Raw genomic sequence first — 58,767 nt, forward strand, 5'->3', positions numbered from 1 at the left:
CGAACATAGCTGTAGTTAGTTGCCCTAATTGTATAGTGGCGACGGGTTTTGGTTTGTCTAATATATCAAGTAATTTAAGGGGATAGCGTGGGGTTTTAATTTAAGGTTTGTCGATGTAAAAAAAAAAACCGTGTTATGATAATGTTATTGCTCTTGCAGTATAAGACAATGTTTCTCATTTTATGCCTTACTACTCGAATAGGATTTGGGTCGGTTTTGCGTTTGATTCTGTAGCTGATATTGTACTTCCGACTTTATGACCGCTACTGATTAATACTATGAAACCACATACCTTTTGGTGTAAAGGGTGCCACAAGGGCGATTGTGATGCTGACGGGGTTTGAACCTAGGTCATGAGTATTATTACATTTACATGGCTTTGCCAACTAAGCTAGTTGAGATCTGTAAGTTAGTGTTAGATACACCCTTAATTCCATAATAATCATTTAACCTTTTAAAAAATTGTTTTGATGTATATATAATTTGAAAAGTAAGGAAATTATTATGCGATATACCCTTAAACTTGATCGAAGGTCAAGCATTTCCCTTCTTATTTGCACGAGAGTTCGTTTTAATTGTACAAGAATATGGGTAATGCACAAATGAGAAAATATTTTTCATATAATAATACAAGACAAGAATATTAGTGTAAAACCGTCTTATAGGAAATCGCAAGTTTTAAATACAAAGTTATAAGAATACACTCCTATTATGTTACACAGTTATTATAGGGTAAGGCGATCTTAACTATGCGACGTCTTATACTGTTTACAACATTCAAGTAACTAAGAAACAACTACAACTCACAAACTTATTATTACTCCCCACATTTTTAGGTCATCTCTATGTTGGGAGATCCGTTTACACAATATTAGTGTAAAACCGTGTTACTGAAAACCAACTACACAACAATGAGCATCAGTAGTGTTAATAGGTCATCCCTAGGGTAGGGATCCGCTTACACAATACTCCCTCCGTCTCAGTCAATTGTTATCTATTCTCTTTTATACAAAGACCAATGCATGTGAAACAAACTAATAAAATAAAGAAACAATTGCCACCTGCATACACTATCCACTTGTTCAATACTTGCCCAAAATAAAAATAGATAACAAATGAATGGTACATCTCAAAATGAAAATAGATAATAATTCACCGGGACAAAATGAGTATTAGCGTAAAACCGCGTTACTGAGAACCAACTGCACAACAATGAGCATCAATAAAGCCCAAAATCGAGCCCAAACTACCTTGAAGCCCATCAGGCCCAGTAGTATCCACAACCAACTTAGCCACATTACCCACATCATACTCAGTACACCCATCATACCCTTCTAACAACCTCTCCATATCCCGCCACGTCTTCGGCTTATGCCACCCACTCTCCCCACCACCCCTCTCCTCCACGCGCCTCCGCCACGTGTCACAATCCGTCGGCCGACACTCCACGATCACCACCTTATGACCCGTCTCACGCGCCATACTAAGAAGCATGTCAAAGTGTGCGCGACGGGAGAGTGGGGAATCAACAACGATGGAAAGACCGAGTTTTAGCTGCGTGGATGCCACGCGCCATAGCGCATCGTAGGAGAATTGGTTGAGGAGGGTTGACGGTACGGTGGAGGAGAAAGAGAAGGTAGCGTCGCGGATATCGTCTTTGTCTAAGAGAGGGCAGTGTAAGGCTGCGGCTACGGCTTTTGCTAAGGTGGTTTTACCTGTTCCTGGATGTCCCTTCATTGCTATTATTATCTTACGTTGTTTCTCCATTTTTGTGTTTCTCCTTAATTTGTTTTTTTTTTAAAAAAATAAAAAAATGGTGATTAATTGGATGGAAATCACTTAATATAAAAGAACTCACGCAAATGTTGGTGTTGTTTTACGTCACTTTTTTTTTTTTTTTTTTTTTTGAGTTATTGTTTTACGTCACTAGAAAGTACTTGTTTTCATCCTTATCCTTTATTTTTTTGGATATATGTATACAAGTGTACATACACTTCTTTTAGCGATAACTTCCTTATCAGGTCGCTTTATCGAATACAACAGTCTTATTTAAGAATTTATGACCTGATAAGTAGGTTTCCACTTGCGTATATAAGACAAATCTTTTGTTAAACCCTAGGCATCCTTCTTTGTCTCGTCTTCCATATATACTTGGTGTCTATACTAGTATGGATCTCGCGCATGCATGTGCAGTATTTATAGTCCTTCTTTGTACACCTCATTTAGCGATAACTTTCTTATTATCAGGTCATTTTATCTTATACAAGAGTCTTATTTAAGAATTTATGAATCATTGTTTCTTCGTTTTCTGGTTTATACCTTTTGGTGGAACAAGTTTTCCTCTCTGTTTACTTTCATTTACCTTGAACGTAACTTGTTTTGTCGACAACTACCAAAATCACTATTCCGATAAAAGAAAAACAGGATTTCGGCGTTGAATGACTTATTATAAGTCATTACGACATTATTGAGTTTATTATACATCATGTATAGCCATGTCCGACTATCACTACGACATTATTGAGTTTATATTACACACACGTGTGTATACACCAACTACATTCTGGAAGGTAATTGTATTAGTCAAACCGAAACACTTATAACTAGATTCTGGAAGGTAACTGCATTAGTCAAACCGAAACACATATAGAGTATGTGTGTCATATAAAGTATGTGTTTCGGTTTGACTCCCATATACTGTATATGTGTTTCGGTTTGACTAATGCAGTTACCTTCCAGAATATAATTGGTCTCTGTATACACAAGTACATATATATAAGGGGACTACATCTTGGTAGACGGCTGCGTTAGTGAACTGGAACCCAAAACCTCAAACTCGAAAGTGATCGGCCAAAGACATGCTGCCAGGCTTCCTGGCGATAAACTTCTCAATCAATTCCGAAACTTTAAATTGCCTGAATAAGGCTGGATTTTCGGGTGAAGTTAACTCATCAAAAGGTCCACACAAGTTCTCATCGTCAAACCTTGGACTGAAGAAGGTAGCAATTGACACCCGCGGCTTCTCCCAAGGATTAGCATATACACGATGTGCCCCACTCTTGTACTTATCATTCGACAATATCTGGAATAAGTCGCCAATGTTGATAACTAGAGCACCATGAACGGGTTTGAGATCGGTCCATTTACCATCATTCTCGACTTGAAGTCCACCCACCATATTTTGGAGCAATATAGTGAACATGGTATAATCGGTATGAGCACCGGTCCCAATGGTTTTGTTGGGCTCGGGACAACGTGGATAATAGTGTCCCGCCACGGCTCTCCTTTCCAAAAGTGGTGTTCCCTTCAATTTATCGGAATTTAGTCCCAAGCCTTCGGTCAATAGCCCTCCTAGTCGTTCGGCTAATAGTGTCACCTCTTTATCCCACTCTAGCATTTCATTCCTACACAACCATGTATATATTGTTGTTAATCGTAACTTGGGGTCATGAGTAAGTCTTACTTAGGACAAAGTATCTGTTTTATCTGTAAAACGGATCTAAATACTACCACATGGTGCTAATAAGGATAAAACTTTTGGCATTTCCTAGGCAACTTGTCCTGTGATTTGGTATCTGGTTCAATGTATACGACAAACAAGCCCCTTGTGTGTATACTACTTGAATTAGGCCGGACGATCTTCAGCATTTTCCTTTATAATTCCTTTAGAGAGATTTTAACCAAAGGTAACAAATAATTGAGACGGACAAAATATCATAAAAAGTTACCGTGGAATTAGAGTGAACTAGAAGTACCGAGAGTAGTCTAGCTTTTGCGAAGGCTTCCGACTCTTTACGTCGATCATATATGTGTTCTTTTCGTTGTTTATCGTAAACGTTGCTGATGATATCCATTTGTGATTATTGTAGGAAATGTTGGAGGATTTTGGGTCTTGTTTTGTGTATCCATTTTTTAAAATTCAGAAAAGTTTACGGTGAACCGGACCGAAAAAACCGTAATTTCGGTCCACCGTACAAAACGCACCGACCGTGTACGCCCTCCCTACAAGCTAAGTATGGACCGTTTAATTGTGAATGAATGTATATCTTGGATTTCTTGGTATTTGGAGAAGTTTGGAGTGTAGTAGTACACAGATTGTAACTAATCAACAATGGTTTGTTTTATACGGGAGTCGTTTTAATCATTTGGTTACTTTTGGTTAAGGTATCATAAAAAATATAAAAGATAAAGAAATGATTGAGATTTGAGACGGAGGGAGTAATGCAGAGTATGGAGTATGTCAAGGTGAGCAGCGGTCCATACGGAATTTCTTGTTTGTACAATCATCACCCAATGACCTGTCCCACCCGCCATACTGAGAAGTATGTCAAGGTGGGCGCGCCTGGATAGTGAAGAGTCGACAACGATAGAAAGACCGCGTTGGAGGTGCATGGATGCAACAGTCCATACCAAATTCCTTGTTTGTACAATCATCGTATGTTCGTATATGTAAAAATGATGGAAATTATACTACGGTATTAAATTTCCTTACAAAAAGAGCTTTTATATGAATATACACGTTTCATGATATTTCCTGATACGGAGTACATTTCACTAAGAAAAGTGAATTTCTCGAAATGTTAAGAGTGAAATAGTATACCCGGTTGCTTGACTAACTTACTGATATTATTTACCTCAATCACTTTTTACAAACATTTAATTTGCTACTGTTGACATTTGATGTAGCATGTAAAAAAAAAAGACATTTGATGTAGCATGTTCGAGTGTCAAAGTTGAGGCCAACGCGTGCTGACGTGGACCCATTTCGTGTAAATAGTTAAAAATGGGCCATATTTTTGTAAATATTTTGGTTTAGAACGCCATTTAAGAAAAAAATTCTAAACAAAAACAATCTGTTTAAATTACAGTACTATTATACAATAATGCTCGTTATGAAAACATGTACGAAGTACTATATCTATTTTACAGTACCGAGTTTATTTTAGACATGTTCGACGATTACTACTACATTACCGAGTTTATTTTAGACACACTCGTGTATACAAACAAGTTACATTTCGGAAGGTATATAAGTAACCGCGTCTCAGTCACACTCGCACGCATATGTACAAACTGACTACTACTGATCACTCGGAAGGTAGTTGCACTAGTACACCGGCGACCCACAACTTCAGAGTCGAAAGTGATCGACCATAGACATGCTGCTAGCATTCCTAGCCATAAACTTCTCAAGCATATCCGAAAATTTAAGCTGCTTATACAAAGCTGGATTTTCGGGTGAAGTTAACTCTTCAAAAGGTCCATACAAGTTCTCATCTTCAAACGGTGGGCTGAGGAAGGTCGCGATTGACACTCGCGGCTTCTCCCAAGGATTAGCATATACACGATGTGCCCCGCTCTTGTACTTATCATTCGACAATATCTACATCACACATGTAAAGTTTCAGTAAACTCATTGTATTAACACAAATTCTGGTTTCTGAAATTAAGACTTTCCTGAACATTTTCTGATAAAAAGTTACCATCAGTTATAACTTTTTATTATTTAGTATTAACTTTTTTTAAAATTTTCTTGTCTTTATCATTTGACAATATCACACTATGTGCCCTGCTCTTGTTCTTATCATTCGACAATATCTACATCAAACACAAGGTTTTAGAAAACAAAATGCCAATTAATTTTAAGATATAATTAAACATGTAAAATTTCAGTAATTCTGGTTTCAAACGTCTGAATTGGTCTGAAATTAAGACTTTCATGAACATTTCCTGTTAAAAAGTTACCATCAGTTATAACTTTTATTATAGAATGGTAAAAAAATTCTCGTGTTAAGGGAGACTAACTGTTATTATTAATTACCTGAAACAAGTCGCCAATGTTAACCACGAGAGCACCATGAACAGGTTTGAGATCGATCCATTTACCATCATACTCGACCTGAAGTCCCCCAACCATATCTTGGATCAGTATAGTAAACATGCCAAGATCGGTATGAGAAGCGGTCCCAATAGTTTTGTTAGGCTCAGGACATTGTGGATAGTAGTGTCCAACCATGCCTTTTCTTTCCAAAAGTGGTGTTCCCTTCAATTTATCGGAATTTAGTCCTAAGCCTTCGGATAACAGCTCCCCTAGTCGTTCGGCTAAGACCGTCACCTCTTTGTCCCACTCTAACACTTCGTTCCTGCACAATCATGTATTGTTGTTAAGCGTAACTCCGGGTCAAATATACTTGTAGGATTTTTGGGTAATCGGGTCAATTGGGTCTGATTCGAATCATTCAGGTCATACTAATTACTAGTACTATATAAAGATTTGTCTATGCAAGTACAGGTCACATTAATCCGATTCGAACCATTCAAAACAGGTCAATTTTATCAAATATATATTGATTATCGCGATTTTTGTTAATTTTTGAAGCAGAGAATGCTAAGTATCGTTTTTAAGTTAATTACTTTGTACCATTTCATGTCAATTGGGGTTATTTTGAATAACAACTTGTGGCGGTATTCGTCTTGATGAAAAGAGGTTAAAATGTCAAATATACTCCCACTTGCGTAGTTGAGTATATAAGACAAATTTTTTGTTAGTCCTCGGGTATCCTTTTTTGTCTCTGACTGCCATATACTACCCCTCATATCCACTCATTTCTTCCCTCTTTCTGTTTTAATGATAGTCGGATTTTTTTTCCGTCTTTACTTTTTTTAGAAGGTTTTGTGTGGTCCAAATTCAATTGTATGTGGTTAGAGTGTTTTGTGTGGTCCAAAATCATTTTCTTAGTTCTTGTACAAAATAGAAGGGGAAGAAATGAGTAAATAAGAGAGATTATAATTGATTTTTTTAAATTTAAGACAAATATTATCATCTTAAATAAGAACAAAATACTCCGTATGTGTTGGCTCGAGTGAAGTTGAGATTTGGGTTATATTGGGCCTATTCATCACTCATTAGGTCAGACTTTACCGGGACAGGACATGTTATTTCTACTTCACAAATTTAGCCATCCTAAATAATTTTTAACCCTTTTTTTTATTGTGAAGGCTTTTTAATCGAATGTAAATAAATAATTGAGACGTAGAAAATATAGTAAAAATGAATTAGAGTGAAAATTGACAAAAATCCAGAGATCCTTTGTAGTAACTTTGTACGAGGTCTCACCTGAAACCAGGAGGATATTACCTTTTTTTATCTTTTCCTAAAGGTTTTTTAATTGAAAGTAAATAAATAAGTGAGATGTACTAGAAAATATCCTAAAAATGAATTAGAGTGAAAATTGACGAAGTACAGAGATCCTCTGTAATAACTTTGTACGCACTAGGTCTCACCTAAAAACAACATGATATTTACTTTTTTATCTTTTCTTAAAGGTTTTTTAATTGACAGTAAATAAATAAGTGAGACGTAGAAAATATCGTAAAAATGAATTAGAGCGAAAATAGACGAAGTATAGATATCTTCTCTAGTATCTTTATAAGAGGTCTCACCTGCAAACTTCAGGAATATCCATGGGATCAACAGGATTAGGAGACAACCGAACCGAAATAGTATCACACCAACTAGCAGCCATATACTCAAACAAGTCATGATACGACGAAAACCCGAAACCAGGACCACTCGCTAGAATATCTTCTCGATACTGTCTCTTCTTTTCCTCGTCCGGAAGCTCGTGTACTGCTTGTACAACATCGAGCAGTCGGTCGAGGTGAGACACTGGCACAACATGGTTAATCACTTGGAAAAATCCATATTTTGTTGAAGCGTCTCGTAGTTGTTCGACTACCTTAGCATGGTCCATCGACATGTCAATGACTGGTATTTCGAGATTAGGGTCGTTGTTTTCGGTTTTTTCGTAGTAGAATAGAGTTTCGGGTGGGTGGTGAAACATTCGAGGGATTCGAGTTATGCCTGAATCAACTAGACCTTTAACTCCGAGTCTAGTTTTTCCGAACGCTTCCGATTCTTTACGTCGATCATATATCGGTTCTTTTGGTTGTTTATCGTAAACGTTGGTAGTGAGGATTTCCATTTGTGAATTTGAGTTTGAGAGAAGTAGTTAATAATTTTATGAACTTTTGGACTGTTTAATTGTGAATGTATATCTTTGATTTCTTGGTATTTATAGAAGTATGAAGTGTAGTAGTGGCACTAACTAGACTGTTTATATGGATGAGTACTATGGTGTCACTTGTTTCGATTCAGTTAGTCTTCCTTAAGACGGATTAAATAGTACTTTTATCATTTTATCTGACCTGTTTTAAATTTAAGACGAATATACCCGATTTAAATATGAATTTGTGATTTTAATTGTAGTGTAACTGACAATCGTTTAAAGTTTAAAGAAAAAAAAAACAATGGTTTGACTTGTATGGGCCATGGGGTATGATAATGTAGTTTATGTATTCTTGTGTACTTCTTAAACGTAGGTTTGTATAATTAAAAAAGTAAGTCTAATTTGCATAATGACTATTTTCGATTGTCTTAGGTGGTATGAGGATTGAACAAGATTAAATTAGGTTTAAACAAATTGTTGGTTTGGTACAAGGTCTTTATTATACGTTCTAATACTTTATCCGTTTTTGAAATAATTCTCATTTTCACTATCTGATTATTTTTCAAGTGACCTTCTAATATCCCGCTATTTTATCTCATCTATACAATTATTATTATTATTATTATTATTATTATTATTATTATTATCCCCTTTAACCCACTTGCAACATCATAGACGAGTTTTATTGTTGTTTATAGTTATAGTGATACTTTTTGAATCGCACAATTTGCGTTATTTTAGAAGGTATTTGTAATACGAATGAGTATGGAAAATAAGGCGATTAGGTACTAGGGGGAAGATCAAGATACAATTTCTTTAATCACAAGATACAATAAACAAGTATATGCATTATTAAGGAGATTTGTCCATGACGATCAAATTGACGAAATGATGGCGATTTGAATTTAATAGGGAGATACAGTAAAAGGCGGCTGAGCCATATCCAGCCAATTGACCATGGTCCATGTGCTAGCTAAGGATGAAATAATGGAGCGATCAACTTGTAGTTTTGGTCTAACTTGTACTCTACTTCGTATTTGTGTTTTGTCACTTTATTGCTCTTACTCTCTTAGATCGCTTTTAGGGTCGAGGTCAATTGGTGAGGGTAGTGCTGGTAAGTTGAAGTTTATATACTAGTTTTAAACCCGTGCAAATTGCATGGGGTCGTTGTTTAAAATTTTGTTATCATTAAGAACGTAAAAAAATATTCTAAACTCTGTATTCGTTATATGTTTAGGAATTTATAGTCATATTGTTATTTTTTTTTGCAATCAGAGAGTTTGTACATTGTGAACATAACGGTATTTTAAATAATATAACCCGTGTAATTATTTTTATACTTATTATTTCAAATACAGCAATATAAAATATAAAATATTGTGTCAAAAAATATCAAATAATACAAATTTTAGATAAATAGTTTCGCACGTTATGAAATGAAATTTCATTAAGCACGTATACCATCGTGAACGCATAATAAAACCATATCGTAAATATTTACTCATCCCTTTTTTTTCAACTCATAGAGGTATACATTTTGAACTTGTGTACAATAATCCATCGATAAACATTATCACAATAATAATAATAATTTTTATTATTACTTGTAGTTGGGTTTAGCCATGTAGCCGGTGTACACCCGTTAAAATTTGACTTGACCCGTAAACCTGTCCTAATCGGAACACGTTTGTTCAGATCAAAAACTCGTAAAGTTTCGACCCGTGATTTAATTGTTCCCACCCTAAAATGACCCGTTATTTGAAAGTAGAATCCTGAGTCATCTGACATGTCAAACCCTATAAGTATGATGTCTAGTATAACTTTTTTGCATAAATTGACCACATATTTGAACAACTCATCTAAAATGTGACCTAGGAAGATGTAAAATGTTACAAATTCTTTTTTAAGACGATTATATCAATTTTATAATTAAAACTGGTTAAATAATATTATTCATTCGATAGATAAAGACAAAAGAATAATATTTAGGAAATAACAAAACATTATTCAATCTATATCTCAATAATTTAATATTTAATCCGTTTTAATTATAAAACAAATACCGTGATAAGATGAACTTTTTGACATGATTTTGGTCTACCAATTAACCCATTTAAATAACACTATGCATATAAGTGACAATTGGTCTCCCTTGTGACGGGTTACCATTTGTGACGGATATTTTGTGAGATAAAATGGTAACAAAATGGGTTAGTGGAGAAAGGGGACCACATGAATAGTGTTGCAGAGAGAGAAAAAGTGGGTACATTGTGAGGTAAAATGGTATCCGTCTTCAGTTTGTGACGGATATGTCATGTCTTCAATGAGAATTTGTGTATAAGTGAATGACTTATGACTTATATAATGAAACAATACCATATAACACAAATACTACGAAGTACATAGAAGTGAAAACCTACACTCACATAGTCACCGCCTAACCTCATACAGTATTACCCAATTTGTGTGAAATGTGTTCATTCTAAATAAATCGTTTACCCAGTTCATTCATCATTTTTGTTATTGTTTCACTATTACTTGAGTGATATACAACTCAGATTCTTCTCTTTCTTTCTCTTGATCATTTCTCTTCAGCCGCTCGCTCTCACCCACTCAAATTATATGAAATTACTCTCACACAATACCACTTACTATTTGCCTTCATAAATGAAGGTTATATTATAAGGATTGAAAAAAAAAAGGTAACATATGGATATTTTTACAAACGATTTATGGCTTTTGTAGACGATAATCTAACTTTTTATATTAATATGCATATTTTCAATTAACACTTTTTTTCACCATTTTTCTTTTTCTACTGAATTCGTTTTATTTTTTTCCTTTTTCCATGATAATTTCTTTGATTAATTTTTTTGGTATTTTTCATTTCATGCAAATTTAAGATATTTAATTATTTCAATTTTTTCTTTTGAGGTCTCTTTATAACGATATTGAGAGACCGTCTCTCGAAAGTTTTTGTGTTATTAAAAATGCCATCCATGATCTATGAAATTTTTTCAAGTTTTTTTATTTTTATTTTTGTTGTTGCCATTTTTCTCTTGTCTCAGTTTTCTGGGTTTTTTATGACACTAATTTTTCAAGATTTTTGTTTTTATCGATTATGTAATTTAATTAGAAACATTTATGTGATATCATCAATTGTATATCCCGACATTAAATTATGTAATCATTAATTTATACTTTTATTTATTGTTCTATATTGTATTGGCAAAGGTTATTTACTAATCAAAATAATCCTTACGAAATTTTTGTTCGAGTTGAGTTAAGTTTTGGACAGCACAAAATTAAATTTTATTATTTTTGATTTTAATCAATATTTATGGAATCTATATATCACAAAATTGCTTTAAGCAAATCATCATATGCAAGGGAATTAAAATGATGCATAGAAGGTGGGTCACCAGAAAAGTGGAACTTTGAAAATTTGACTTTTAACCACAGAGTGACACGTAGGCTCTGTGGTTGTTCGTTTAATAGATAGGATTTGGTTGTTGTCGAATATTTATTTGGTTTGTTGGATTTGTGCCTTGATTCTGTTAGTCGTCATTCGAACAATTATGCGGGTGTCTCGCTTAACGGTATCCGTATTTATTATTGGGCTAGGTCTATCTTGGGCCTTTACTAGGTCATTCTGTATTAGGTCTTAAAAGTATTATATAAACTCTCTAAGCCCCTACCTAGCAGTCATACCGTCTGAATCTGTAATCTGAAAACTCTTCACATATCAATAAAACTCTCTGCCTTCTGCCCTGTTGACGTAGCTAACACACCGTTAGTGAACCACGTAAATCTGTGCGTTTGTCTCTTTATTGTTCTTTTATTTGTTCTTTCTTGCTTCCGTTATAACATGGTTGCAGGTACATTGGGACGACGTTAGCAGACAAGAAGACTACTAGAAGGATTCTACACTCAAATTTCATCCGTTGCTCCTCAATCGTTTTGAGGCTTCTTTGTTGGACCCGAGAAATCGTCCGTGTTATTTACGGACATTTTTGTTCCGGGACCCTGATGTCTCGAAAACCGTGTTATACACTCTATTTTCAGCCGTTCGGGAGGCCATATCGGGTCGTGCTTCTTTTCCTCCCGGTTTTCTACCACGTTTTCGGGGCCGCTTCAAGAGTTACCTTATTCAATTTCAGCCAAGTATTAAAACAATTTTATCGAGTATCCAATTTTTGCCCGAGATTTGTTTATCGTACACCAACAGCCTTAAATATCATCCATTGCTCCTCAAAATTTTTGAGGTAGCTTTGTCTTACCGGAGAAACCGTCAGTGTCATTTTCAGACATTTTTGTTTCGGGACCCTCATCTCCAGAAACCCTGCATTATATACTTCATTTTGATCCGTTTCTAAGACGAATCCGATCATGTTTATCTTTCTCCCGTTTTTTCAACCAAACGGAGTCTCTTCAAAAGTTACACTATTCATTTTCAGCCACAAATAACAAGTATTAAACAGTTTTTTAACGAATATTCGATTTTCACCCAAGACTGTTTTCTCGTACACCAACAACCTCAAATGTTATCCGTTGCTCCTCAAAATTTTTGAGGCCGCTTTGTCTGACCCGTGAAACCGTCCCTCTGATTTACGAATATTTTTGTTCCTAGACCTTAGTTTCCCGAAAACCGTGTATTATATATACACTTCAAGAGTTTCCTTATTTTTCACCCGATTTTATCACACTTTTCCGGGGTCGTTTTAGGAGTTACCCTATACAATTTCAGCCCCAAATAACAAGTATTTTAAACCATTTTTTAACGAGTATCCAATTTTTAGTAGAGATTGGTTTATCGCACGCCGACAGCCTCAAATGTCATCCATTGCTCCTTAAGAGTTTCGAGGCCGTTATGACAGACATCAGAAATCGTCCGTGTGATCTATGGACATTTTTGTTCCGGGACGCTGATATCCCGAAAATCGTATATTAAACTTCATTTTCAACTGTTCGGGAGGTTGTATCAGATCGTGTTTCTTTTTCTCCCAGCTTTTCTACCACGTTTCCGTGGTCGCTTCAAGAGTTTCCTTATTCGATATAACCCCTAATAACAAGTATTAAAACATTTTTATCGAGTATCCATTTTTTGCTCGAGACTGGTTTATCGCACACCGACAACCTTAAATGTCATCCGTTGCTCCTTAAAAAATTTGAGACCGCTTTGTCTGACTCGAAAACCGTCTATGTGATTTACAAACATTTTGTTCCGGCACCATGGTATCCTGAAAATCGTGTAATATGCACTTCATTTTGAGCCGTTTGAGGGGCCGAATCGGGTCATGTTTATCTTTCTCTCGGTTTTTCTACCACGTTCCCGGGTCACTTCATGAGTTACTTTATTTAATTTCAGCCACAAATAACAAGTATTAAACCATATTTTAACGAGTTACCGATTTTCACCCTAACCTGGTTTATCGCACACCGTGACATCGACCAGCCTCACATGTCATCCGTTGCTCCTCAAAAAATTTGAGGCCGCTTTGTGAGACCGAAAAATCGTTCGTGTGATTTACGGACATTTTTGTTCCGTAACCCTGATATCCCGAAAACCGTGTAGTATACACTTCATTTTCAGCCATTCGGGAGGCCGTATCGAGTCGTGTTTCTTTTTCTCCCGATTTTCTACCACGTTTCCGATCTGGGGTCGCGCCAGGAGTTACCTTATTCAATTTCAGCTCAAATAACAAGTATTAACCCATTTTTTAACGAGTATCCGATTTTCACCTAAGACTGGTTTATCGCACATCGACAGGATAAAAGGTACAAAAGCGTACAATTTTTTCCTATTTTTTTCATCATAATTAAAACATGTGCAAATAATATGAATATGAAATCTATATTATACTAAGATGTACATCATCTTAATATTATTAGAATAATAAAATATTTCAAATGTCATTTTTTAAAATTTTCACATCATCATACACTAATTATAAATATTATCAACAATATAATATTAAATAATAAAAAATTTATACTCAAATGAAAGTATTTTTCGCTACGAAACCAAATATATAAGTTTTGAAATGTTTTGCATTATGTTTTTTTTGTTAGATTGATAATCAAATAATTCTTTTACGTAAAAAATCGTTGTGATATTAAAAATATTACATAGTATATTTGTAAGATTTTATAGTATACTTTCCAAAAATTTAAAAAGATGATGTGGACGCTTTAATATCGCTCGAAAAAGTCTTTTTTATATATACATAATACCTCATCCGTACCAGACCAATGATAACATTTACCTAATACGGTCGTACCACACCAATGGTAACATTCCTAATTTGGCCCACAATATTACCAAATTATCATTATACCCATTTGATATTTATATAAAATGTCACTACATACCCACCTATTTTCTTCCATCTTTACCCCTTCTTTTACCCTCTTTTCTTAAAAACCTCATTTTTTTACCACGTTACCATTTGTATGGTATGAAGGGGGTATATATAGATTTTGAGCTAAATTTTTAAATCTAGACCCAACTCCATGGGATTAGAAATAAATGTTAAAATATCAATAATAATTATAAGGGTTTTTTTTGTCAGAAATTACCTTATATTTAGGGGTATTTGTAAAAATACTACCTTACATTATTTGTTTTGTTTTCGACTACCTTTGGTTTCTTTATTTTTGGTCAATAACTACCTATATTACGAGTCTAAACGGAACTGCTCAGTTTTCTGGCTTTAACCTATCTCGCATGAGTCCTTTATGTTTCAAACTTGCTTAGATCCTATTTTGGGAAGACATGATGTACTTACGCTTAACTTTAAGAGATGATCATAGTTATTATGGAAATGTGAAAAATATAATTATGCTTATTTGAAATTAAATTGTGGTTTGAACGCACTTGATAATTGTTGTTAGGTGTTAAGAGACTAATGTGAGATAGGTTAATGTCGTTAAATCAACCAAATTTTGCCATATTTTCAGCATAGGTAGTTTTTGACCAAAAAAAGAGAAAACAAAGGTAGTCTAAAACAAGAAAAATAATATAAGGTAGTCTTTTTACAAATACCCTTAAATATAAGGTAGTTTTTGACAAAAAAAATCCTAATTATAATGTAAGACGGTCTAACACTCTTACAGCATAAGACGGTACCTTTACGTAGAAAGAAAACTCATTTATTAATAATAATGATTCTTATTTTTATGAAGTTGGACCGTTTCAAGATAATAAAAAATCGTCTTACCCAATCATTTGTGTTAACAATTGGAATGATTAAACGCACACACCCCACACAAGGTCAACACAATCCTCCCACATGCACTTGCATGATTTTTCCCCACACCTCTACAGTCCAGACCCATCTTCATCGTCGCTCTCATCACGTTCATCTACCGTGCTTGTCAATCATATTAGAAATGATTCCTAAACCAATTTGGATTTTCGTATTGCTAGACTTCCTTATGACTTACACTTTCTAATTAGGAAATTATAACTCTTTGTATTTATATAAAAAGACATTTTGTATCTCATTATTATTATTCATATAATTTTTCAATAAAACCTATCTTTCTAATAATCCACAACAAAATATCTGCGCAGAAAAAATTTAGAATATTGTTTGGAGGAGGAATTCAAGAGGTTTAATTATGAACGTTTATATAAAATCATCTTCCATAAAACTAAATGACGAACATGCCCAAATTTATTGATTTGAAATAGATAAGAAGAGGGAGATTGCTATTGTACCCTACAATCCATTATTTCCTTTGATTTTTGGTGGTATTCAAAACAAGTATATAAGAAGGGCTTTTCTAACCTATGCCACTAGGCATAGGATAAGAAATCCAAAAATGAAAGAAATAAATGATATTTTTATGGGAAATTGCAATATTAATTACTTTTACATTTTTTACAAGAAAATACATTTATTTCTTTCCTTTTTGGATTTCTTATCCTATGCCTAGTGGGCATAGGTTAGAAAAACCCAAGTAAGAATAGGAAAAAGTAATATATTTATCTTATATAATATAAAGCTATTATATTTGGTCTGTCTTAATTTTAAGATGGATGACGTCGTCTTAAATAAGAATTTGTGATCTAAAAATTGTACACATGCATAATTTGGAAGAAATAAGCCACTTGTAGTCTAATTTAACTGGTTTAGAAATTGGGAGCAATGAGATTTGAATCTGTGATCTTTTTAAAAGTTTAAACTGATAGTTAAAGTCCAAGATCGATCCATAATTTGAGAACTCCATGGGCAGATATGAGATATGTTCACACGGGAAATTATGAGAGGTAGAAAAAAAAAAGGTTGAGGTTATCGATTTTTGTTATCCCAAAGTTATATTCCCAACTCTACTTAGGGGTGTTAATGAGACGAGACAGCTCGCGAGTTACTCGAGATCGATTCGGTCAAAGCTTGGCTCGTGCGAACTTGGCTCGGGCTCGGCTCGAGAGCTAAACGAGCCAAGCCGAGCAAAGGCTGGCTCGACTCGAAAAGCTTGCGATCGGCTTGAACTTGTGTAATTACATAAGATATTGCTCATATTTTATAAAAATATTTTATCGTGATTATATTTTTGTATCACACATATCAAATGCCTTGTTGATTTGCCAAATACTTTACATATAACTTTCGATCCTTGTTATTGAAAATATCGAAAGAAAAAATTTTAAAAAATAAACAGTTTATATAGGCTCGATTTGGGCTCGAGCTCGAGTTTTTATAACGAGCCCATTTTTTACAAACTCGGGTAATTCGAGATCGAGCTCGAGTTTTGGTTCTTGAACACAAGCCGAGCAAGGCTAAGTTCGAACTTGACTCACCTCGTTAACACCCCTAGCTCCGCCCTTGTTAGCCAACTACGTACTACCCGTCTCTTGATGTTATCTAAACAATGATAATGTCAAAATACATAGGACAACCTTGCGCAAGGTAGGTGCGAAAGATAATACCAAGATCTCAATTAATACAATACATTGTATTAGACAAAAGAAATCCAAACTTTATGTAGTGTTTGACAAAAAATAAACACAAATTCTTGTTTCAGACCGACACTTTTGGTCTTATTTGTCAGACGGATAAAATGTTGCCATTTTTTAAGAAAATGTAACCAATTAATTCACAAAATGTTATGACTAGAGGTGTCATTTTTTACCCTGAAAATGATGTGAACAATAATGGTAACATGTTATCAAAAAATAACAACATTTTATTGTAAAATGATGACATGTTATCCGTCTTATTTCAGACCAAAAAGCAATGGTCTTAAGAAAAACGGACTCAAAAATAAAACTTTAGGTAATTATTCGCAAAGTGATCTAAATTATAAATAGTATTTGACAACAAATTTAATAAAGTACATAGTGTAATATTTCACTATTATACAACAGACTTATTTGAATAGTTAAAATTGGGAAGGTTTATCCTTGCTATTTGCCAAATTGTTCCTCTTACAATTCTACAGTCGGAATTGGGTCGCCATAGACTTGCTATTTGACTCTCTGGTTAAAAATTTCTTAAGTAACTCGGAAAAATTTAATTGCTTGTACAAGATGGGATTTTCCGGCGAAATTAATTCTTCTAATGGCCCAAATAAGTCCTCGTCGGATCCTGGGCTAAAGAATGTACCAATTGCCACCCTAGGTTTCCGCCATGGATTAGCATATACGCGATGTTCTCCGCTCTTATACTTATCGTTAGACAATATCTGAATGAAACAGTAAGCAAGGTTTAACATTAGCGATTATAAACGAGCAATTAACGAATCTAATCACCGGTTATACAAATACAATCGGACATAGCTCCGAATTTTTTGAGCTAGTAGTATTACTTTCTTGACGTAATGGTGATTTTGTTAAGCTAATAGTACTACTCCTCGTGACTATACCGTTAAGCTAGCTGACATCACCAGCTATATAAATACAATCAGACATAGCTCGGGTTTTTCTGAGCTAGTAGTATTATTTTCTTGAGTTAACGGTGTCATTTTGTTAGCTAATAGTTTATCTCGACCTAATAGTCATGAGTAATTGGGTAGCACACCTTATGACTTTACCAGCTAAACTACCTTACATCTGGCGAGCTAAGTAAGTTTCTATGTCTCACGACAAGATTCATTGGCCCGTCATTATGTGACTGAAATAGATAGGCCTATAAATCTTATTGTAAGATAGGCCTATATATACAACTGATGATATAATCCTGTTTCCGGTGACGAGATTCATACAAAAACAAAAGGTTTGAAACATACTTGAAACAGGTCACCAATGTTGACAACAAGAGCACCATCAACAGATTTAAGATTAATCCATTTATTATCATGTTTAACTTGAAGCCCACCAACTTGATCTTGGATCAATATTGTCAACATACCAAGATCAGTATGTGATGAAAGCCCAACTGTTTTATTGGGCTCAGGACAATAGGGATAATATTGTCCAACCATAGCTATCCTTCCCAAATAAGTCATACCCTTCAATCTATTGGTACTTAGGCCTAATCCTTCAGACAATAATCCCACTAGTTGCTCTCCCAATTGCTTCACTTCTTTTTCCCACTCCATTACTTCATTCCTATGTAAAGTAACAAGTGGCGGAGTTAGGTTTTAAACTTAGCGAGACGAAAATTTTCAATATGAGCAAATGAGTAATTGTATAAATAAAATTGGAAAAAAAAAGTCTAGAACACATTATGATTAGCTTTGAAATTTCCATCCTTCAACAGAGGCAGGTTCCCTACTAACCCTCTCCTAGCTCCATCACTTGCTTTAAACAACACTAATGACGATCAAAAGACCATTTGATGTCTACCAAATATAATAGTACGAGATTTTGGGAAGGAGCCTAAAAGTAGTTTTATTTTTAATTGAAAATAAATTTTAATGTTAAATAGAGGTAGCTCGAATGGGGTCGGCACCAATACGTGATATAAATAAAACTGGAAAAAAAGGCCGAAAACGTTAATCAAAACTTTGAATTTTTCACCCTTCAACAGAGGCGGGCTCCCTTGCTAACCCTCTCCTAGCTCCATCACTTTAAACAACACTAATGACGATCAAAAGACCATTTATTGTCTACCAAATATAATAGTACGAGCTTTCCGAAAGGAGCCTAAGAATATTTTCGTGAGGACTTGCTCAAAGCAGACTATATCGCCGTAAACATCCACGTAGCATAAGCCCAATAAGATCATCAAACTATAAAAAAAAAAAAACTATGAAGCAGTTAATCTTGCTTAAGACCGTTTTAACTTAAGATCTCTCACAAGTCACAACCTTCTTTTATTTCTACTACTATGTTAATTGGTTATGAGAGTTGTCTTAAATTAAGACGATCTTAAACAATACTCCATTAATGTGTAAATATGAAGAGGTATGAATACATGGATCTGACCTGCAAACACCAGGGATATCATCGGGATTCACAGGAGTGGGACCCATTCGAACAGAAATACTATCACGCCAGCTGGCAGCTTTTGAGTGGAACAAGTCATGATTAGAATAAAACCCAAACCCAATACCAGTATTAACAATATCCCTACGAAAGTATCCCATCTTCTCCTCCGCCGATACCTCGTGCACCGCTTTAATGGCGGTGATCATACGGCGGAGGAGAGATGGGGCCACCCCGTGGTTAACTACTTGAAAAAACCCGAACTTGGTGGCTGCGTCTCGAATTTGGTCAACTAACTCATTGTGGTTAGTTTGTGACATGTCGATGACGGGTATGAGGTGGGTATGATCATTTTCGACTGCTTGTTGATAGTCGAAGAGTGTTTCGGGTGGATGTTGGAAGATTCGAGGGATTCGAGTTATGCCTGAATCGACTAGGCCTTTTACTCCTAGTTTTGTACGCTCGAATTCTTCGGCTTCCTTACGTCGGTCGTATTCGGGTTCGGTTGGTGTTGGTTGTTGTCCATTGTTGATCATGCTTGTCATTGTTTAGTAGTTTTTCAAAAGAGCTTAGTTTTGTGAGATCAGGAGTGATGCTTTTGTTGTTAGTTGAGTGCACCGACGGTTCTCTTAGAAGTCTTCCTACCATTTCCATCATTTATTTATTTTTTACATTTTTTATTGTCTGTGACAAGTATTTTGACAAAAAAAAAAAGTAGTTTTAATTGACGGAAAATAAATGATATGGGATGATAAATGACAAGTTTGGTTACGCGTTCAAGTAATCACTTAACGTCCAAAACTGAGTTTAATTGACGGAAAATAAAGTTTAGGGGTACACTTAGTGATAATGACAACAATTAGGAGTACCATGTATGTTTTAAAAAGTGTAGGAGTACCATGTAGAGAGTCAAAAAATTGAAGGGTACCATGTAGAATATCCCAACAATAAAAGGTAAATAATGCTCCAGAGAATATTTTTAGATGTATTGGCAGTGTTGATATATTTTTGATGGGGCATATTCTGCACCCGCTGACCAAGTCAACATACTGAGCAAGGTCAAAGATATCCACAAGCAAGTCAACGACTTAGGCAGCCTCACTGACGCAGCCCGTCGGCCTGTCTCTTGTGCCTCGGCTAGGACAACTAGCCAGCCAGGGGCACATATCCGCGAACTCATATCCAAGACCCCTCGGCGGCGAGTCAACAGTGCCCGCCGGCCTGCCATGGGTCCCTCGGCCGAGGGTAGATCAGTCTTTCCACCTGCTAGCCACTTGGCCACTACGTGACAAAAGGTGAAAGTCTATAAATACTCCTCAACTTTCATTGAGGAAAGGATCCACATTTTAACCTAAGAATCACTATTCATCTGGTAATATCTTCCTTATCTCTCTACAATACGTACTTAGCCAAGTAACAACAACTTATCTCTCTAAGTTTACTGACTTGAGCGTCGGAGTGAGTTCGCTCGGTCCAAAGCCGAGCCCTCAGTTTGTTCATCGTTTCAGGGGACCGAAAGGAGGATCCAATAAAGACGTCATTCTACAAGCACGGATGGTAACAAATAACTGCTCTGGATTTACACCCGGAACAATTGGCGCCGTCTGTGGGGAAGAGATACTAGAAGCTAGTCACATTCATTCCCAAACAAAAAAAAAAAAAAACAACACAAAAACCCACCCAAGAAGCTAAGAAGATGTCGAAACAACAAGAGGTATTCGTGACTGACGAAACCGAATTCTGCCAAGATGATACCGTCCACAATTCTAGAGTTGCGCAACCCTCCACCGGCCGAGTAATCCAACCGGAGTATGGGATGCCAATAATACCAGAAGAAAATTTTTTGAAGAAATGAACTTTGTGCGGAAATCATGAGGGATACTGCTCTATTTATAGAGCAAAGCCCATGAAGAAGGACCAATCAGGGCACAACCCATGAAACGTCAGCCAATCAACGAATAGACACGTGTCGGACATGCAACCACGAAATGTCAATCGTTGCAACAGTTGAACGTCAATCAATGAAACAGTGACCAAGCGTCTTCAACACGCCCCTTCATATCTCTTTGCCTATTCATCTTCCTCAACAAATTCCTAAGTATCCGTTCTCCGCCGGCCATATGATCGACCAAGCTAGGTAGCACCGGCCGGGGGCAATCAAAAACAACCGGCACTCTCAACCCAGGTCTCGGCCAGCGTCACTTTCTTTTCCACATCGGATGTCCATTACACATCCATGTGGAGGGGGGATATGGTACGGCCTAAGCATGACCAAGCCGAGGTAGAAGAAGCCGGGGCAGAAAAATTTTTTACTTGCGCAGAATATACGCTCAACATACATCGGAGCCCATACCACGGCATAGACTACGCTGGGGGCAAATTGATGGGGCATATTCTGCATCCGCTGACCAAGTCAACATACTGAGCAAGGTCAAAGATATCCACAAGCAAGTCAACGACTTAGGCAGCCTCACCGACGCAGCCCGTCGGCCTGTCTCTTGTGCCTCGGCTAGGACAACTAGCCAGCCAGGGGCACATATCCGCGAACTCATATCCAAGACCCCTCGGCGGCGAGTCAACAGTGCCCGCCGGCCTGCCATGGGTCCCTCGGCCGAGGGTAGATCAGTCTTTCCACCTGCTAGCCACTTGGCCACTACGTGAGGAAAGGATCCACATTTTAACCTAAGAATCACTATTCATCTGGTAATATCTTCCTTATCTCTCTACAATACGTACTTAGCCAAGTAATAACAACTTATCTCTCTCGCGTCGGAGTGAGTTCGCTCGGTCCAAAGCCGAGCCCTCAGTTTGTTCATCGTTTCAGGGGACCGAAAGGAGGATCCAATAAAGACGTCATTCTACAAGCACGGGTGGTAACAAATAACTGCTCTGGATTTACACCCGGAACAATTTTACTATATAACAAACCAGTAGGTCTCAAAGTTTTTGTGATAACAAACCGTGAGACCCGAAATGTTAAATTCAACAACGGGCCTGGGCCGCACCCAAACGGAGGAGAAAAAGTCCACAACGTAGGCCCAAGAGGATTCCACTCTAAAACCAATTGGCGATAGAGGGAGTAACCCCTTGTCTTATAAGGTGGTAATTCTTCTCCTCTTTTATCAATGTGGGACAACCTTCACATGTGGAACTTTGGGTTTCTTCACACGAAATAGGACACAAAATGAGATCAATGAACAATTATAGGGCTCTTTCTTATTGACTTTCCAGAACAAAAGCGACATAGAAAATATTTCGAGTTTTAGATTTAGGTAGACAATTTAATTACAGAACAAAGGCCTAGTTCCCTAAATCTAGTTACACATTGCACAAATGAAGTAGCCTATATAATTTAACACACCATTCGTTCGGTCCAATTCACTACATTTGATCAACTATGTGAGGGGGAATTTGAAAAATGTAGTAAATTGGATTGAACGAAGAAGCTAACTCTTTCGAGTTTAAAATTTTTACAAACGGAAGTGACTGGTCATTGCCTTTCCCTCCAATTCCTTGGTTAAGAACCTCATTGCCAAATCTGAGAACTTGAATTGCTTGTATAAGGCCAGTTTTTCATGTGAGACCAATTCCGCTAAGGGTCCATATAAGTTGTCAGCAGTGCCTGGATTGAAGAAGACGGCAATTGAAACTCGTGATTCGTTGGAAGAATTAGCAACTACACGATGTTCTCCGCTCTTGTATCCGTCATTGGATATAATCTGCATATAACAAACATGTTAAGACAAATTTACGAACTTCACATTTTTCGCTAACTTTGTTTGGCTTGTGCTATACCCAAAAATTTTAGTAAAATTTTCGAGATTTTTTCAAATTTATCTTGTGACATTACTCATCTACCCCGCTAAAATTTTTCGCCCCTTAACGACAAATCCTGGCTCCACCCCTGACTATATAACAAATGACTTAGTACCTGAAATAAGTCACCAATGTTAATAACAAGAGCGCCATGAACAGGGTTCAAATCGATCCACTTATCATTGTATTTAACTTGCAGTCCTCCGACTTGATCCTGCAACAAAATTGTCAAAATCCCAGGATCTGTATGTGAAGCGATCCCAACGGTCTTGCTCGGCTCCGGACAATGTGGATAATAGTGCGCGGTCAGGCTAGCTCTTCCCACATAGGACACCTCCTTCAATTTATCTGCAGGCAATCCTAATCCTTCTGACAACAAGCCCATAAGTTTTTCTGCGAGTCGCTTTACTTCCGTCTCCCACTCCATCACCTCCCCCCTGCATGCAAACAACACAATTATTAGACTAGACAAATACCACAATATGGTATTATGTACCATAACAGAATCGAGAGATGATACTCATAATCTAAATTCAACCGTACTATATTATCTTATTTTAAAATAATCAGGCATTCAGAAGCAGAAACCTACTCATAAGTTGAGTTCAACCGTACTATATTAATCTGATTTTAAAATAATCAAGTATTCAGAAGCGAAAACCTACTCATAACCTGGGTTCAACCGTATTATATTATCTTATTTTAAAATAATCAAGCATTCAGGAGCAGAAACCTACTCATAAGTCATAACCTGAGTTCAACCGTACCATATAATTTTATTTTAAAATAATCAAGCATTCAGAAGCGGAAATATAACATTAAAAGCTCACCTGCAAACATCGGGAATGTCATCAGGATTAATCGATACAGGGCCGAGAAGACACTGAAGAGTATCCCGCCAACTAGCCGCTTTCGAGTAAAACAAGTCATAATTAGAAAAATACCCAACTCCTTTCCCAGAAGTATTCCAATTACGATCATAAAACAGCATCTTCTCCTCGGGAGGCAGCTCATGAAATCCCTTCATAGCCTTAACAACTCGATCAAGAAGCGTGACTGGTACACCATGGTTGACAATTTGGAAAAACCCGAATTTAGCTGATGCTTCTCTAATTCCCCGCACCAGGTCTTGGTGCGGGGCACACAGGTCTATAACAGGTATACAGTTTTGTTCACCCCTCGAGTCACCTTGATTAAGGTCAAACAGTGTCTCAGGTGGATGGTGAAACATGCGTGGGACTCGAGTTATTCCTGAATCAACCAATCCTTTAACTCCGAGTTTCGTGTTTTCGAATTCTTGCAGCTCTTTTTTGCGATCATATTCATTAGTAATTTTGTTTGCTGCCATTTCAGAATGTTATGTGTGAGTTTATCAGGTTAAACTTGGAAGTATCTGTACCATTAAATTCATATTGAATGAGATTGAAGGAGTATTTTTTTTTATTATTATTTTTATTTTTTTTGGGTCTTGAGCAGGAGTATCTCTGCCGACAACTTCGAAGTACTAAAGGCAATTTAGCAAGAGTCAGGAATCGAACGTTTGACCATTCGTTTAAGAGATGAGAGCTCTTATCACTCACACGAGCCAATTTTGGTAATGAGACTAAAGGAGTATATGACTTAGACATGTGATTTGTTAATTAGGTTTAATAACGTACGTGATATTGACATTAAAACATTAAAACATAATAAACATAAAGTCAATGGCGCACATGTTCAAACTAGTACAGCCAACATAATAATTGAATAACAACCTAAGAACATCATACTTATTCAGTAGTTTATTGTGATTGTCAAATCATGGTTAGTGTAATTGACAAGTAACGGTATTATAAAGAATTTTGTGTGTCGATCTAAATCCGCTAAGGGTCGTTTGATTCACATAATCACAACGGAAATTCGCAATGTGCTGAAAGCCTGAAAGTCATAAATGTGTCGCACTCTACTTTTTTTTTTTTTTTTTTAAATGAATTACGAAGGTTGTATAATAACGGGGGTGACAGAATTCAAATTCGATATCTATTGTCTACTAAACCTCCTTAAGTACTTAACTATAAGGCTAAAACTCTTAGGTTCAATCGCACTTAGTAAAGTATTAGTTTTATAGCTTTGTTAAGAATGTCAAGTGAATATAGCCATATTATTCCGACCGGGAGCTACGTAGTTAAATTATCAATTTTTACTATGTAGAAGTTTTTGAAGAATTTAACGAAGATAATAAACTACAAGCAAAAGGTTTGCGCTTGATAATTCATTTTTAGCTCGACGGTGGTAAACTCCTTTGTACTCTCCCCATCCCTGTTAATAATTCACACTTACTTTATTTTCCCATTGTATAATTTAGTCAAAATTAGACCCTAATGGAAATAAATGAGATTGCTATCAGTTGGACACACTCTACCGTCAAAACAAAACTGCACCGTAGAACTACAAACATTCCATTTGTCGCAATAACGATAAAATTTCCTACACAGGAGAAGCCAAAATCTATATATGGAAGCAATAACACGAGTCTCATTTATTCAACTGCTAACAACTCATTGTTAATGAGAGCGGATTTTCTATTTTTGTCTCATCTATAAAATATGGGAAGTGCTAGGGCGACACCCTAATAAAAAAAATAAAAAAATTAAAAATTAGTTTTCATTTTTGCGTCAATATTATAGGGATAAAACCGTAATTTACAATCTCTCATATTAAAAAATATTAAAAATTAAAAATTAGTTTTCATTTTAGCCTAATCATACATTTATCTTCATCATATCATAACAAACATTTGTTTAAATTCATCAAATCATTCATACTTCATCTTCATCAAATCATAACAAACACTTGTTTATCCGCGAAAGTGGTAAACGACCCCCTTAACTTTGCTTCAATGTGAGATTAACCCCCTTAACTTTGCTTTGTAGTAAACAAACTCCTTAACTTTGTTCCAGAGTGAAATCAAGCCCCATTTATTTTTCCGGTCAAAATCTCACCGGATTATCAATTTCTTACCGGATTGTCAATTATATTTTTCCATTCGACTGACATTGTTGAAGGTAAAATAAGTGCGATTGCGAAATTTAATGAAATATAAAGAAACATAACTTTATAATGATAAACAATCACATAAAAATCATGATCACAGCATTCAACATTACGTCAAATACAATGGCAATAATAAAATAATAAAATAATAATAATAATTGAAAAGTAGAAAAGAAATAGATACGAACAAAAACTTGTCGTCAAATAAAATCGAACTGAGCGTGCTCCAAAGTCACAAATTGTGACAGACGATGATGTTTAAAATTTAAGAGGAAGATTTCTCTGTATCAATGTTATAAGGTTTTGCTTTCTATTCATATGCCTCGTGTGACAAAGGCTTTGTGAACCTTTGTGAGAAATTGATAATCCGGTGAAATTTTGACCGGAAAAATAGATGGGGCTTGATTTCACTCTGGAACAAAGTTAAGGGGTTTGTTTACTACAAAGCAAGGTTAAGGGGGTTAATCTCACGTTGAAGCAAAGTTAAGGGGGTCGTTTACCACTTTCGCGCTTGTTTATCTTCATCAAATCATACATTCATACGTCTTACCTTTAACAAAAAAAAAAAAGAGAGAGATTCAATTATCACATGAAGATTACCCTTTAATTTGGAATCATTCAAATATAAATATGCTTTTGGTTGAAGATTAAACAAAATTTTGGTGATGTACCAAATTTGCTCCACCAAAAACGCAGTATCTTTCAATATCAATTTTTTTTTAATTTGTTATTATCAATTGTTGTTACAATTAATAATTAATGTTGATTTCCTAGATTACCCCTTTAAAATTAACTACTTTGAAATTCGAAATTCGATGGAGGGAAAGCAAAATATGCAGGTAATTTACAATATTACCCCGGGTGTCGCTCAATTTGAGTAACACCCGGTGTCGCCATCTCATTTTCCATAAAATATAATTAAAATGCTACCCTAAAATAACAAATAAACGCCACATAGACAAAGCTATGTAGGATCCAAAAAGCCACCTAGATTAAAATTTGATGTGACGTGGCATATTTAAATGTGATGTTGCATATTTTTGATGTGAAATGACGAATTAATGTGACATGATTATCAAATTATTATTACATGACATTAATTTAATCATTTATCTATAAATTAAATTAATTCACTTATATCTATAATATTAAAGGATATTATCATTATTCTTAAATTAATTTTGTATATTAAATGTATTGTCTTCCAAAATTTATATAACCCTTACAAATTTACATCAAATTTCATAATTTATAACTAATATTGACATTTTAATTGAAAATTTTGTAATAAAACATGTTAATAAATTTCATAATTTATAATTAAAATTGAAATTGAAATTTTTGTAATAAAACATGTTAAAGAATTAATTTGATAGGTTTATCGCGTACCTATGCAAAGATAAATTCCCTAGACAAAAATTAATGTAGTAATAGGGGTTGAACACAAGGAAACGGGAATTACGTCGTGAATTGCTATGAGTGGATTTTTATCAAGGTCGATTACGATTTGGGTTTGGTTTGTTTGGTTTGATGAAAATTGCAATGTAAATAATATGATAAAAGATAGTCTAAAGGGTTCGGGTCACTCATGCAAAGGTAAACATATGAACATGTTAAACTCGATACTAATAATTTTGTCAATTGTTTAGGCTTAAAGATACCCACCTTACGGCATTAGTATCAACCATAGACCGGGTCCTAGAAAAACTCTCGTCCATGACTAGGTCGTCCTACCACACATGTTTAGTCTAATTCAATTTCGTGCCTCTCGACTTTTTAAACGAATAAACAAGTTTAATCTACGACTACGGCCGATAATCAAAGATTAAGCGTAACAAAGCAAACATGTGATGGAAATAATTGATCAATATTATTATGAACTTTATTTAATCATATTATATGTTTGATTTTGCATGGCTCCCCTAGCCTTTAGACTAAGAAATTTAGCTACTCATACTAAAATATAAAATGCAAACTAATTTATAAGAAATATTGAACATGGTTATATGAATTATACTCCCTCCTATTTCCTTATATCTTCCCCTTTCTTTTGGGCACAAAAATTAAGAAAGGGGAAGAAAGAATGAATAAAGTAAAATAAAGTATTGTAAGTTGTGAAATTTATAGGTGAGAGAAAATAATAAAGAATGAATGATGAATAAAGAATAGATAAAGTAATGAGAGTTGTTGATTTTTTAGGAGAGAGAAATTAATAAAAAATGAATGAAACTTACCAAAAAAGGAAAGAGGGAAGATAATCAAACTTGTATGAAAAAGGAAAGAGGGAAGATAATAGGAAATTGGAGGGAGTATTAATTAGGTGATATGACATACGAAAAGAACGAAGCTAAAGTAAATATGAAATACTTGACTATAATAATTATGTGATAACTAAAGCAATGATGTAAATTGTAAACTTGTAATAAGAAATACCTTATAAAGGAGGACTTGTATGGAAGAACAAACAACTAATAACCAAAAGATTGAATAACAAATGCTTGAGAATCTCTTGAAATACAAAATGTTGAAAGATTAACTAAGGAATGCTTAAACAACTTAAACTTGAAATGAAAACTAATGAGAGAAAACTTATAATGCTTGAGGCTTATTGTAGTAAACTTGGACGTAAAATGGGATGCCGGCCTAAAACCTAGGAATACCTCTCCTATTTATAGGAGAGGAGAAGGAAACGTAAGAAACCAAAGGGCATGCAACCCCGATCGGGGCCACCCCACCCCGATCGGGGCCGTGTGTTCTTCGGTATTTTGCCTTAATTTCTCTCTTAATTCCTTGGAGAATCCTATGTGGGTGATTAAATGTGCGATTAATCACCCGGTTAATGCTTGCATTTGACATCTTAAGATCTTTTGGAATCCCATGCTTTCCCCTTGACTTTTGACTTGCAATTTGGGCTTGACTTGGATGTTTGATCTCATTTGTATTTTGCTAATTGATCCAACAAATTCTCATGCAAAAATCCACTTAGTTTCTATTCACTTTATTTATTTAAAATATGCCCATTTGTCATGAGTTTCTAAGTTGTGGATTGTATTTTATGGTTTAGTTTATTTATTTGATTATATTGAGTATTATTGTCGAGTATTATTGTTGAGTATTGTTGTTGTTGTTGTTGTGTCCAATAAAGTATATTTTAATTTGTTATGTTGTGGTTTTATGAATCGTTTTCTTTATATTTGAATTCATGTTTTTCAATTGGTTTAATTTAAGTGACTTACACATGACAATGTTTTGATTCGTTTGTCAAGTTTTTGCCAAGTTGATATTTTATCTTTTGGTCAATGTATTTTTTATATAACTTTAAAGCACCATGAAACGTATGTGAATGCAGATAAGGTAAACCATCAGGTGGGTAATCTGAAGAGGGAAGAAATACAAAAAGCACGAAACTGAGGTAAAATTAAAGGTAAAAAATCGTATGATAGAAACTGATAAGTGATGGATGATTGTTCATCTCAAAATAGAAGTCTTATAATATTTCTTTTAATTTGTTTTTAAACGTATATTGTGGTGTAATTTTACTATTATACTCTCCCGATCAACCTATTTGAATTTGTATTTTTGTATTCACGAGTATAATCATCTCTAACATATATTTTTCTTTTTCATTTTATATAAACTATTATCAAGCCATGTAATAAAAGGAAGCGGAAATGAACCTTCAGGTAAATATTAAATAGTACGATTTCTAAATTCTACTTCGTATGTTTTTAAGTTTATGTTTTTTTTTTATCAAAACAGGAATAATACATAAAACTTACTCTCATAATTTCCTAAAAAAATAATAAAAAAAAAAACCTACTCTCATAATTAATGGTAAATAAATAAGTACAAATAATTGAATGAAAAATCTTTAAATTTCACAATTTTCTTTTTGAACCATCCTCTTCTAATTTAAGTTTTCTCCAACTCCCACTTTTTGATTATTTTTCTATAAAAATTACTTTACTTTTTTAAGTGGTTTATGCTTTTTTAACTACTAGGTTTGGTGCCCGGCTTCGCCCGGGCTACCTCTGTTTACCGTTAAATTTTATTTTCAATGAAATAAACTATGTTGGAGTTGTCTAACTCACACGTTTACTATTTGTAATATATTTTTCTACGGCATATCTTGTAATTATGATGAAATGTAAAATTTATTTTCAAATTATGAGACACGTTCACTATCCCGTTATTAATATTATTACTTTCACGACATTCTTTCTTAATATCATTACGTTCACTACTCCCGTGGTTACTATTGTTTCTTTTACTAATTCCTCTATTTTTTTCTATTAAATTCATTATTCCCGTTAATTTTATCCGGCCTATATTTAAATAAATAAAATATTTTCTTGAGTCGATTGGTTATTTAATTGTTCATACTTTTTCTCATTGTTACCAGTGTTACTTTCATTACATTCGTAGTTACTTTCACTACTCCCACTATCATTATTATAAATGTCACTACTCCCACATTAATACCGTTAATTTTAGGGATGTACTTTTTCACATACGAACTTTACTCTTTCACATACGTTTTTTACGATTTTATCCTTGTCGTTTTTTATCATCTCACTCACTCAAAACTAAATACCACTGCCTCCCTCCCAACTTACCGGAAGACACCGGTCTACCCCACCCTTCTATTCTCCCTACTCCGACATCCTCTGTCCCGGCCACCCTTGCTCCGACCACCACGTTCATGTGGTTAAACAAATTTTCATGAATACTTTTCTGTGTGGGTGTAAGACCCGTTTATTAAGGCGAATGGTATAAACCGTTAACCATATTTAACGCATGTGTCTTCAATGGAATAATCTTTGGCATGTATGGTCTAGCATTTACAGGATACCTAGCGGTAAGTATGGCATATACGGGATCTTTGGTGCATAAGCATCCTGCATGAATGTTTGGTATTGGGCGGATGGTATGTTCGTAGTGACACATTAAGTTCCCAATAACAATTAATCCGTATCTTATAAACCCTAATAATTTCAATAATTATGATCAACTAACAAATCAATCTTAATAATTGATAAAAGAAAATTGAAAAATAACTAAATTACTTAATTGATTAGCGAATTAAGATCCATTATTGAAATCCTTTGAGTTTGAGCAATTATATTAGGTTTTCGAAAGATAGAATAATTTGATTATGTTTGATGGTAGAAGGGTATTAGAAGGAAAGTTAATGACAAAATGTATGTGAAAGAGTAAAATCCGTATGTGAAAAAGTAATTCCTTAATTTTATTACCGTTAATTTTATTAATCTCGTTGCTGCTACTATTACTTTTACTACATTTAATTTAATGTATAATTCTATGATGATACTAATTAATTCCATAAGTGGGGCATGTTAATTTTAAGGAAAATCACTATATTCTTGTATTTTCTAAATTTAATTACTTTAATTTAATGTAATTTCCATAAATATTCTTCATCAAGGCATCTTTATATTATATTTTTAACCAAAACTATATAATATTTACATTGAGGTCCCTTTATCAGGTCCATCACACGGTGCTATCGATTTAAAACTATATAGTATAATTAATTTGTATAGATTTCTTTAATTACATTGAAATTCCTTGGTTTCTGGAATTAATATATAGTATTGATTGATTATAAGATGATCGTTGATCTCAAAATGGAGATCTTATAATATTTCTTTAAATTTGTTATTAAGCGTATATTATTTTGTAATTTTACTATTATACTTTCCCGATCAACCTATTGAATTTGTATTTTTGTATTCATGAGTATAATCATCTCTAACATATATTTTTCTTTTTCATTTCATATGAACTATTATCAAGGCATGTACTAAAAGAAAGTGTACTAAAAGGAAGCGAATATGCACCTTCATAAATATATTAAATAGTATGATTTCTAAATTCTAATCCGTATATTTTTATGTTTATGTGTTTTTTTTCAAAACCGGAATAGATTCTTTTATAATCTTTAATTAATACTATTTTTATTTTTATATAGGATCGTGGATATAAGTATAACAAGAGATGAATCAAATTCTTGAAATAGTAATAAGGAACTTAAAAAATTTTATGAACCTTTTGGAATTCGGATTTAGGGAATATAGTTTTTTAGATTATTGAGCTATTGAAATGAAAATTTAATTCGTAATACATGGAGTAGATACCGACCTTACCGTTGAATCGTATCTTATATTTTTCTATCGATATAATAAATATTTTTCAAATGTAAATAATATTTGAAGTCTTATAATATTTGAAGCATGCACGTGGTGATAAGACTTCAAATATATTTCTATGGGAGGGTTGATGGAGAGGTCCGGAAATAATTTGGAGATGACTATACTAAGGTATTGAGTTTACAACCTTATAAGGCGTTATTGAAGATTTTTCCATACGGAATTTATTATATACTGATGATTTCAACTTTTAATATTTAAAAAACTCACTTTATTATATTGCGGAATAAAACACACGTATATATAATGAGTCGTCTTTGTCATTGCTCCGTTGTCAAGTTTCTCAAAATTAGTAGCTACCACATTATCACTTGCAGGATTCGATTTACAAAAATAAACCAAAGTTATTAAAGAAATAAGATATTAACTAACTAATTTCTATTTATTTCAAGACTGTATATTTTTAAAAGGATCAACAACTAATTGCTCGAACAAATATTAATGTTCCGGGTGTAATTCCAGAGCAGTTATAAGTTACCACCCGTGCTTGTAGAATGACGTCTTTGGTTGAATCCTCCTTGCGGTCTCCTGAAACGATGAACAAACTGAGGGCTCGGCTTTGGGCCGAGCGAACTCACTCCGACGCTCAAGTCAGTAACTTAGAGAGGTAAGTTGTTGTTACTTGGCAAAGTACGTATTGTAGAGAGATAAGGAAGATATTACCAGGTGAATAGTGATTCTTAGGTTAAATTGTGGATCCCCTACTCAATGAGAGTAGAGGAGTATTTATAGACTTTCACCTTTTGTCACGTAGTGGCCAAGTGGCCAAGTGGCTAGCAGGTGGAAAGACTGATCTACCCCTCGGCCGAGGGACCCATGGCAGGCCGGCGGGCCCTGTTGACTCACCGCCGAGGGGTCTTGGATATGAGTTCGCGGATATGTGCCCCGGCGGCTAGTTGCCCGGCCGGGACCCATCTGTCGGCCGAGCCAGGCCTCGTCGGTTAATTTGTCTAAGCCGTTGACTTCTTTGTGGATATCTTTGACCTTGCTCAATATCTTTGATTGGTCGTCGGGTGCGAATATGCCCCATCAATTTGCCCCCAGCGTAGTCATGCCGTGGTATGGGCTCCGATGTATCCGAGCGTATATTCTGCGCAAGACAAAATTTTCGCCCGGCTTCTTCTACCTCGGCGTGGCTCGCTTAGGCCGTACTATATCCCCCTCCACATGGTTGTGTAATGGACATCCGATGTGGAAAAGGCAATGATATTTGGCCGAGACCGGGGTGGAGAGTTAGGTTGTTTCGATTGCCCTTGGCCGGTACTTTACGGCTTGGTTGATCATGTGGCGGCGGAGAAACGGGTACTTAGGAATTTGTTGAGGAAGATGAACAGCGAGAGAGATATGAAGGGCGTGTTGAAGACGCAGTTCTTGTTGCATTGATTGTCATTCAATGTTGCAACGATTGACATTCCGTGGTTGCATGTTCGACACGTGTCTGTTTGTTGATTGGTCGACGTTTCATGGGTGTGCCCTGATTGGTCCCTCTTCATGGGCTTTCCTCTATAAATAGGGTACTTAGTCCCTGAAATTGGCCACCAATTTCATTTTCTCAAAAATTTTCTTCTTTCTAGCCCTTGTGACGAAACCTCTCTCCACTTTGGAATCATTACTCCGGCGTGGCATTTTCTTCAAGGTAAACAAATAAATTTTCTCTTTTTAACTCAAGTTTTGTTGTAACATGTATTCTGCTGGTCTTTGGACCTAGTAAGCTCTGCGCCGGGGTTCCGTCGCGTTTTGATGAGGAGGAGATACTAAATGCCATCCCGATAAGGTTTGGGGGCCCTAGGTCTCCGTCTCCTGAAGTGGATCCAAAAGCTCCGGAGGGTTGGGAGGATGATGATGTTGATGATGATTGTGAGGAAGGGATTCCTTACGGTGAAGAGAGGCCGCATATCCTGGATCACGGCGAGGCTTGCATGATTGGTCTGACCGTGCTGGACCAATAAATTTGCCGTTGTTCGGTGGAACTGTTCGAGGGTCATTTCTACTTCGGTGAGGGGTACAAAATTGTTATCCCTGGGAAGGGTCGGGCGGTCTGTTGCCCTCCTCCGGGTCATATCGGCGTATATATCGGGCATCGGAGTATGGCCTCCGGTTTCCTTTGAATAAATACGTCACGGCCATCATCAAAGCTATGAACGTCGTCGTGGCTCAACTGCATCCGTTGGCCATTAGGACGATAGTTGGCTTCGTGTGGCTGTCTTTTCAAGGGGAGGTACCTACGGTTAATTTATTCCGCCTGCTTCATCATCTTCGGTCATCGACCCCCGGTAAGGTGGGGTGGTACAGCGTGCGAGATGGAGCGGGCGTCCTCTCTGTTGATAAGTTTTCTTCTGCAAGGACCTGGAAGGGGCGGTGGGTGTATGTCGAAGTGCGGATGACTATCCTGCCCGGTCCTTCAAAGACCAAGTCAACTTACGGTGCGAGAGTAAAAGGGAGCGTGAAAAATGGGTCTCCCCGAGTAAGCACAAGATGGATGCCAGCAGGGTTCCTCTTGGTGCCGACGAGGAGCGGGCGTCTGTTGTTTGATCTTTGAGAAGGGATGGGTGCCCCGACCCAGATTATTCTTGAGGATGAGCGCTTTGCGCGTCGGCCTCATACCGCCCTCAACCAGGGTGAGTAGGGTCGGTGTGAGGCCCATCTTTGCCTATTACGCTCCTGTTTTTAGAGCTTTGTTTTACTTCTTTTATGTAACTCTTGTCTGGTTTCTTGCAGACCGGTTTGGCAGGATCGTCGGAGGAGACCTTGAAGAGGTTAGGGCTTGATAAGGACGGGAACGTCGTTGAGCGGCACCCTCGGCGACGCGCGTGATCGTAGATTGGCTCCCAACGAACTTATGGACAAGCGGTGAAGGCTCGGATCGGCGGCGGCTCAACCACGGGTTCTCGGGGGCGTGCAAGAGAACATCAAAGGCAAGATCAGGTCGGCGACGTTGTCGATCCCAACTCCCTCTTCAACCCCAACGGTCTAGAAGGAGCATGTGGAGGTCATCGATGTCTCCGAGGAGATGGTGACCGTTGCGAAGGGCCCTCCTCCTCCAAAGAAGAGAAAAGAGTCAATGGAAGCCTGCCGCCGCTAGGGAAAAGAGTGATTCACCCGTTCCCCAACTAAGAGGGTCCAGACTGGTACGGACCTAACTCGTGGTTCGAGACTTAGCTGGTTCATTATGCATTCCCGATGTGAGACTCTACGATGTGTCAATGAATGTTGACATGGATGCGCTGTGTAAATTTTTTGTAGATCCGCCGTCGGCAGCCGCCGTTCTTACTGATCGGCAATTAGACAAGCAGCCTGAGAAGGCGGGTGATAGAAATGTCACCGTCGTTCCCACACCTCAGAAGGTTTCCCCCACCGAGCTCGTGGCAGAGGGGAGGATGAGGCGATTGAGGGCTTGAGGAAGCCGAGGATCGCGAGAGACGGACTTACGGGTCGCCCATTAAGGATGATATCTCTGACGCTGCGATGGTAAGCGCGACAACGAGGCATAGGGAGGCGGGCGGTCGTCACCAGGCTCACCCGGCGTCTCGGACAGCTTGAGCTGTTCGGGGGCCAACTATTAAGCCTTTCCTCCCTGCCGTCTTTTGGCGCTTAAATGATGTGTCTGTAACCTTTTGCCTTTCTTTCCCTTGTATTTTGTACAACTTTGGTAGGTTGTGTTTTGGGCTTATCCTTATGGGGACGGCCGTCGTCTGCATTTCTTGTAATCTGTTGAACATTTTTAATAAGAGCTCGTTTCTTTTGCCTCCGGCTTGGCCGAGGTTTTTACCCCATTTTTCTGAGTTGTTTTCTTGCGCTAGTAGTTGAGCATCTTAACTGTAAACGTTTTCACTTTGCCTCTGGCTTGGCCGAGGTCTTTTCTCGTCTTCTTCTGAGTTGTCTTCTTACGTTATTAATTGAGCGCCTCTTTTGTTTTCGCCTCGGCCTGGCCGAGGCAGTCTAGAGTGCGTATCTCAACTGTGTTTAACGTTCCCAAGATACGTTGACCGCTTTTGCGAGTATCAGTTGTGCTGGTAATGACTGTCGTGGCGTCTACCTCTTGGAGTGACTGCTGCGACGTCTACCTCTTGGGGTGACTGCCGTAGCGTCTACTACTTGGGGTGACTGCGACGGTACCTGCTTCTTGATGATGACTGCCGTGGCGTCTACCACTTGAAGTGACTGCTGCGACGTCTACCTCTTGGGGTGACTGCCGTAGCGTCTACTACTTGGGGTGACTGCGACGGTACACCTTCTTGATGATGATCGCCGTGGCGTCTACCACTTGGAGTGATTTCGCTGCGACGTCTACCTCTTAGGTGGTATTGTCGTAGCGTCTACTACTTGGGGTGACTGCGACGGTACCTGCTTCTTGATGACTGCCGTGGCGTCCACCACTTGGAGTGACTGCTGCGACGTCTACCTCTTGGGGTGACTGTCGTAGCGTCTACTACTTGGGGTGACTGCGACGGTACCTGCTTCTTGATGATGACTGCCGCTCTTGTCGGTGTGACAGTGTGAGCTGGTGTCTGTTTCTGGATGATGGCTGCCGCTCTTGTCGGCGTGACAGTGTGAGCCGGTGCCTGTTTCTGATAGTGACTATGGGGGGAAATGAACACTTTCATGGAAAACTTGGATGATTCTTCATTAGATATAAACATGCGTTGGGGTGCCCACAGCTGTCTTGGGCACCTCCGCCGCTATACAATTTTTTTCCCGAGATTTGTCAGTGCCCTAATGGCTCATCAAAGGTGCACCCTCCATGTCTGTTAGTCGGTGTGTCGGTGAGGGATCGTCGGACCTGGGAATGTACTGTATCTGGAAGGACTCCAATTCGGCGGTGTTGGCTTTTACCCTTTCCAGGTATCTTACTATCCCGTCGTCTCGAGCCTCACATTCTCCTCTGATTTGGCTAGCCACCAACAGTGAGCATGTCTTCACCACGACGTGCTCCGCCCCGGCAGCCCTAGCTAACTCGACTCCATTTATCACCGCCTCGTATTCGGATTCGTTGTTTGAGGTCGAGTGGGTAAGTTTCAAGGCGTGCTCAAACACGTCCCCGCTTGGGCTGGTGATAAGAATGGTAGCCTACGAGTACATTCGCCGTGGGGGACCCGTCAGTGGTTATTTACCATACGCCGGGACGCGGCTCCTCTTGGCTGGTCGGGGTTCCTTCCACCATGCCGACGTCGGTATTCATCGGGTCACCCTCCTGCTGCAAGGATGGGCTCTTCCCCTTCCCTGACCTCTTTGCCACTTTGAGAGACTGCATGTTGCACCCTCTGGCGGATATCTGGGTGTTGACCACCTCGTCCTTCTCGTCTTTGGAGACGAGCTTATGCGCTTCCCCCCGATCCGAGACATACATCAGTGTCAGGGCCCGGATTGACATTACTGCATCAGCCTCGCTCAGAGTGACGCGGCCTATGAGGACGTTGTAGGCGGATGAGCCGTCAATGACTACGAACTCAGATAGGACATTCTTCGCCGCATTCCCCTCGCCGAACATCACTGGCAGTCTAATCGACCCCAGGGGTACCGGGCGGCCCGGAAAAGGCGTACAACGGATTGGTGCGGGGCTCAAGTCTTTAACCTTCGGGCCGAGGTTGAGAAAGCACTCCCTGAACATGATGTTCGTGTAGGCGCCTGTGTCAATCAGGCACCTCTTGACCAGGTGGTTGGATATGTCCAAGTGGACTACAAGTGGGTCGCTGTGAAGGGCGATGACTCCCTCGTAGTCCTTCTTCCTAATTGTCATGTCGGGGATGTTGGAAGCGGGGACCGCTGTTTTGGGCACAAAGTTGATGGCCTGATACAGCTCGTTCATGTGCCGTTTGTGCCCATGAGCGGACCCACCATTCTCGTTGCCCCCGATGACAACATGGATCACTCCTATCCGTTCAAAGACGGATTTCCTATTTGAACCGCCGGCCTCGGTCTTTTGGCCTTTGGCGACATACTTGCCGAGGCTCCCCTTCCGGATTAGCTCTTCAATGGCATTCTTCGATTTGCGGCGGTTGTCGATAAGGTGACCGGTGTGGTCGTGGTATTCACGATCTTGGCTCGTGTCACCGTCTCCTTTCGGCTTGGGGGCCTATCCCATTTCGGCCTTCGCCCTTGCTCGGGGCGAAGACCTCGGCGGCAGATACAACCGGGGGTGTGATCACATGCCGCCTTTGGTGGTACGTTCCGAACTCCCCGGCGCCCGCCGAGCTCGCTTTCTCGGCGGATCTATCGGACCGTGACCTATTATTGTCTCGACGTCTTTCATCCGGGTTGTCCTCCCGGTGGCTCTTCTTCTCGAGTGCCCGGCCTCGCTGTGGCCCACCCAGTCTTGTGATAGTCCTCTACCTTGATGGCTTGGTCGGCCATCTTCCTGGCGCGTCTAAGCCCGGGCCTCCGGACTTGATGAGCTCGTTTTCAAGTCTCCCCTTGGGAGGCCTTTCATCGGCGTGCAAGGCCGCCGGCTCGGGATTAATCTCTCGAATCTCTTTGAACCTTGGCATCGAACCTCTTCACATAGCTTCGTAGAGACTCGCCCCCTCTGCTGATGGTTAGGAGGTCCGATGTCTCCACGGCCCTCCTCTTATTGCAAGAGTATTGGGCTAAGAAGGCGTCCCTTAGGTCGGCGTAAAGATACCGAGCCGTCGGGCGACCCTTTGTACCAACTCGAGCCATCCCATCCAAGGTCGTTGGGAAGACTCGGCACCAGACTTCATCGGGTTGTTCCCACACCGACATGTACGACTCAAAGGCCTCGGCATGGTCGGTGGGGTCGCTATCCCCTTTGTACGTGAACGCCGGCAATTTTAGTTTGGTTGGCACGGCGGTGTCAAGGACATAGGCACCGAGGGGGTTGTCGACCACGTGTCGAATGATACGCGGCGATCGGCTCCTCGCATTCCTAGTCCGGCTCCTCTCCCGTCTTGGGTGGGGCTTCTCCTCCGACTATGGTAAGTCGGGCTTCTTCTCCGACTCTGACGAGTCGGACTTCTTTCACTCCTCCGAGGCGGCCTCGCGGTGTCGCGGCGACGGCTGTCCTCCGCGGGTGCGGGAAGGACTTAGGTTTACCACGGCACTCACGGGCTCCTCCGGCGTCTTGACGGGGCCGGCTTCTTCCAGTGCTCCATTCAAGTCTCTTGGAGTCACATTCTGGGCCCTGGTCTCTTGGACGGGTTCCGCCGCTCTTGTCGGTGTGACGGTGTGAGCGGCGTACTAGCAATTATGTCCGGGAGTAGCTTCGGCTTTCTTTGCATCAACCACATGTCCCATGATGGTGATCTGGTCGGCGGGCAGCGGCGTATCTGGTATTATTGGCATCCCGTACTCCGGTTGAATTACCCGACCGGTGGAGGGTTGCGCAACTCGAAGCGTGGACGGTATTATCTTGGCGAGAGTCGGTTTCGTCAGTCACGAACACCTCTTGTTGTTTCGACATCTTCCTAGCTTTTTGGGTGGGTTTTTGTTTTGTTTTTTTTTTTTTGTTTGGGAATGAATGTGACTAGCTTCTAGTATCTTTCCCCACAGACGGCGCCAATTGTTCCGGGTGTAATTCCAGAGCAGTTATAAGTTACCACCCGTGCTTGTAGAATGACGTCTTTGGTTGAATCCTCCTTGCGGTCTCTTGAAACGATGAACAAGCGAGGGCTCGGCTTTGGGCGAGCGAACTCACTCCGACGCTCAAGTCAGTAACTTAGAGAGGTAAGTTGTTGTTACTTGGCAAAGTACGTATTGTAGAGAGATAAGGAAGATATTACCAGGTGAATAGTGATTCTTAGGTTAAATTGTGGATCCCTTACTCAATGAGAGTAGAGGAGTATTTATAGACTTTCACCTTTTGTCACGTAGTGGCCAAGTGGCCAAGTGGCTAGCAGGTGGAAAGACTGATCTACCCCTCGGCCGAGGGACCCATGGCAGGCCGGCGGGCCGTGTTGACTCACCGCCGAGGGGTCTTGGATATGAGTTCGCGGATATGTGCCCCGGCTGGCTAGTTGCCCCGGCCGGGACCCATCTGTCAGGCCGACAGGCCTCGTCGGTTAGGCTGTCTAAGCCGTTGACTTGCTGTGGATATCTTTGACCTTGCTCAATATGCTGACTGGTCAGCGGGTGCAGAATATGCCCCATCAATTAATAATACGATAAAAATATCAAAACTAAAACAGATAAACCCGTGAATTTCACGGGTTACAAACCTAGTTTTGTAATTGTTCCGGATGTAATTCCAGAGCAGTTATTTGTTACCACCCGTGCTTATAGAATGACGTCTTTGATTGAATCCTCCTTTCGGTCTCCTGAAACAATGAACAAACTGAGGGCTCGGCTTTGGACCGAGCGAACTCACTCCGACGCTCAAGTCAGTAAAGTTAAGAGGATTAAGTTATGTGTTACTTGGCGAAATATATATTGTAGAGAGATAAGGAAGATATTACCAGATGAATAGTGATTCTTAGGTTAAATTGTGGATCCTTTACTCAATGAGAGTTGAGGAGTATTTATAGACTTTCACCTTTTGTCACGTAGTAGCCAAGTGGCTAGCAGGTGGAAAGACTGATCTGCCCTCGGCCGAGGGACCCATGGAAGGCCGGCGGGCCCTGTTGACTCGCCGCCGAGGGGTCTTGGATACGAGTTCGCGGATATGTGCCCCGGCTGGCTAGTTGCCGTGGCCGAGACCCAAGTGACAGGCCGACAGGCTGCGTCAAGTAGGCTGTCCAAGGTGTTGACTTGCTGTGGATATCTTTGACCTTGCTCAATATGTTAACTCGGTCAGCGGGTGCAGAATATGCCCCATCAATTTGCCCCCAGCGTAGTCTATGCCGTGGTATGGGCTCCGATGTATGTTGAGCGTATATTCTGCGCAAGTAAAAATTTTTCTTTCTCGGCCTCTTCTACCTCGGCTTGGCTCTGCTTAGGCCGTACCATATCCCCCCTCCACATGGATGTGTAAAGGGCATCCGATGTGGAAAAGAGAGTGACGTTGGCCGAGACCAGGGTTGAGAGTGCCGGTTGTTTTTGATTACCCCCTGCCGGTGCTACCTAGCTTGGTTGATCATGTGGCCGGCGGAGGGCAGATACTTAGGAATTTGTTGAGGAAGATGAATAGGCAGAGAGACATGAAGGGGCGTGTTGAAGACGCTTGGTCACTGTTGCATTGATTGACGTTCAACTGTTGCAACGATTGACATTCCGCGGTTGCATGTCTGACACGTGTCTGTTCGCTGACGTTTCATGGGCTGTGCCCTGATTGGTCCTTCTTCATGGGCTTTCCCCTATAAATAGGGCAGTTAATCCCTGAAATTGGCCACCAATTTCATTTTGTCAAAAATTCTCTTCTTTCTAGCCTTCTTTGACGAAACTTCTCTCTAGCTTTCAGAATCGTTACTCCGGCGTAGCACTTTTCTTCAAGGTAAACAAACAAATTTTTAACTTTTTCATTGTTAAGTTTTCGTTGTGAATCATGTCTTTTGCTGATGCCGGTCCTATTAACCGTGCGCCGGGGGGTTCCCCGTCGCGTCTTGATGAGGAGGAGATACTAGACGCCATCCCGATAAGGTCTGGGGGCCCTAGGTCTCCTTCTCCCGAAGTTGATCCGAAAGCTTTGGAAGGTTGGGAGGATGATGATGATGTTGATGATGACGATGATGATGCTGAAAGGGCTCGTCCTAATGAGGGGAGGCAGTACATCATGGATCACGGCGACGCCTGTAAGGTCTGCCCTGACCGAGCTTGGACCCATAAGTTCGCCAGTTGTTCCGGCGAAATACTTTTCGAGGGCCATTTCTATTTCGGCGGGGGTACAAAATTGTTATCCCTGAGGAGGGTCAGGCCGTCTGTTGCCCTCCCCCGGGTTGCACCGGCGTATACATCCGGCACCTGGAGTACGGGCTCCGGTTTCCACTGAATGAATACGTTATGGCCATCATTAGAGCCATGAACGTCGCCGTGGCCCAACTGCACCCGTTGGCTATTAGGACCATAGTCGGCTTTGTCTGGCTCTGTCTCTTCAAGGGGGAGGTCCCAACGGTTAATTTATTCCGTCGGCTTCACCACCTTCGGCCGTCGTTTCCTGGTCGCGTCGGATGGTACAACGTGCAAATGGAGCCGGGTTACGTCGCCGTTGATAAGCTTTCCTCCTGCAAGGTCTGGAAAGATCGGTGGGTGTACGTTGAGGTGCCGGATGACTATCCGCTGCCCCGGTCCTTCCAGCACCAAGTTAATTTGCGGTGCGAGACTAAGGCGGAGCATGACAAATGGGTCACCCGGAATAAGCTTAAGATGAACGCCAGCAAGGTCCCTCTTAATGCGGATGAGAAGCTGGCGATGAGGCTTTTGAGGCGGAGAAGAATGGGGTGCCGAAGAGATGGATTCCCCGACACGAGATCATTCTTGGGATGAGCCGCTCTGCCATGTCGGCCTCATACCGGCCCTAGCACGGGGTGAGTGGGGTCGGTGTGAGGCCCATCTCTCTCTCTCAATGTTTCTGTTTCTTGAACTTCGATTTATTTCTTCTACTTAACTCTTGCTTTGTTTCCTTTTGAGACCACTTTGGACCGGACATCGAGGATATCCTCCGGAGAATGGGGCTTGCCAAGGACAAGACCGTTCCGATTTGCATCCTAAGGCTCTAGCCCGTGATCGCGAACGTCGCCGAATGATCTCATGGATCGGTGAAAGGCTTGAATGTGGAGGCGGCCCGGGCGAAGGTTGCTAGTAACATGCCGCGCCGAACGCGGAAAACAAAGTCTTCGGCGGCGACGGCGTCGACATCAGTTCCACCTCCCATCCCTTCAGTCCAGAAGGAGACGGTGGTGATTGTTGACATTACCAATGAGGGGGACTCCGATGCGGAGGGATCTTGGATATGAGTTCGCGGATATGTGCCCCGGCTGGCTAGTTGCCGTGGCCAAGACCCAAGTGACAGGCCGACAGGCTGCGTCGGTTAGGCTGTCCAAGGTGTTGACTTGCTGTGGATATCTTTGACCTTGCTCAATATGTTGACTCGGTCAGCGGGTGCAGAATATGCCCCATCAGTATTTAAACGTCATTTTTATAACACGTCATTAGTTTAATAATCTCTCCGTTTAGGTCAATTATTGTCCTTTAGTTTTGACACAAAGACAAAAAAAAGAGTAGATCGTCAACTATTAAATGACAAGTGGAACAAATTGAGTGTGAATAATCAAATTGTTCATTAATTTCATTCTTAAAATAGAAAGGACAACAAATGACTCAAACATATCCCAAAATAGAAAAGGACAACAAATAACTTGGACAGGGGAATAGAACTTATTATCTACTACTCCATCCCATCCAAACCAAAGGTAACACTTACCTTATTCGGACCATCCAAACCAAACTACCCATTCTTTTTTGGTAAAAAACATTACTAAAAAACACTCACATACCATTATTATTATTGTTATTATTTACATACAATGTCATTATGTTTGTGGTCCTCTTTCAATTAAACTGCAGGTGGGCCTACTATATTTTCAATACTATCCTTACTTTTCCATTTTTTCTTAAAACAAGTGTCCCCTCCCATATTACCTTTGGTTTTGATGGGAGGGAGTACGTATTTTATATACGAATGATAATGTGTCGCAAGATAAAGGCAATGAGATAGGAGTTGAGACAGAATAATGGGACAGGTGATCCAAACTCATTGTTAATTGTTATTTATTTTCTTTACAATTCAACTTTATCCTACAAAGTCATTATACAGTGTACATCGATTTTATAATGCATTTACACTTGATTTAATACTATCATAAACAAGTCATAAGATTGTTGTACACTATATAGCGGTTTTATAAAATGTTTTTTGAATTTTCTATATGTAAGAGGAGGTACCATGCCATTACAATATAACCTATGGTTTTGCACCTCGAAATTCAAAGTATTTACATTTTTTTCACAAATAATGGGTGTACACTCAGATTTGTTGTGCGCACACCCACAAACCACGGTCCACCCGACCACCCCTAGTTGCAACATACCCTATTTATCTCAAATTGAAGTTTATAAATTTGTATTTTAGACAACTTAGATTAAACTTCATTTTATTTGAGACATTTTTTTCATATGCAATTTCCTTTGTTTCTACAACATCCTGGCTTTTATTATCTTGTTTAAATATTTTTCTTAAATTTTGTATTCAAAAGTTGACGAGTTAGAGTGAGTTGAAAATAATAACACCAAATGATTTACCGTTTACGAATTACATTTCATGTGACAAAAACATACCCATATATTGTTCAATTGACATAAAAAGTATTATGTTGACTTATAGAGGAACTAGAAATTTGTGATTATTACAATTTTTTGAAATTATAAAAAAAAGAGTTGACAAATAGTAACACAGCCAGAAAACACGACAGGAACTCAACATGAAATTAAAGAGTTTAGGTTGAAGCTTAATAACTCATTTACGTATGTAGGTCGACACGAGATTTAGTTATGTTGGGTTTGGATGAAGCTCTCTAAACACGAACTCGACATAATGACTTATTTACCAAATACAACTCAAGAGCGACAAGGAATTAACGGGTTAGAATTGAAACTTGATGACCCATTCATGTAAGTGGGTCGATACTAACACAACACGACATTTAATTGGACCATGTTTGAGCTGAAGGATTCGTAACCCATTTCCATGTGTCATCAACACAAATCCAACACGACCAGATCTATTTGCCTACTTTATTTATTTACCTTATTTTAAAATTTAAGACTGCAACCGAACTCTTTTAAAAAACACAAATTTTCATTGAAGACGGATACTTTTCGTCACAAGCTGAAGACGGGCTAAATGTCACCATTTTAACGACAAAATGTGACCATTTTAATGACAAATTATTATAGCTTAGAAAATTATTCTGGTAATTTTTTAGATAAAATGGTTACATTTTTATTTTAAATGAATTACATTTTACCCCGTCATTTAAATATATCGCCACAAAGATAACGCTTTGTTTTAAAAAATGTACTCATATAATCATATGACTAGTCAATAATTTAGTAGGGACCGTCCTGGCCAAACATAATACGAAAATACATAAAGAGAAAGATATTTGTGAGTCACGGGCGATAGGCCGATAGCGTACATTCTTCTTTTTTCCGTTTAGGGAAAAAAATAGGAGGGAAAAATGGGAGCTTCAATGGCGAAAATGTCTGTGATTTCTTGTCTTCTATGCCGTTATCGGAGCTTTTCCGGTGAGTTTTCTTTGCATTACCGTTAACTCTTCGATTAATTATATCAAATTCTAGTTTATTTATTTCGCAATTTATGATTTCGCATACTTCTGTGGAGTTTATTGTTTTGTTGATTGTTTGATTCATGTAATTGTTAATTCGTAAGTGTTCTTGTTACGCAATGTTGAAATCTAGGGTTTTAACTATAGAAAGCTGAATTTTACATACTGCTGTGGAATTTCGTTGTTTTGTTGATTGTTTGATTCATGTAATTCTGAATTCGGTAGGGCGCTTGTTATGTATTGTAAGAATCTAGGGTTTTTATGTATCGAAAGCTGGATTTTAGGTAGAAATGTGTGTGTGAGAGGGAGAGAGTAATGAAATCGGCGGAAGTTATAGTAGATTGTGTAAGAAACTTCTAGTGTAGGCGTTGCGAATGTGTGTGTTAAGGTGACGCGTGAATTTCGTATAACGTGTGTATTATGACCGCTTGTATGATGATTTTGGCATTGCAAGAGCGAGTGTTAGGTAAAGTATGTGCAATGCTAATACCACGGGGTGATGAAGCCACGAGACCTTGTGAGTGTCGCGTCTATTAGGTGCATTGTTCGAATGTAATACATGTGGCTCTCACAGAGTTCCTTTTGGATTTAGCCATTTAGGTGCTCCTATATTATACCATTCCTCGGAGAGTGAACTTCATGTTTACAATGCTTCGTCAACATGAGTTGCTATATTCGTGAAAATGAATGACCATATCCATGGTTATCTTATTCATTAACAAATTGGCAAAAAGATTAAATCAATTTTGTTTGATTCATTTTGTTGCTCATTCAGTTGGTTAAACCCTGTTAATAATCATTGCCAAATCCTGGTTAACATGTCATATTTCTAGTGAAAGAAGGCTCCCTCGTAGTAGCAAAATGCCCCCATAAATGATCTTTCTCCTAGGTCAATAGTTTAATTCAACAGCTCAGACACGGGGATGGTCAATCTTCAAGATGAGGTTTTGTCTTTTGTTTTTTTCGCTTCTAAAAACGTGGAATATGAGTGGAAGACTAGAAGAGGACTCTTTCTTGGTATGCTATCTTGGTTAACCTTGCTTGCACCATCTTATTTGTGTACTTGAATTTTGAGCTGATTCTAACTTTGCTTATGATAAAAACAAGTGAAAGTAGACTCGTATTTTTGGTTACCTATCCAAGTTAGGCTAAAAGTTTTCAAACCTCCATCAAAACTTGTTAGGTGGGATGAAGAATAACTTAATAAAAGGAACCCTTGGCTTGACCATCAAATATGTTTTCTAAAAATTAGCAGTATAAAAAGTAGGAGGCTCAGGCTGCAGATTCTTTGTGACATCTGATGATTCTACCTCTTGGAGTCCTGTGCAACTAAAAGATTTTCATGCAGATGAAGGACCCGTCCGATTTAACATTTAGGTGGCATATAGTTGTTCTTTTCATTGACATTCACCTCTGAACTCTCAGTATTATTCATTTTTCCATATTTGTTTGTTGGTTGATTTATACTCAAGATGCCTCTAGGAGAAAAGAAAAGCCCAAATATACTGACGCTTGGTTTTTAAACTTTACACAAATACCACCTTAACCTTAGATGTAGATCTTTAGAAACTAGGATCTTTCCGATTCTAGGATCAAAATATGCATATAGTGGACATCACCTTAACTATTGTTGTAAGTTAAAATTGGCTGCTTATTATTTATTTTTACCATTTGACTTGATTGTGATCATGGTAGGAAAAACTGAGAGTCTAGTGGTGCTTGTGAGCTCATCATCATAGTAACTGCTGCAGCGAAAAAAATAAGTGAGGAACACAAACCACAGCGCATGCATTCATATTACTAGTTATATTATTATTATTATTAGCTGTCTACTTTAATGTATGTGCTAGTATGTTTAATGCATTTACTTCAGAGCTAGATTAGAACTAAATACAATTAGTGCCGGAATTTCAGTTAAGAATCTCAAAGTTAAAAAAACTGGCTGATCTTGTCTGACTGATTGGTTTTTGGTTGACATTTGTCAATGTACTCACAAAACGAAACAGTAGATTTAGTTAGTCATCCTTGCCAATCAAAAGCCAATTCTTTGTAAATTTTTGAGATAGCCTTTTCATCCTTTTCTTTCCTAGATCTCGGAAAATATGAAGCTCAAAGTATGCGATTTGAAGATTGCACAAACATATCATTTCCAATCAATTTTTGGCCTACCAATTTTCAAAACTATGCTCTATAACATTAAATTTGTGTTAGTAAGTTTATTTATGGTCTACAATTAACGGCAACTTGAGTAGAAAAGGACGGAATAATTAGCATAGGAGGGAGAGAAAATGAGTGAGAAAGGTAGTTCTTGCGAGGTACATTTACAAGAGAAGAAGGTTGGAGCGGTGGAGAGGTGGAGTATGGCGTTTAGTTTCTGTATAGAGAAACTAGGTCTTCATATGTCCTTTCAATTCACATACTTCGACCTGCAACTCTCTCTGCTTTTTTTATAGTCGTATATATGAAATTCAGAAAATTGGCTTTAACGGGAAGAGTTGTTGGAGATACTGTTTGGTGCTTAATTAGAAACTTGTAAAAGTTCAGATCCTTGGTTGAAAATATGGGTAGTTTGAATCCTTATTTTAACATTTACTCATGCAAGACTTGGTTCTTGTTCCCACTTGGAGGAAGATGAATGTAAGACGTACTTATAGGAGCTTGTGAAATAGCTTATGAAGTTGGCTTGAGAGTGCTCTATTATAAGACGAGATTTATAAAAGACTTCCACAACATTTATTTGGCAAAATAATTGAGAATAGATTTAACTTTAGAAAGACAACTAGTTAAAGTTCAAGCTAGTAAGTTTTTAGTTTTATAAAAGTAATCTTATCATATTACAATCTTTCATATAATGGTTCTTTCGATTATTGACCCACAAGTCGCAATACAATTTTTTTAGCCTTTGATCTTTCATTTCCCAGCTTTATTGGCTCAAACCAACTACAGAATAAGTACCCGCATGGTTATTACTCACCCATTCTTTCGTTAAGCCACATTGTAAAAGAATCGAGAGTTTTCTTGTCTGCCCGGTAATGTTTCTGTGTGAATTCTAGAAGAAGTGGCCATGTAAAGTCTGGATAAACTCTTGGAGAACCGAGCTCTACTAAACTATTAGGTGGCCTGACCACTTTGTCTCCTCTTGGACACAAAAAGAAAGCTAACGATTTCCTTGCAGTTAAACTATTCACCACTGCTCTGTGTAGGCAGCTCTTGTACTTGCCATTTGACAAAGCCTGCAGGAAACATTTGAAAATTCTTTTAAAATGCCATGTCTCAATTAGAACTAAGTATAAAACAGACCAAACAACAAAGGATAAGTGCTTTAATTACCATGAAGGTATCACCAATGTTGACTACAAATGCGTCTGGGTTTGGACTGATAGAATACCATTCTTGGTCTACGAACACCTCAAGTCCTCCTACATGATCCTGATGAAGAATTGTCAACGATGTGGGATCACAATGAGGCCCTGTACCAAGAGTTAAGTCTGGTTTTTGGCATGATGGGTAGTAGTTTAACCTCATTATTGAATCGTTTCCTTCAAAAAATTCCCTGAAATAGCTCCTTCCCACTCCTAGGCTCATCCCCAAGAGTTCCATGATCCTTAGAGAGAGATCGTTCATAGCCTTACAGTAATCTTGGTACACTCTCCTATGCAAATGTGAAAGAGAGTTAGTCCAGGCCAAAATTGTGCAGTATTTTATATTAAAGACTAAAAGGTAATGATCAGCATTGTTTACCCGAATTCGTGAAACTCATCCCCCATGACATTTACAATGTAGTTTTCAACTGAGTTTAAGGATGTATCATCGGCGCTATATTGGAATGAAAGTGTCTCTTTCCATGGCAGCTTTGTGGTGAACCTTCCAACAAAACCGCTTGCATAGCCACAATGGTCTCCATGTTTCCTCTGAGCTTTCTGCTTCTGGGATATTGGCCTGCCAAAGAAGAAATCCATCGCTTCTTGTGCTTTAGTTAGTAGCTTAGAGTCCACAGAGTGATTCATCACTGAGAAGAAGCCATGCTTTCGACATGCTTCATTGACAAGTCTAGTAGCATTTGACACTGCCAGTGGGTCTCCTGAGAGGAATTCCCCTAAATCGATAGGAGCAACATCAAGCTCCGGGGGTCGCTGTGAGCAGGGCTTTTCGTCATCGGGCCAGATAAATTGGGTTGGTATGTTATGTTTATCTTGAAAATTTGATGTGTCAAACATTATGGATTTACTTGCGCTAGGGACTTGTAGAACATGTGATGAAACGTTAGTAGTTTATTTATTTGTATGTTTTGGTTTGATCACAAATCTTTTGGTGATTAGGAGAACATGTATTTAGCGACTCAGAGAGAAGGAAGAGAAAAGAATGGATAGTACGTTACTACGTTAACAAGCTAATGCATATGAAATTTGAGTGAGTGAGATGGAGGATTTAAATGAGAGGAGCAACACTAGCAACTAGTTGACCTGTCAACTCTTGGGGTATCAGCTTAAATCATGTAGTTATGAATTTATGCCATTGCTTTTAGTATAGTTTCGTACTTTCGTGGTCCTAATAAAACCTTACCTTTAAGATATAACATAAGAAATTACAGTATTTACCATTTTTAACAATGTGTGGCCTATGATAAGGTACAAGCAAAAGGACTAAGGGTCAGTTCTACTACAACCAAGTATGTTCCGTCTATTTATTCTCTAAATGTATGTAAATGATGGATATCTGACAAGGACAGTCACAGTCTTAGGTAATACAAATGCCTATGTTATTTTTTGAATACCTTAAAATTCTTTTGTTAGTGAGAAATATATAATACGGTGAGCTAATAAGCATACACACTTATGAAGAGATTAGTACTTATTGTTTTTGGGTTTTACCTTTTTCCATTGTCTTGCTCCACCGAGGGATATCTAAGCTGTTGGGTTTTTAATTCCATGTATTATGTATTGGAAAGTAGAATGGTTTAGCACCAGTGAGAGGTACTTATTCCTTATTACCTTTGTATTTGCTTGTGTCAACCCGCTTACGTTTTAAGGCTCAAAATCAAAAGTGTGAGACTGACATTGAGAGTATTTATTTCCACAAGCTTGATGATAACCCGTCATGTTTTGGTTTGTCTATTATATGTTTGACTTGTTGTCATTGAGTTATTTATCAGAGATGCGGAAAATGTTTTTCTTGATTTATGTGCCTAGGAGAGTGTAATTTTTTGTGTTTATGCATTAATTACAATAAAAAAAAGATGTGGACTGAGGCCCTATGGGATGATGCTGGAAGGAAAAGGACAACAGAAGTAACAAAGGAAATATTGACTGAAAGCTGCATATACGTGCGTACACTTCTGTTGTATACGGCTTCTGCCTCTTGAAAATGAGTGGAGACTAGAGTCTAGGCTCATTGATATAATCAGCTAAAAGGATGATGTATTTCCTTTGATTCCCCCTTTTCATCAATGGATTTTTCAAATAAAAAATAAGTTCGTAGGACTTCCTGTTTTTGTTTTCTGGTTGTTGCTGGTTTATTCCTTTGCTTTCTTGTGGTCTATAATGGTTATAGTGACTGAACACACAATATCTATCTCTGGAATCTTGGATAGAGATGCTGGGTCATTTTCATGTCTTTAGGTTATATGACCATTGTCTCTTTCTGGTTATTATTAGCAAGCTTTTAACATGATCATATAGTGAAATGCTAAGATATCTAGAGACCATGCTACTGTTGCAGATGTAGTTGCTTTCTTGCTTATGACTTGAGTATTTGACTTTTTCCACCTTCCCTAGTTCCCTCTTTCTTAAGCTTGTGTTAGATGATACTGTCTTACACATGGGCGGCTATGGGTCTTGGCTTCTTGGGGTATACCCGAGTACTTTTCTGAAGAAATTCCTATATAACTTAACTGTGATGTAACTTATCATGTACGTTCATGCGGTATATTGGTTAACCTAGTGGTTTTTAACCTGGTGAACTGGGTTCGATCTTGGATTTCGCAAAAAAAATTACCATTATGTTATTCCTATTGACTATTGTGATGCTGAAGGGTTGAAGCCTTTAAGGGCTTAATTTCTTTCACTTTTCTTCTTTATATATCAAATTCCTTGTTTCTATCCCTCCTCTGTGAACTACACAATAATATTGCCTGCACAAAGTATTGTCCATCTTTGTAGTCTTATTTTCTTCCTATCTTCACAAAAGTAGTTAAAAAAAAAGTTGCGGAGTACTCCCTACATCTCAATTATTTGTAAAAAAATGATTGGGACAGAGGGAGTATAAATTAGTCTGCTTTAGATATCGTGATTCGTGACTGCGATAGTAATATATAATTGTACAGGTAAAAGTATATATAATCAACTTTTCAAAAGATCATATTTTAAGTCCAAGAAAATTAACAATTTGTGTAGTTTCGAAATTTAGCCCTACCTATATTCAATTCTTGGTTCCTCTGGACTCTTACATCAAGCCCGTGCTGCTTTAAAAGGTTTGTGGATCTTGTAAAAATGTCGAAAGTTTTGATATCTTCACAAATTTTTCTACATTGGCACCAAGAAAGTATTGGCCTAAATGCCCAATGGTAGATTAGGTCACATCCTCATCGTTTGTTTTTCGTGTGTGTCACATTGTGGAAGAGAATTAAAAATAAAACATTTGAAAATTTTGAATATTCACAAGTTTCTAATGTTATGCTTAATTAAAGTTTTTCATATCATATTAGATTTAAAGTTTGCCACCCTGTTTGATTCTATCTTTCCTCTGAGTTTTGTGTACTTGAATTAGAGTTGTTGAATGATGAAGTACAATTTTGAAAAGTTGTGTCTGCCATCCAAGGAGAGCTATGCGATTCAAATTAATAAGCAGGGCATAATATTAGTAGCTTTATTAAGTATATCTTTAATTTCACGTGTCTTCGTTTGTTTTATATTTGAATTAGTCATGTCTGGAGTCTTGACTGGACAGTCTAACTACTTGATCCCACTTTGTGCAGTATTTTGTGTTCTGTATAGAGATACAGCATACATGTACGTAGGGCTGCTTTTTTTTGGACATAGCGTCTTTGTGAGCCCCCTGAAGCGAACCATGTTTTTTATTGATTGATTATACTGTTGTGTGCTGTGATGATATGTCTTAAGATTGTAATAACTTATAATCTTTTAATCAGCACCGATGAGGGAAAGATCCGGATAGAACATATGTCGAGCTCAGCCCCTTACTAAAGGAAAAGCCCACAAGGATTTCATCCAGAAGTATATTGTATCCCGTTCAACTGAGTAAGACATGGCAACCTTCCTGCCTGTCAGGAACCGCCTGGTCCGTCCCGAGTATCCGATCCCAACATGGTGAGCTACTCCTGCTCTATTCACTTATGAGGTATGACAAACATCGTCTTCTCTCTCTCTCTCTCTAAAATCTCTCTCTCTCTAAAATCATTCTACTAAAAATACCAATTTATAACTTCGAAGGTGCTTCTCCATATCACCCCGAGGCCAGGTTTGCTTATGTAGGACAAGTTGTCAGAAGTCCTTTGGTCTATCTGGCCAATCTGTGGGATACTGGGATCTCATATTTTTTTTCCGTAGTTTTAAATATCGGCCACGGCACTTATACACGGCTGAATTATAATTACTGCAGCCACATTTTACCGCATTTTAAGACAATATTACCACATTTAGTGAGATTAGGCCTCGGTAACTGATAGCGCAACCTTAACCGAGATTTAATATTATGTTTTTGTCACCCAAAACAATTACCACACTTCACCATAACTTATCGTCAGCTTCATTTTTAAGTTTCTCCACATTGGACATGCTTTTGTTGAGAATTAGCAATCGTCAGTCTCGTAACTATAGGAGAAATGAGCGTAATCAGATAAATTGGTATGGAGTAGCTGTTGGCTTTCCACGAGTCCATGAATAGAAACTAGTCTTCCCGTGATTTTCTATTTCAGCTCAGTTGAGATTTGACATTGTGTGGTTGAATACTTGAAAGCAATTTCCTAATAAATTCTCGATTACCTAAAGGTTCTACCAAATAACTCCCTTTACATGGTTAAACTAGAATTCTTGTGATTCTCAGTATTTGTGTTTTGTGTTAACTTAATAGCTGGTCATTTCAGGAGTTCTCATCAATATAAACACTCGAGGAGTTTAACATGTCTTTGAGTGTTTGAAGTTTGTGATTGGGCCCATTCAAGGCTAACTTTAGTTTTGAACTGGTGAGTTTGGGTTGCGTCATTTACGATTTTATAATCATTGAGGCTGGGTTGGATCAAGGCATTTTGGTTTCCGGATGTAATGTTATTAGGTCATTTTGGATACAAATTATTTTGAATCGGGTGAATTTTGGTACTAGGTTTTTTGGTTTGGCTGATTGCAGGCCAAGAGATATGATTTTGCCATTTTGGTTAGTCAAGTTTGATTTGTCTTATTATTTGGTTGAGAGTCTATGACTATTAGCATATGGCGATTTTTATTACGGAGTATTTTTTAGGCTGAGCATTTTAAATGTCATTTTTAGTCATGTTAAATGTCATTTTTTAGGCTGAGTATTTTTTACGGAGTATTCTGTGTATCCTTATCAAGTATAGGTCTGGGTATATCTTTTTGAAGTAGAGCATTACATATCCTATTCAGTTTGCTCAATATAAGACTCGGAACAAGTTTTATTGGATTGGGTTAGTTTTGTAGGGTCTAGTGTGATACAAGTACTATTTAAATTTAGGTAATGAATATTCATTCCACTTTTACACTGTCACTCAGACACTCACTCTTGCTTGCCACTTAAATTGAAAGCTAGCTGCATAATAGCATTCGAATCCCTGAATGTTTGTATCACTTGTATAGTTGTATGTGACATTTTGTCCATTTTTGCAAGTTGATGTAGGGTGGACATACATACCTACAATAAGAAAGTCTGAACGGGGAGACTGAGACGTTTCACACGTGACAGAAAAATCAATAAGGGTTGGCCGCAATGGTATAGATTAAAGAGTCCAACTTCTAACATTGAGGTAAGAAATTCAATTTCCATTGTGCTAAAATATAGCCTTGTTGGCTGTTGTGAGTGGTAAGGGCTCTTATCTCTTAAACAAGTGGTCAGAAGTTCGATTCCCAACTGTCGGTAGGGGATACTTCTCGTCAACACCAAAAAACAAAAAAATATAGCCTTGTTGCCTTTTTGGTGAGTAATTTGTATCACCGTAATACCTTAAAGAGGCCGGTGATTTGCTGTGGCCTGGGCCTGGACTATGTTACTCCGACACTTCACTTAACTACCGTGTCGTGTGTCAGACACGTGTCGGTGTCCGACACGACACGACACGACACTTAGACACTTCAATTTAGACCCCAAAACAGGAAAATTCAAAATAGCCGTGTCCGACACCGACACGGGTCGGCCTGTCTGAGTAACCCAGGGCCTGGATAAGATTTCTCCTTTTGATCTAAACTTTTTCTTTAAAAAAAACAAGGACATGTGATAGAAATGTGATTGGGAGTTTTATGTCATTCTTTGCACTAGTAAATTATTAATGAGCAACTGTTGGGACTGGGGAGTTGGGACAATGAGATGCCTATATTGTGCGAGAAATATAAATAAACGTATGAAAATGCGACAAATATTCATTGTACATAGTAATGGGTAGTGATTTTTTTTAGTCGTAAGTTCGAGAAATGATTTTGACATCCACTAGATCTTTCTTCTTTGAGAATCTTAATGCTCACTCCTATTGGAGTAATATATAAGTGGAGTTAGGTGTCTCAATTGACTACTCAGGCCAGAATCTAAATACATGACCTGATCATTTTGGATTTTTTGGATATATATATTTGTCGACGAGGTATGACGGATTGTTCAAACAGATTATAAATAAAGGTTTTGTAGAGTAATACGGACTTAAGGAGTATATATTAGTCATTATATTTGCAAAATGATGTTCTTTTCTTTGTTTTACCAATTTACTTACTAGCAACGATTTAATCAAAAATCAAAGTGATTTTGTTAGTCATTACTTATTAAGGAGTTAAATCTTGATATCAAGAAAACTACAGTACAGCCTTCCTTTTTCACTCTGACAAAAAAAAAAAAAAAAAAAAAAAAAAAAAAAAAAAAACTACAGTACAAGAAAACAAAATCACATTGATTTAACATTATAGAGTAGTTAGTAATCTCTTTCTTCTAATTAATCGTTATTTATATTCGAAATTCTCCTCACACCAAAGTTAAATAGATAACTATTAATTAGACCGAAGGGACTGAGAAAAAAGGAACATACATCGGATGTACTACCTCAGATTTATTTGTTTTTGAGCATATGTGTATTTTTTCTGAGCTTATGACCTCAAACTTTACTTGTTTTTGAGTATTTGTGTATTTTTTCTGAGTTTATTATAGTTTATAAGTTAGATTTTTATTTTTTTTTTTCCGTCAAAACTTAAATTTAACTAGACTTATATGTAATGTTTTTGAGTTTTGTTGTAATTTTTTGAATTTAATGTTAAGTAAATGAACTCAGAAACTTTATTGTAAAATTCATTATTTTTAAAACAAAATTCAAAAACTTTAATATAATGCTCAGAAACTATAAAATTGGTGGTAGTACATCGGATATATGGTCTACTTGTAATTATTTTCCGTAGCAACGATCTTTTAAAATTTAGTACATTGTTATACATAATAAGCACGATTTTACATGTATCATGGACTATTATTTTTATTTATAATAAATTGTAATTGCCTAAGTTTTGCGGTGTTATCGTCGGTCGTCACTCAATTTCTTTCTCTTGTACTTTCATTTTGCATCACCACGCACTCACCCAGTAGTGATTACTGACTATCAATCAATTGAATTGTATGTTTATTGAACTGACTAACGAAGAATTTAGACCTTGATTGTTACAATACTTAGGAAAGAAAAAGGGTAGACTACTTTTGAAACATCTTCACAAGTAGTTGTCCATAAACACATTATTATTCTTGAATAACTTATCTACGAGCACAAGTCTCATCAAAACTTACTTTCATTTCTCACACAAACGAATAAAAATAAGGCTTCACATTTGTTGGGGCAAATTTTAATCTTGGAAAATGCACGTGGCACCTAGACCTGGCAAATGGGTCATTCAGGTTGTGTTCGGGTCAGGTTACTTTGGGTCGGATCATTTTGGGTTGGGTCGTTAGGGGAGGCCTGTTGGGCGTGCAATTCGGTTCTAGGAACCGGGGCCCAACAGAACGAGGGGCCTCCTTTTTCAGTCATTATAGTAACAGCTAATCTCCGTCTATAGCTAAAGACGGGTCAAATAGCTTGAAAATGGTGACATTTTTGGCCCCCATTTGTTGCTTGTCCTATTAGGAATGTGGTATTGTATTTGGCCGGATTTTAGTTATAGACGGATATGTGCCGTCTATAATGAGATTTTGTGTTATAGTAAATACTATGCACTAGTATTGGTGCCCGGCTTCGCCTGGGCTACCTCTACTTATCATTATTTTTTTTCATTAAATAAAATTAGTTAAAGTTGCATAACCCATAAATTTATCATTAATATATTTTTCTATGACATATCCTAAAATTACGATGAAATAAATTTTGAGACAAATTCAATACTCCCGTTGTTAATATTTTACTCTTATTAATGAAACAATAGTAATAACATTTCACTACTTGTCCGTAATCATTGTTACTTTCACTACTCCCGCCGTAATTATTGTTACTGTCACTACTGCCGCATTAATATTGATAATTTCACTACTCTTGCCGTAATTATTGTTACTTTCACTATTGTCGCATTAATATTGATTATTTTACTCCTCCCATTGTTTTTTCTACCACTTTCACTAATCTCGCTAATAATATTGTTACTTTTACTATTCAAATGAGTGATTACTATTATATAATTATATCCAATGTTACTACAATTCTTTTCTTTATAGACGAAATTACTTTTACTACTTAGGCATGCAATTTTAAGAGAATTATATATTTATATAAATATATTACATATATGCATTAAATCAAATCGAAAGAATTATGCAATATTATATTATGGAATCTTAACCTGTTGATATTATATTTTTGTATGTTAAATAATTAACATCTCTATATATCTAATAAACTATAAAGTTTAATAAAATTGCATAGATTTTAAATTTAATATATAATTTTATGATGATAATAATTAATACCATAAGTGTGCATGTTTATACTAATAATTAATTATTTTATTTGAAAGAAATTGACCATCTTCCAGTCTTTTATAAATATTTAGGAAAATTACCAAACATCTTTTTTCTTCTAGTCTCCTTGAAATTGACCATCTTAATTAATTATTTTATTTTAAGGAAACTGACCATCTTAATTAATTAATTTATTTTAAGGAAATTGACCATGTTTTAGTCTATTACAAATGTTTAGGAAAATTATCAAGTTCATATACGTATAATTTAATTTTAACCCAAACTATATAATATTTGCATTGAGATCCCTTAATCAGGTCCATCACACGGTACTAGTGATTTAAAACAATATAGTATAATTAATTTGTATAACTTTCTTTCATTACATTGAAGTTCCTTGGTTTCTGAATTTAATATAATATTGATTTGTAAATTTGGCTATACCAGGTGCTAAAGCGGCAGAGTTCTTACTCTATATTATGAGTGGGGCGGGCTCCACTATCACAATTGACATTTTTTTCATTTTGTTTGGATTACTTTAGGCCCCACCCTTGCTTTTTTACTAATTTGTTTACGTGGACTATTGCTTTATTAAATTTTGTACTCTATTTCGCATTTAACCGTGTATATATGAAGAAAAAATAATTGTTTTGCTTAATCCATTTATTGTAAATAAATACTTTTTTTATTCTCTCTTTTTCTTTTGAAGAGTTTTTCATTCTCTTTTTTATTATCCTTCTTTTGCTTCAAATATATTATAAATTGATTGTCCATTTCTAACTTTATTAAACAAATGAGTTAGTAAAAGCATATAGCGGGTGTACTGCGTTTTACATTAAAAATGGATCAGAAATATCATCCCACTTAAGTATATAAAACAATTTTTTTTGTTTTTCTCCATACATTCTGCTTTT

The 58,767-nt window shown here is 37.7% G+C and overlaps 6 protein-coding genes and 1 long non-coding RNA gene across 9 annotated transcripts in view; 2 read left to right on the forward strand and 5 right to left on the reverse strand.

The window, feature by feature from the left end:
• The window catches only part of LOC141586025 (UTP:RNA uridylyltransferase 1), a 7,638-nt gene extending 7,460 nt beyond the window's left edge, over positions 1 to 178 (forward strand). The window contains exon 6 of the mRNA XM_074407120.1: positions 1 to 178. This exon is cut by the window's left edge and continues 254 nt beyond it. The gene's annotated coding sequence lies outside the window, so the exon portion shown is untranslated.
• A 2,652-nt stretch (positions 179 to 2,830) lies between these two features.
• Positions 2,831 to 3,397, reverse strand: LOC141587056 (1-aminocyclopropane-1-carboxylate oxidase homolog 5-like). The gene has a single exon (XM_074408475.1). The coding sequence runs from the start codon at positions 3,395 to 3,397 to the stop codon at positions 2,831 to 2,833; it is 567 nt and encodes a 188-aa protein (XP_074264576.1).
• A 1,460-nt stretch (positions 3,398 to 4,857) lies between these two features.
• On the reverse strand, positions 4,858 to 8,118 carry LOC141586026 (1-aminocyclopropane-1-carboxylate oxidase homolog 4-like). Of its 2 annotated transcripts, none has more exons than XM_074407121.1 (3): positions 7,444 to 8,110; positions 5,822 to 6,143; positions 4,858 to 5,383 (listed from the first exon to the last, which is right to left on the reverse strand). In XM_074407121.1, the coding sequence occupies exons 1-3, from the start codon at positions 7,983 to 7,985 to the stop codon at positions 5,132 to 5,134; spliced, it is 1,116 nt and encodes a 371-aa protein (XP_074263222.1). In that variant the 5' UTR covers positions 7,986 to 8,110; the 3' UTR covers positions 4,858 to 5,131. The 2 variants fall into 2 exon arrangements, with proteins under 2 accessions (XP_074263222.1, XP_074263223.1); XM_074407122.1 differs by lacking the exon at positions 4,858 to 5,383 and adding an exon at positions 5,442 to 5,598 and having other exon boundaries at positions 7,444 to 8,118.
• Positions 8,119 to 17,276: 9,158 nt separating this feature from the next.
• On the reverse strand, positions 17,277 to 20,056 carry LOC141586030 (1-aminocyclopropane-1-carboxylate oxidase homolog 4-like). The gene is made up of 3 exons (XM_074407127.1): positions 19,384 to 20,056; positions 18,243 to 18,564; positions 17,277 to 17,699 (listed from the first exon to the last, which is right to left on the reverse strand). Exons 1-3 carry the CDS (start codon positions 19,926 to 19,928, stop codon positions 17,451 to 17,453), a joined length of 1,116 nt encoding a protein of 371 aa, XP_074263228.1. The 5' UTR covers positions 19,929 to 20,056; the 3' UTR covers positions 17,277 to 17,450.
• A 2,539-nt stretch (positions 20,057 to 22,595) lies between these two features.
• On the reverse strand, positions 22,596 to 24,624 carry LOC141658480 (1-aminocyclopropane-1-carboxylate oxidase homolog 4-like). Its single transcript, XM_074465424.1, has 3 exons — positions 24,030 to 24,624; positions 23,315 to 23,636; positions 22,596 to 23,102 (listed from the first exon to the last, which is right to left on the reverse strand). The coding sequence occupies exons 1-3, from the start codon at positions 24,545 to 24,547 to the stop codon at positions 22,854 to 22,856; spliced, it is 1,089 nt and encodes a 362-aa protein (XP_074321525.1). The 5' UTR covers positions 24,548 to 24,624; the 3' UTR covers positions 22,596 to 22,853.
• Positions 24,625 to 45,475: 20,851 nt separating this feature from the next.
• LOC141586033 (uncharacterized) lies at positions 45,476 to 58,544 on the forward strand. 2 transcript variants are annotated; one of them, XR_012519457.1, is made up of 4 exons: positions 45,476 to 45,653; positions 49,546 to 49,871; positions 52,842 to 54,689; positions 58,301 to 58,544. It is a non-coding gene; the product is annotated as an uncharacterized LOC141586033 (long non-coding RNA). The 2 variants fall into 2 exon arrangements; XR_012519456.1 differs by lacking the exon at positions 49,546 to 49,871.
• On the reverse strand, positions 48,537 to 52,832 carry LOC141586032 (gibberellin 20 oxidase 1-like). Its single transcript, XM_074407128.1, has 3 exons — positions 49,436 to 52,832; positions 49,025 to 49,346; positions 48,537 to 48,927 (listed from the first exon to the last, which is right to left on the reverse strand). The coding sequence occupies exons 1-3, from the start codon at positions 49,909 to 49,911 to the stop codon at positions 48,661 to 48,663; spliced, it is 1,065 nt and encodes a 354-aa protein (XP_074263229.1). The 5' UTR covers positions 49,912 to 52,832; the 3' UTR covers positions 48,537 to 48,660.
• Positions 58,545 to 58,767: the final 223 nt, after the last annotated feature.

This window comes from Silene latifolia, chromosome 6, assembly GCF_048544455.1.
Source record: "Silene latifolia isolate original U9 population chromosome 6, ASM4854445v1, whole genome shotgun sequence".
Lineage (NCBI taxonomy): Eukaryota > Viridiplantae > Streptophyta > Magnoliopsida > Caryophyllales > Caryophyllaceae > Silene > Silene latifolia.

Coding starts and splice junctions, on each gene's coding strand:
- LOC141587056 (XM_074408475.1), bottom strand. CDS start 3,397: ATGCTAGAGTGGGATAAAGAGGTGACACTATTAGCCGAACGACTAGGA.
- LOC141586026 (XM_074407121.1), bottom strand. CDS start 7,985: ATGGAAATCCTCACTACCAACGTTTACGATAAACAACCAAAAGAACCG. Junction 6,144..7,443: donor GATATTCCTGAAGTTTGCAG/GTGAGACCTCTT, acceptor ATGATTGTGCAG/GAACGAAGTGTTAGAGTGGG. Junction 5,384..5,821: donor ACATTGGCGACTTGTTTCAG/GTAATTAATAAT, acceptor TGTGTGATGTAG/ATATTGTCGAATGATAAGTA.
- LOC141586030 (XM_074407127.1), bottom strand. CDS start 19,928: ATGACAAGCATGATCAACAATGGACAACAACCAACACCAACCGAACCC. Junction 18,565..19,383: donor GATATCCCTGGTGTTTGCAG/GTCAGATCCATG, acceptor TACTTTACATAG/GAATGAAGTAATGGAGTGGG. Junction 17,700..18,242: donor ACATTGGTGACCTGTTTCAA/GTATGTTTCAAA, acceptor TGTTTCATTCAG/ATATTGTCTAACGATAAGTA.
- LOC141658480 (XM_074465424.1), bottom strand. CDS start 24,547: ATGGCAGCAAACAAAATTACTAATGAATATGATCGCAAAAAAGAGCTG. Junction 23,637..24,029: donor GACATTCCCGATGTTTGCAG/GTGAGCTTTTAA, acceptor GTTTGCATGCAG/GGGGGAGGTGATGGAGTGGG. Junction 23,103..23,314: donor ACATTGGTGACTTATTTCAG/GTACTAAGTCAT, acceptor TGTTATATGCAG/ATTATATCCAATGACGGATA.
- LOC141586032 (XM_074407128.1), bottom strand. CDS start 49,911: ATGTTTGACACATCAAATTTTCAAGATAAACATAACATACCAACCCAA. Junction 49,347..49,435: donor GATGAGTTTCACGAATTCGG/GTAAACAATGCT, acceptor ACATTTGCATAG/GAGAGTGTACCAAGATTACT. Junction 48,928..49,024: donor ACATTGGTGATACCTTCATG/GTAATTAAAGCA, acceptor TGTTTCCTGCAG/GCTTTGTCAAATGGCAAGTA.